This window comes from Bombina bombina, chromosome 4 (assembly GCF_027579735.1).
Source record: "Bombina bombina isolate aBomBom1 chromosome 4, aBomBom1.pri, whole genome shotgun sequence".
In the NCBI taxonomy this organism is placed as follows: domain Eukaryota; kingdom Metazoa; phylum Chordata; class Amphibia; order Anura; family Bombinatoridae; genus Bombina; species Bombina bombina.
In genome coordinates, this window is record NC_069502.1 from 615,614,938 (window position 1) to 615,687,026 (window position 72,089).

The 72,089-nt window shown below is 37.3% G+C and overlaps 1 protein-coding gene and 1 long non-coding RNA gene across 2 annotated transcripts in view; one reads left to right on the plus strand and one right to left on the minus strand.

The window, feature by feature from the left end:
- LOC128656620 (uncharacterized) overlaps positions 1 to 12,528 on the minus strand; it is a 139,541-nt gene extending 127,013 nt beyond the window's left edge. The window contains exon 1 of the long non-coding RNA XR_008402034.1: positions 12,475 to 12,528. This is a non-coding gene — a long non-coding RNA (uncharacterized LOC128656620). The remainder of the gene's footprint in view (positions 1 to 12,474) is intronic.
- Positions 12,529 to 15,303: 2,775 nt separating this feature from the next.
- SMIM28 (small integral membrane protein 28) lies at positions 15,304 to 36,193 on the plus strand. The gene is made up of 2 exons (XM_053709110.1): positions 15,304 to 15,519; positions 35,713 to 36,193. Exons 1-2 carry the CDS (start codon positions 15,409 to 15,411, stop codon positions 36,100 to 36,102), a joined length of 501 nt encoding a protein of 166 aa, XP_053565085.1. The 5' UTR covers positions 15,304 to 15,408; the 3' UTR covers positions 36,103 to 36,193.
- Positions 36,194 to 72,089: the final 35,896 nt, after the last annotated feature.

A 72,089-nucleotide genomic window follows, 5' to 3' on the forward strand; every position in this document is an offset into this window, starting at 1 on the left:
GACAATTTTTGGGTTTACTGTCCCTTTAAGTGCTAATAGCATGCAGGATGGGTATTAGGAGCTTGTCTTTGGGTATTTGTATACCGGTGAGGGAAACTGCCAAGGATTCCTGAAGTCTGAGAACGCACTACACTGGTCCGTGTTAGTGACTAGATTAGCATGAACTGCACCACATCAACGCGTTTCTCCATGCATGAGGGCTTTTTCAAGCTGACTAATAGCAGTTCAATGTATCCTTACATGCAATCAAAATATTTCCAATTGGATATTTTAAGGTGGTATTGGCAATATCCCAACAGACATATATTAAATCTAAAGGTGGTATTGGCAAATTCCTCAGATAGCAATTAAACAATCTTATAGAACTACAATTATTATTGATTTATCCTACATAGCAGACCTAAAAGATCATCTAAAAGACATGATTATACATAGTTTGATTGTCGTAAGGCTCTCGATAAGCTAGACAATGATACTAAAATTAGTATATGTATAAAGTGCTAAATGTGTATATAGAAAATCATATGCTAGATTTCATTGAAAGTAAACAATAACTGATCTAATAAAATATAAATATACATTAATCTAATAAAAAAGGGTATATATCTAGTTCAGAATTAAGGCCGGTGGGGAATAGGGTATTATATTTATAAATAAGTTCTGCTTCTTTCAGAAGCAGGTATTGGTCTATATTTCCTTCCCTCCAATTTAACTTAACAGTGTGTATGCCCCAATATTTAAGATCACTTGTCCTTCCTCCATTAACATCTTTAAGATGTTTATAAAGTTGTGTATCATCTGCTTCTTTCTCTATACTCAGGAGATGCTCCCTAATTCTATCCCTCAACATTCTTTTTGTTTCACCAAAATAGGTTGTTACATGTACATTGAAGTACATAGATCACTCCCTTGCTTGAGCACCTAATCAGATCTTTAATTATTAGTTCTTCTCCTGTAGAGGGTATAGACAATGATCTTTTTTTGTTACTATGCTGGCATGCTTTACAGGAATAGCAAGGGTAAAAACCAGAGACTTTATTTCCAAATAGGTCTTTATTCACTTTTTCTTTCTTTATTTTATTTTTAAATTCACTTGGTGCTAATACAATTCCCTCCTCATATCTTCTGTCTTTAAACTTGACTATTAATATTTCTATTTGATTTTCAAAATCTGCCATCCTCAAAAAAGAATTTCTAATTCTCAGACACTATCCAACTGAAATATTGTTTTTCTATTGTTTTAGGTGGCAGCTGTCTACTTGGATATAACTGTTTGAATCCACTTTTTTTTTAAATGGGGTTTTGTCTCTATATTGTTATTACATACCATAATTTCTAGATCTAGGAATATTATTGTATCCTGACTATAATTATAAGTGAATTTTAGCCCCCTGATATTAGAGTTCATGTTAGTGAACATATTTATAAGGTCACTTTCAGGGCCTTTCCATATAATCAAAATATCATCAATGTATCTCCCAGAACACAATGTTCGCATAATAGCCACTCTCCTGGAAGAACTGTTCTTCCCAATCACCCATAAATAGGTTAGCGTAGCTAGGTGAAAACCTCATGCCAATAGCAGTCCCTTCGATTAGTAGTTAACATTTATTATTAAATACAAAATAATTATGTTCAAGAATACAATTTATACTTCTGAGTAAGAAATCCCTTTGTTCTGGTGTCTAGATCTTTTTTTTTAGAAATTTCTCCACTGCCTTCAGACCCATTTTGTAATCAATGATTGTGTAAAGCGATGTCACATCGCATGTAACTAAAAATAAGTTGTCTTCCCATTTAATAGTGTCTAAAATGTTTAAGACTTGGGTGTAGTCTCTTAGGTACTAATTTAGTAAAAGATAGGGAATTCGGGATATTTAGGAGTTAAAAACTCCAATTCTTTCTCATTAAGTATTCCTAACTTTTTGCCATGTATTAGAATATTATTAAGTGTTGAGATCTAATCTCTTATAGGGGTTTTCAATATTAGTAGCATAAAACTGAAGGAAGATGAGGAGAGAATCCTAAGTTTAGGACTATCCTTCGCCCCCAGTACCAGACTCAATAAATGTAATACTCACATACATGTGAAGAAATTTGTGAGAAATCTCACACTTAAAGTGAAAGTCAATCCTAGCATTTTACAAACACTAGGATTGACTATTGAGTCAATCCTAGCGTTTGTAAAATGCTAGGATTGACTATTGAAACAAATAAAGGGGACTTTCATTCATGGAGTATAAGATACTTCATGTAGAAAGCTCCTTTATTTTTTTTTTTCAATCGATCGTTCTTAGCTGCTACGGCAACCTGCGGCTAAAAAATCTTTTTGCTAAGAGCTGATTGAAACAAATAAAGGAGCGTTCTACATGAAGTATCTTATACTTCACAAATGAAAGTCCCCTTTATTTGTTTCAATAGTCAATCCTAGCATTTTACAAACGCTAGGATTGACTTTCACTTTAAAAAATTTTTTTTATGAAAAATCCCTTAGAAAGATCAGTGACTAGTGAATGATAATTTTACACATACTAAATTTCATAAAAAGTCAACTTTTAACCCCACATTTGCTAAGGGTAATAATCTAGAAACATTCAAATTGATGGTACTGAAAGGAAAAGTCAACCATCAAAATACAATAAAACGAATATGACTAAACAAGATAGACTTATTCTAGAACAGCTCCAAAAGATCAATAATGTGACTATAAAGCCGGACGATAAGGGAGGTGGGATAGTCGTTATGGACACCACCTACTACGAAAAAGAAGCAATAAGATTACTAAGCGACAGCAGGACCTATAAGAGATTAGATGTCAATCCCACTAATTCATTTGTGGCAACACTTAATAAAATTCTATAGATGGCAAAAAGTTAGGAATACTTAATGAGAAAGAGTTGGAGTTTTTAACTCCTAAATATCCCAAAATCCTTATCTTTTACTTTATGCCCAAGATCCACAAGGATATAAAAAATCCACCATGAAGGCCCATAATTTCAGGCATTGGAGCACTTTCCTCCAATCTGTCACAATACGTAGATACCTTCCTACAGAGATATGTAAAACATTTACATTCGTACCTTAAGAGACTCCACCCAAGTCTTAAACATTTTAGACACTATTAAATGGGAAGACGACTTATTTTTAGTTACATGTGATGTGACATCGCTTTACACAATCATTGATCACAAAATGGATCTGAAGGCAGTGGAGAAATTTCTAAAAAAAAAAATATCTAGGAATAAAACCAGAACAAAGGGATTTCTTACTCAGAAGTATAAATTTTATTCTTGAACATAATTATTTTGTATTTAATAATACATTTTATCTACAAATTGAAGGGACTGCTATGGGCACGAGGTTTGCACCTAGCTACGCTAACCTATTTATGGGTGATTGGGTAGAACAGTTCTTCCAGGAGAGTGGCTATGGTGCAAACTTTGTGCTCTATAGGAGATACATTGATGATATTTTGATTATATTGAAAGGCCCTGAAAGTGACCTTATAAATATGTTCACTAACATGAACTCTAATAACAGGGGGCTAAAATTCACTTATAATTATAGTCAGGATACAATAATTTTCCTAGATCTAGAAGTCATGGTATGTAATAACAATATAGAGACAAAAACCCATTTTAAAAAAGTAGATTCAAACAGTTATATCCAAGTAGACAGCTGCCATCTAAAACAGTGGAAGAACAATATTCCAGTTGGACAGTGTCTGAGAATTAGAAAAAATTGAGTACAGAAATGATTATGGAATAATCAAGAAAATTATTAAAAAGCACTGGCACATCTTAAAAGCAGACCCTATAATAGGTGATAATCTAATATCAGCACCAAAATTGATATTTAGAAATACAAAGAACCTCAGTTCCTTATTAGCACCAAGTGAATTTAAAAATAAAATAAAGAAAGAAAAAGTGAATAAAGACCTATTTGGAAATAAAGTCTCTGTTTTTTACTGACTATACCCTCTACAGGAGAAGAACTAATAATTAAAGATCTGATTAGGTGCTCAAGCAAGGGAGTGATCTATGTACTTCAAAGTACATGTAACGTAATCTATTTTGGTGAAACAAAAAGAATGTTGAGGGATAGAATTAGGGAGCATCTCCTGAGTATAGAGAAAGAAGCAGACTATATACAACTTTATAAACATTTTAAAGATGTTCATGGAGGAAGGACAAGTGATCTTATATATTGGGGCATACACACTGTTACGTTAAATTGGAGGGAAGGAAATATAGACCAATACCTGCTTCTGAAAGAAGCAGAACTTATTTATAAATATAATACCCTATTCCCCACAGGCCTTAATTCTGAACTAGATATATCCCCTTTTTTATTAGATGAATGTATATTTAAATTATATTAGATCAGTCATTGTTTACTTTCTATGAAATCTAGCATATGATTCTCTATATACACATTTAGCACTTTATACATATACAAATTTTAGTATAATTGTCTAGCTTATCGAGAGACTTACGACAATTAAACTATGTATAATCATGTATTTTAGGTTGTCTTTTAGGTCTGCTAAGTAGGATAAATCAATAATGATTGTTAGTTCTATAAGATTGTCTAATTGCTGTCTGAGGAATTTGCCAATACCACCTTTAGATTTAATATATGTCTGTTGGGATATTGCCAATACCACCTTAAAATACCATTAAAGGAACAGTCAAGTCCAAAAAAAACATTAATTTTTCAAATAGGGCATGTAATTTTAAACAACTTTCCAATTTACTTTTATTAACAACTTTGCTTTGTTCTTTTGGTATTCTAGTTGAAAACAAACCTAGGAAGGCACATATGATAATTTCTAAGCCCTTGAAGGCCGCCTCTATTTTATTTACTTTTCACAGCAGGGGAGAGCTAACTCATGTAGGCCATATAGATAGCATTGTGATCACTCTCGTGGCTAGTGGCAGACACTGCACTAATTGGCTAAAATGCTAAAAAGTCAATAGATAATAACTAATAGTCATGTGATTAGGGGAGGTCAGAAGATGCTTAGATACAAGTTAGTCACAGAAGTAAAAAGTGTATTAATATAACAGTGTTGGTTTTGCAAAACTGGGGAATGGGTGATTATCTATCTTTTTAAACAACAAAAATTCTGGTGTTGACTGTCCCTTTAACTTCTATAGCCAATTGGAAACATTTGGATCGCATATAAGGAAGGATACATTGAACTGCTATTAGTCATCTTGAAAAAGCCCTCATGCAGGGAGAAACACTTTGATGTGGTGCAGTTCATGCTAATCTAGTCACTAACAGGGACCAGTGTAGTGCGCTTTCAAACTTCAAGAATCCTTGGCAATTTCACTTGCCGGTATACAAATACCTAAAGACAAGCTCCTAATACCCACTTAAAGAGCGGATGCCACAATACCCTAGCTTGTCACCTTTGAGGAAGTAAACCGGCTTGGATTTTGAAAAAATATCCACCTGTAATGATCGGAGTGCCGTGACGTATTGATACATGTGACCTAAAGGCTGAGAAAAGGAACACAGAGGCTGAGAAAGCCAGACAGGTTTGTGAAACACTTCCCCTAGCTCCAGCTCAGAAGTAAGGTACTGTGCCTTGTCCCCTTTGGGATACTGTATGTTCCTAATTAATACTACCTGAGGATCTAACCGCTGTGAAAGTTTTGCGGTTCTCATTGAGACATTGCAACATAGTTGCTCTACAAATCAGTCTTTTGACCTCTGGATACTAACTCTGTTTAATATTCAGCTAGCACCTGTAGGTGCGGACTACTATTTTGGATTTCAGTGGAGGCATTATTCCCAAACTAGTTCTATATAATGTTTTTTATTAGCGCTTTCCTTTATATGAATTTTATTTATTCTGACTTTTTATCGGAGATGTCCAATTCTACTTGCATATGATTTATAACCAATTTTCTATATTAATTGTTTTGTAATAGATTGCTATTTATATCAGCAAGGTCACTATTGCCCGTTGTAGCTTGAGGTAGAGCTTTAGTTGGAAGAGGCTACTTTAGGTAGAATATAAGCTGTAACCATTTAAGAGTTTACATTGAACAAAGTGTCATGAACAATTTTTGTATGTAGTGGGAGCTAGCTGAGCTCGGCTGCAATACAAATGTATAAATTCTGCAATGATATATATACAGATTAAATAGGGCATATTGTCTACCCAGGTTTATTGCACATAGTGGAACCATGTGTACACATATAGATCCCCATTAGGCATTGGTTAGGATACAGTTTATGTGTATATTTAGGTTAATTGTTTATAATGAAGAGTGATTGAATAGAAATTTAGACTTATAGCAAGTTAATGTATGCAGGTTTATACTAGTGGACACATAGTCTGTATTTTCCCCCAGGGTATGGTTAATCCTTTACTAGCCATAAGATTAAATTAGAAAGATATACATGTATAGGTTGAATATATATATGCATGTCAGTTCACACAATTGGATCGCAGGCAGCAATATCTATGGCTAGGCTTATTCACATACATACACTTAATTTCTCTTTGCCCAATCTGTTGTATTATAAAGAGAGAAAAAATAGGAAACACTTTCAATTATATAATATTAATACAGTGGTTTGTAACTACTAATCTTCCCTCATCTCTATTTTAGAAAGGCACAATACGTGTTACTACACTGGTGTGGTATTGGAGGTCACATGGTTTGTTTTTAACCTATTAGCACTTGTTAAAGAGTATTTAAGAGGTGTGTGGACAGGTACCCACTAGCTACGACTACGGCATACAGCCGAAACACATCAGCCGAGGGGTACGTGACTATCCACACCAGATGTCTTTCAGATCCGGTCTCTGTTATACCGGGTCTTTTTCCATGTTTGAAGTTTTACAAAGAAGGAAATAAAAGTTTGTGTTTTATTCAATGGTCCGGTGCTCTTGCATTTTTTCTTTTGCTATTTATATCACTCTGTTGCCTTATATCTTTAGATCTCTGAGCGCTCCTACTTACATTTTATAGTTTTAATCTATTTCATATGCTAATGAGGGGGTTTTAGGAGTCTGATATAGTAGCTTTTTAGACTGCATGAAATGAGGTTTTTATTACGTTTACACTTTGTATCATTTTAGAAAATCTCATTTGAGTGGAGAGATTTATAGGAGGCTTTATAGGAGGCATCGTTCATCTCTCTGGGACTTCCAGTTGGCGCCAGTGTTCTTATAAAATTCAGGGCCTGATGATAAAAGGAGCGTCAGAGCAACAAGAAATTGCCTTTTTTGGTTTTAACAGTCTCGCAATCTGTGGGTCCGATGATAATTTTTTTTAAAAAGTGGTGTGTGCCACAGTCTGTAACGATTTTCTGCTAGAGCCGGTGGCAGGTGTGGGCGGGAGTCGGGTGGCAGGTGGGCGGCGGGAGGAAGTGAGAGGGGCCCTACGCTATGGAAAAGTTAAAATAAAGGGACAGGAAGGGATGGGCAGCTACACTACAGAAAAGGGGATCTGGGGTTGTGGGGGCCCCCTAACTAAAGATCGCAGGTGGGGGGAGGTGGGGCTTACACTACTCTACAGAAAACATATTTTCATTTTATAGGTACTGGCAGACAGTTGGAAAGTTATTTAAAATTATATGTTCTATCTGAATCCTAAAAGAAAAAAAAATGGGTTTCATGTGTCTTTAAATATCAGGCTATCCGGATATCCTACTTCTCACCCACAAGAAATAGTAGACACATTTGCCCAGTTCTACAGTGATTTATATGATGGCTGGAAGGTTCAACACAATAACTACACTCAAAACCTACTCAAATTGACACCCTTGATGAAAGATGATTGGGAAACATTAAATGCCAAAATCACACAGGCTGAAGTAGTGTCAGCTATTAAAGACCTCAAACCAGGGAAAGCCCCGGGCCCAGATGGCTTCTCGGGTGAATACTTTAGCATTTTTGGTCAACCCTAGTCCCTCATTTAGTTAAATTTGCTAACCATAACATGGAAGGGCAGATCCTACAGATCTACTCCAGGCCAAAATAGTAGTAATACCAAAACCGGGGGAAAAACCCTAAATATTGTGCCAGTTATAGGTCCGTTTCCCTCATAAACCAAGATATTAAAATAGTAACTAAGATATTAGCCAATTGCCTCAAACATATTTTGCCCTGCATCATACACCCAGACTAAGTGGGATTTATCAAAAATAGGTAAGCCAGAGATAATGTACGACATATCATTTCTGTGCTTGATTATCTTAACCACCACAACATTCCTTCTCTGGTCCTTTCTTTGGATGCAGAGAAGGCATTTGATAGGGTTGATTGGATATATATGAACACGGATTTAGTGAAGCTGGGCTTTGAAGGTTCTTTCAAGGACTATACTCCACACCTACAGTACATGTTAGAACAATATGCTACCAATCCAAAACCCTTAATATTCTGAATGGCACAAGGCAGGGCTGCCAACTCTCCCCCCTTCTTTTTGCAATATGCATTGAACAACTAGCGGCATGTATAAGAAACTCCCCTGATGTTATTGGGTTGCAAATAAGGAATATTCATCACAAAATCACTCTTTTCGCTGATAATGTACTACTGATGTTATCTAAACCACTTATATCCCTTCCCAATCTATATACTATTATACAGCAATTTTCCCATATATCGGGTTATAAAATACATTTAGATAAATGTGAAGCCCTCCCGATAGCCTTACCTAACCACACTACCAAACTTATAGAAGCAAACTTTGACTTTAAATGGGTTAAAGATTAAATCAAATATTTAGGGATTAAATTAACTACACACTCCAGAAAATTATACAAAGCGAACTATATTCCACTGCACAAGTCAATTAGGTCAGATTTAAATATATGGAATACAAAGCCCTCAACTGCACTGCTCCCCCCTACATCTCAGACCTTGTCTCCAGATACTCTCCCTCCCGACCCCTTCACTCTGCCCACAATCTCCTCCTCTCCTCCTCTCTTGTTACCTCCTCACATTCCAGTTTACAAGACTTCTCCAGACTGGCTCCCATCTTGTGGAACTCTCTGCCTTGCTCCACAATACTCTCCCCTAGTTTTGAAAGCTTCAAGCGCCCCCTAAAGACTGTACTATTCAAGGATGCATACAACCTACACTAAACTTTCCTCACTCCACTGCTATCCCCTTAAACCCCTTAGCATGTAAGCCTATGAGCCCAGCTGTTTGTGGATCACCCGCATAAGAACCGATTACAACAGTGCAACTCTTGGCAGGGACCTCTACCCATTTGTCCCCCTATAAATGTTACCTTGTATACCGCCTATGTTTATAGCGCTGCAGAATCTGTTGGCGCTCTACAAATACCTGATAATAATAATAATATAACTTTTCATGGTATGCCAGATTATCATATATTAAAATGAATATACTCCTGAGAATTCTTTATCTTTTTAGGACCCTACCAATTAAAATTGATAAATCAGACTTACAATCTATCCAGTCAGATGTACATACATTTCTAAGAGATGCTAAACATGCGAGAATACCCTATCAACACAACATAGACAACTTGGAGGAGTTGGAGTCCCAAGTTTATTAGACTATTACCAAGCAGCCAGGTTAGCCCAGAGCGCCTCACTTGGCAGGACCCAAGAAGATGGGGGTACAATTCACCAGAAGATATTATATGGGATATAGAAAGTCATAAATCTGATGACACCTATCAAAACCCGATCACTATAATGATGGTAAAAACTATAAAAGTAGCATATAAGGATGGAAACCTGCTGCCCACTTACTCTTTAATAATGCCCTCAAATACATACTATCAGGAGACTCTAGAATTCTAGTAGACAAATGGGCAAATAAAGGTCTCTATAGATAAGCATATTTTAAAGACAATAAGGCAATTTTGACCTCCAACAAAAATTGGATACCCTCTGTTTACAATGGTTTTTGTATCTGCAAATAGCCTCAGCTATTCATACATATATAAACACCTCACATACACCAAAACCCAGTACAATTTTAGAGAGACTAAGTGGCGCCCACCAAAGGCCAAATAGGCAATCTCTCAATTATACCTTTCTATACAATCGAAGAAAAATATATCTAAACCCCCCAATATCCTCCAATGGGAGGAAGACATAGCAAAAGAAATGGAAATAGATAAATGAGATAAAATATTCTTCAATTCTAGTAAGGGTCTACTTAGCACAGTTGAGAGAACTGTATCAAAACAGCATTCAGGTGGTACCTGACTCCACTAAAAACAGCGTGCATGGCCCGAGGAGGCTCCAAAAACTGTTATAGAGGATGTTCAAATACGGGTACATATTTTCACTTGTGGTGGGAGCGTCCCAGGGTACAAAGAGTATGTCATGATTTATCTAATTTTTTGACCACCATTTTAGGTGAGCAATTGACCCTGACTCCTGCTTAAGCATTATTAAATGACAGGAACCCCAGGTTCAACACACATATAAATACATTCATTAGAATTCTATGCACTGTTACTCGTATAAACATAGCTAAGTACTGAAAGATAGGAGTACCAGATTGGCCTGAGGTGTTAGGTAAGATTAAGACTATGGGGCCGATTTACCATTGCCCGTATATGCTCCAATGCATCTGTTTCCGAAACAGGAGTTAAGAAGCAGCGATCTTAAGACCGCTGCTCCTTAACTCATACGCCTCCTCTGAGGCTGCGGTCTGCAATCCGCCCGATCATGTACGATCGGGTTGATTGACACCCCCTGCTAGCGGAAGAAAAACACACTTCTCCTTGATGTCTGGACTAGATAAACATAATGTATAATATTCATGGTCAGATCTAGAAGAGGACCGTATGGTAATGGGACATTAAGACTCAACATGTGTATGTAAGTGATCGACTCCCATTAGCAAGGCTGCTATCCATTCAAATGTCTTGGAACGTTACCTCATCTTGTCCTGTTCTTTTGTGGGGTTTTTTTGTTAACTACTAAAACTTATGTACTTATGAGAAAACAAATGGATGTTATGGAATCTGACCCTGGTATAGATACTGTAATTGCTTCATTTTCATTATGTAATATGGCAAGTGTTAAATAAAACTAAACTAAATATCAGGATTTCTTATTTGTAACATCTGAAAACAAAATTAGTGCTTCTAACCAAAATAACATATGGACCAAAGTCAGGTACAGAGTATGTAACATTAGCAGGTACAACAGCAGCCATTAGCTGTGTAAAACAGAGATATTATGACTGCAAAGATGTAGACAAGACAAAAATAAACATACAACAATACAGAAGAATGAAAAGAACATTATACACACAATACTTAACATCAATCTATAAATAAATAATTATTTTTATAAATGCATTGCATGTCATCACTATTATGCAAATGGACATTAAACTCTCTTTAACATCTAAACACAGGTCAAGCCAAACAGCTACACTATACTTTTACAAGCTTAGAATAAAAATGACATGTGAGCCCAATAGATTTTACAATAGGCATACACAGCACATCTTATACTTAAACATAAAGAAAGACCATGCACACAGGACAACAACATACATTCTCCATGTTACTATGGGGCCTATACACAGAATGTTAGAACAAAAATGTTGTACAAATAAACAAACAACAATAGGGAATTAGCAATAAGTTAAGAAAAGAAACAAAAGGTGAAATCCTTTTAAATTGATGAATAATACATATTGTAATGATTTCTATTAAGTATCACCAACTGCTTAGTGCCTTTTTATTACAACAGTGAAACAGACTGTTTTATATCCCTTTAAACAACATGTTATTAAGTATCACCACAGCTTAGTGCCCTTTATTACAACAATAAAACAGACTGATTTTTATCCCTTTAATTAACATTAAAAAAATATCAGACTTATACATTCTAAAGGGCAAAGTCAACTCAAAATTTTTTATTGTTTAAAAAGATAGATAATCCCTTTACTACCCATCCCCCAGCTTTGCACAGAAAACATGGTTATATTAATACAATTTTTACCTTGTATCTAATCCTCTTTTGACAGCCCCCTAATCGCATTACTTTTTATTTATTATCTATTGACTTGCATTTAAGTCAATTAGTGCTGTGCCATGGGCGTGAGCACAATATTATCTATATGGCTCACTTGAACTAGCACTCCCCTGTTGTGAAAAGCTAATAAAAAGCATGTGATAAGAGGCTGTCTGTAGTGGCTTAGAAACAGGCAGAGATTTAAAGGTTTAAATGTCATAAAGTATATTAATATAACAATGTTGATTGTGCAAAGCTGGGGAATGGGTAGTAAAGGAGTTATCTATCTTTTTTAACAATAACAATTTTTGTGTTGACTGTCCCTTTAACTCTGTTCCGTGTCTGTCAGATTCCAAAATCTCAGAGGCGGACAGGTCATCCAGACTACAGTCACCCAGATATTGTAAGTCTCTACAGAGAGAAAAACCAAACCAATGCCTCAAGGTATGAAAACTATTAGATATACACATGTCAACATATTATACTTACCTGTTCTTTATCCACGTGTGTTTTAGATCAGCATTCTACAGGAAGGGACACCTCTCCCAAACCAAAGCCCCAAAAGATGTAAGTAGCTATAATAAAAACAACAGATTTAAGGACTACTGATGGTATATGAGAAGATTATGAGGAGTACATACCTGTATGTCAACGCTTGATACATTAAAATGTAAAAATAGCAACTTATTGCTTCATATTGGTTTATATATTGGCTGGGTCATTAAAATCAGCAGGGTGTTACGCACATTAAGGCCCAGATAACAAGTGGAGCGCTATTAATAGCTCAGGATGCGCTATCCATATTGCCACCCTGTGCTAAGAATAGTGCACAATAATATTACAAGTCATTGGTAAAAAAAAATAAGAATTAGCAGAGAATGTTAGTTCTATACTTTTAATAGATAGAGCAGTCACACTAAACATCGCTAAAATTACAAGTGACAAGTTATGGGTTGCGCTCAAACATCACAGATAACTGTTAAAAAAGTTAGCATGCTTGGACACCTGAATTAAACTGTTACGCCTTCAATAAAAGTATATAAAAACACATATTAAAATAAAGTATTTCACTCATATTTATACACATTAAAAGTAAAATATGTTTTTTTATTAAAATAAATGTTTAACCCCTTCACTACAGGAAATTGTAGAGAAAAACTTTCCCAAAATAATGGCAATTTTTAAAACATTTTTGTGACTCAAATTAAACAGAAATAGAGCCTTGTTTTTTTTTATTTTATCTTTCAAAACTATATATATATTTATTAATTTATTAGTAGAAAACCCAAGGTATTGATATATGTTCATTGCGGTATATTTCATGCCACCAAAAGACAAAACTGCAATCAAATGTGATCCTATAAAAAAATCATTAGCTTTTTCACAAACTTTGGTTTCCTCACTGAAATTATTGACATACTACTTGTGCAGTCATAACACAAATGGTTGTATAAGCTTCTTTTGGTTCCCTCTTGTTTAGAAATAGCAGGCATGCATGGCTTAGCCATTGTTTTCTGGTAATTAGAAGGCCACTAATTGCAGCTGTGCAGCACACTTCTGAAATCCCCAGAGGTGAATAGGTTAATTAGTTAGCTGGCAAGGGTAATATTGTAGTGTATTACCCTCCCACCTCCCTGATCCCTCCCAAAAAGATTTCTACCCTCCTCGCCTCCACCCCCCACACTGCTTACCAACATCTTAGGTACTGACAGAGACAGTCTGCCAGTATATCATTTGATGGCTTTTTTAAATTAATTACTTTTGTTTCTTTTTTTATTTTCTGCGGTGTATGGATCCCTCCCAACTCCCTGGTCCCTCCCAAACCGCTTTCTAACCCTCCCTTTGTTCACCGTCATCTTAGGTACTGGCAGCTGTGTTGTTTTATGTGTGTATATAGGTGTGTGTGTTTGTTTATTTGTGTATGTAGGGTGTGTGAGTTGTTTCGTGTGTGTATGTAGGGTGTGTGCTGTTTCATGTGTGCATTAAATTTGTTTCGTTCCTATGATATTCTGTGTTGAAGAGATACCTAGGTGGGCATCTGGATCACTACATGGCAGGAAATAGTGCCACATTATAATGTAAGATAAATTGTTATAAGATCAAATAAAAGAAAGAAAAGAAAGAAATATAATGGTAAAAAAAATCACTTTTAATCGAAAAACAGTTCCAATAGCTGTAAGTGTGTATTAAGCATTTTTCAAATACTTGGGTATCATCCTAATTACCATTGTTCTGACAGACAAAAACTGTTACACTTTTAAATTAACCTTTAAAATCCATTGATGTTAAGTACAAACTGATTTTAATTAAAATAAACTATATTTCCAAAATAGGGAGCTGTACTTAGAGACACTTGACTGCTGGGAATATGCACTGCATACTTAAATAGCAAAAAAAAAATAATCACAATTCAGCCAATGTGTTTGTAAATAATTCATGCTTTAGAAATGAAAAACGTGAAACATTCATTGTGCTATTTTTTTTTTATTATTATTATTTATATAGAAAATTGTTACAAAAAAAGAAATACAGAAAAAAAATAATTCATTAAGTAGGAGAATATTTCCATTTGAAAACATATCATCTATTTTCTGCCCCAGCACCAATGCATCCATCCGTTTCATATCAAAACTGTATAAGGTATAAACAATGTGTGCTAGAAATGTGTCCTCAAAAGGAGATTGCTCCAAATACAGAAAAAAGATATGCAGCTTTTGTGAGTCTGAGAGGGTTAAACTCCATTCTTTAAGGATACTGAGTTCTGAACTGTTACTGAGTGACTGAATTTTTGCAATATGTGCGTAATTGTATCTTTCAAATAACGAGAAGCTCTTATAGGCTAAAAGCTTTCCACAGATTTATCATTAACATCTAAATGCTAATGGTTCTAAATAATTCAGCATGGCACTTAGCCTGTGTCCTTGCAGTCTCTGACCTTTATTACTGTTCATCCCTGCAGAACACTACACTGTTTACATGGTATCATTGCAGACAATAACTTTGTGTATCAATTTCTATTTTTTTTATATATATATTGCAATTATTTGTATTTTTTTTTTTTTACTACTGCACTGTGTACATTAAAGCAGGCTGTTTGCCAGAATGAGACCATGTGTTGTTAAGTTCCCCTTTAATAATCCTAAGGCAGAGAAGTCTCCAATCAGAGCCCTGACTGTCTCTGATACCTGATGCCAGCTTTTCTGGTAATGTAGGCCACCGTAGCAAATCCAGAGAGATTGAGTTGGGCTGATAGTGTAGCCCAGCCACGCTTTTTTTTCCACTGTTGTTAATAACACAAGAGAACTTATACCAATGATCATTAGCTCACAGGCCTCCAGCTGTGTCAGGGCAGGCAAAGGAGGGATTGTGGGAAACTCAGCACCTTGTTGTATGAGATAGGCAACTACAGCATTCCATAGAAACATGAGGTGGCTCCTTGGAAGCAGCTGGAGCAAATTTGGGCATGCTGGCAGAGGTACCTATGAGTGGATGACAAGTGAGCCAGGACTACCACTTGTAGAGACAAAATTGCAGGTAAGTACTGCTACTATTTTGCATTTTTGCTGAACAGGATAATAGTACAAGTTACTACAGTTATATAGTAAGTTATAGCCCTATGAGTCTGTATGATGTTTGAATTTAAAAAAGTATTGAATATGACTCTCTGTTTCCAGAACAGCATTCTGCTTAGCAGTTGTCAGTTTGTTTTATCCAGAACAGGCTCTCTTTTTTTTCATAATAAACTAAATAAATAGTATGAAGTAAACATATTGATTATTTTAAGGGAGGCCAAATGTTTAATCTTAATTTGCTTCATTTTAAAGTCAAAGTAAATTAGGAATTATACCATAACATCCCACCATCATCCTAAATATATATAGTATGGGAAAAAACAGTTTACATTCCCACATAACAGCAGCTAGATCTAAAGGTTGATAGTCTGTTGCTATGTTTTCTAATGACAAGATCAGATGTGGGTGAATTCAAATCATAACTCCTCAGCAGAATAAAGCAAATGCAGATGGAATTCTTAGGTAGTCAGCATTAAAATATACTGTAGGTGAAAGGTCTCTTCATAATGTTATTTTGTTTTTATTTGCCACAATTGCAATCTAGAGTGAGATTTTACTACAAGCAATTACTCTTATTTGTTAGTTTTCTTCCTATTATTTATTAGTGCATTTGTTATCACTACACTTGCCATAATTATTTACTAGTTAATCGCTCACGCAATACTTCATAAAACATTAACTCTTTTCAAGTTTTTGATTGAGTTCTCATATGTAACTATAGCATAATGTTAGTGCAAAGTTATAATAGTTTATAGTTGACAATTATTTAAACAGAGATTTTGTCCAGCAATTAAAACATTTTTTTTTTTAAATGTAACTATTTCACTATATTTAACATTTAAACTAGTCAGGTTAGTGATCTATGCATGTAAATCGTATTTATTGGACATTAGAAAAGTGATTGTACTTCCTGTATCAGTATATGTCAATTTATTTATTTTTTACACGTAATAAATTACATTTATTATATGAGATATAGGCAGCTTACTGATGAATGTGAATGTAATCCATAACCTTAAATTAATAGTTAGTTGTATTAGTTTATTTAATTAAATGATACCTACATTAAAAAAACTACCGGTAAATGTTGTGCTGCACATAGGTAAATGATTATAATTTCCTTCTATTAGTTACACTGTGAAAAAAATATTATACTTTAATTATAGTACAATTGCATAAAGAAAAGAAAAATGTTAAAATAAACTACAAACGATTATACATTTTTTTTATTCTAGCAATATAATTTAAAGGACATTGTCATTGATTATGTATATACAGCATATGTGTGTATCTGTATAAATATATATATATATTTAAAATAATTTCCATGATTAAGAATGCCATAAGTGTGTGTGTTTTTAATATGGTATCTGAACTGTAAAACTCATTTCTGTAAACTACCATGTAGACATAATAAAACAAGATACTGTAGATGAAAAGAAAAAAACTAATATATATATATATATATATATATATATATATATATATATATATATTTAAATCACATTAAATATATATAATAGTGAAAAATACATATTTCTGTATTACTAGTGTAATTATTTTTTTTTTATTTATGACCCAGTTGCTAAGGAATTATGCACTGGATGGTTAATGAAATGTGAGCGAGACATTTATTTTTAAACTATTATGCCCCTTTAAATATGGGAAGTACAAAAACAGCCAATTCTAAACCTTCTGTCCCATATAATGTTATTGTACACTGAAAAGCAGTGTGGGTGCTATTATGGTTCTCTGTTCTTTGAATATAAATTACTCACAAACAGAAGAAAAATATCAGTACCACTAGATACTCTTTTTTTCAGTTTTGTTTATGAGTACAAAATACGACTGCCAGGAACAAGAATCAATACAGTATATACTAGATTAAATAAAAAATGAAAACAAAAGCAATAGAATTTATTACAGGGTCTAATAAGGCCTACATGCAAACAGACGGGAACCAAAGTAAAACAGTGTAGTACATCTAACCTCAGCTATGCTTTCTGATTGGATCCCTGTCAGCTATATAAGTAAAACATATTTTTATTTAAAAACATATTCTGGTATTGAGGTTTAATCAAAACTGAAATACAAAATGTTAATGCATAAAACTTGAAGTAGCATAATTATAAAAATAAAAAAATATATTTGTTTGATAATTATGGCAAACTATCCTTTCTTAAGCTTTTTTTTGTCCTATTTAAGAAAACTAATTTCTATAATGCATTCCCTGACCCTGTAAGTTAAAAAAAAAAAACTTTAGTGAGGCCTATCATTTACAAAGTTTGGACACCCTTACTTTAAGGCATTGCGGGTCCATATTGAAGTAAGAATTGTGTGCTGTTACCAGTAAATAATATACAATGGTTTATTTAAAAGTAAATATTTCCCCTTAGACCATATGCTATTAAGCTGCTTTGTACAGCTTGAGACTTTATTCTCTTACATTCTCCCAGAGCTTATCTCTTCAAGAGCTCATTTTTGTAGCTTCTTTCACAGAATATTGCAATGCAGGACTTAGTGGGTCAAAGTAACAAACCTACTATGGTATTTGTGAGTAATCAGCAAGAAGATCCACCAGTCCTGACAACTTCGAAAAATATTTAATAATTATTATTCTTATTATATCATAATATTATACAAATTGGGTATGGTGCATGTTAGCCTAGGGCAACTAGGCCTCTGTCTAGGGCAGCAGGATTTAGCGGGATAGCAAATTTTGAGAGATAGTTCAGTTTCATGATGATTTCACACTTCCTATGCACTTCAAAAGTTTTCTATATTAATTTTATTGCAAAGTTATAATCTCTGGTTGTCTATTGGGGGTGCATGGCCCCTCAGTGTGACCATGGCCTCAGATTGTGAGGAATATATGAGAGGAATATAAACTACAATTGCTGGGGGTTGGTCTGGGGTGCAGAGGTGCAGATTTCTTAGTGTCTAGGTCAGCACAGAACCTAAATACCTTCCTTTCATTTATGGATGCCATATTAATAGAGATTATATGTACTTGAAGAGAGTATATTTAAAAATGGTGCTATTTTATTGCAGATAACGCCTTCTGCATGTTCCGTCATTAGTACAAATGCGTATTGATGAATGTATTTCAAGCTTGTTGGCAGTGCAAATTGACCAATCAGCATTCGTTGGAGCTCTCAAAACAATGCCATGTTGGAATAAAAGATTAAAATACAGTGGTAACTTTTAATAAATGTTAGATATGTATTCATAACATTATGGCCTATATTACTACAAATATTAGTGCTATCTTGTGCTAACATCACTTGAGCACAATCAATAACACTTCTATTTTTGAGGCACAGTGAATGTATAAACAGTAGCAGATCAATGCCTTCTGCACTTACCATTACTAATGGGAACTCAGCAAATGCTGATTGATGCACATGTACTTTAAATATGCTAATATTTTTGTGTTCCACTTGTAATCTAAGCCATCATGTTATGAATACTTATCTAGTATATGTCTAAACAGTTACCCTTGTATTTTAGTATTTTATACCAAATTGGCACTGTTTTTAGACCTCTGTAGATTGCTGATTGGTTTACATGCACTGCCAACAAGCTTGAACCATATTTAATGTGCATAGGTATGTAGAAATAGAGTGGTCTTGCCTCTGCCAGTGAGACCTGTGCTACACCAGCCCAGGAAGCAGCCAACATGCAGGGTAAAGCACCTATCCATAAGAGTTTAACAACAGACACTGTACCCTGGGTTTGAATTGCCTACACCAATAGTTTATGCATTACATGTGCCTAGTGACCTCAACACTACCATGTGGAATAACCATGCCCTGCCCAGGCATATAACTCTTAGGATGTGTCTGTATATCCTTAATGGATTAATTTGTTTGGCTGAACTGGGCATCTATGTATCTATGTATTTTATATATATATATATATATTTTTATTTTCAAAAAGTTTTGTTAAGTTTTATCCATATACATACAGTGAAGTTACATTGTAAACTTAAAATACATATTAATTTACAATACTACAACATACATAGTGTCCTTTAGGCCTAGTGCCTCATTCCAGGGGCGGAAAGGGCTGAGCTAGCCGTGTTCGTGTAAACCATGTTTTTGTTAAGTCCCAATATAGTTTGATGTCAAAGAATACCTCTTTTCGTTGGACTTTAAAATAACCATACTCCTCCAATTGTATAGTGTCCTCTACATGTTTCAGCCACTCCTCCACCACAGGCGGTACTGGGTTTTTCCATCTGCTGGCTATTAAGGACCTAGCTGAATTTAAGGAGAACTGTAGCACCCTTTGTCTGAGTTGACACATATTTTTTTTTTTTCACATATCATTTTTATTGAAATTGGGTTGAGCAAAACACACATCTTCAGACACTAGCTGTGCAGTTACAGAAAAAAGGAAAACATACAATACATATCCTTGGTATTAATGATGCACAGATCATCTGCAGTCATTACAGCAAATTGGAGAGAAAACAGGTTATAATACAGTGAGTGATGATCCACTCCTAGCTGTGAATCTCTGCAGTATGTTTTTCTTAAGCATAATTTCTGACCTTTCCATGTGTTTACCCAGCCCTCCTTTCCTTATTTTCCAAAAAATTAACCTTTCTATCTAAAACCTAACTGAGGTAAACTAAACATCAAAACCTAACATAAAACTTAAGGACACGCTATGTGTTCATCTAAAGTGCGCCATCTTGAGGCCCGGCGGTGGCGGTGGAGAAAGGAAAAAAAAAAAAAAAGGGGGGGGGAGGAGAAGGTGAGAGTGGAGGGTAGTGCTGAGGGGGAGAGGAGGGAAGCAATCTCAACCCGGGGGTAATGTTTCTATGAATAAGTGTTCCCATTCAGTTCCCCCTCAACAAAAGCAGTTGAGTCTTTAAATGGTATCAGGATAAGTCTCTGGATTTCTAATTCAAAGGTTAGTATAAGCCTGCGCCACTTGCGTAAGAAGAGGCCTAGTCTATTTTGCACGTCCAACCTAACATCCATCTGTTCAATAAATATCTGTGATCTGAGTAGATTTCTGAAGCCTTGGAAAGAAGGACCCCTTCTCACCGTCCAGCTTTTTAGAATACATTTTCTAGCTATAAGTAGCACCAAGCTCAGTACTGCATCCTGTTGCTTATTCTGTCGTGCCCAATGTAGGAAAATGACCGTTTCAGGCTGAAGTGTGAGTCTTATCTGTAAAATTTGATTAATCCAATATTGGATTTTACCCCAATACTGTCTAACTGATGGACATTCCCACAGGTAATGTAAGAGGGTAGGGGCTTCCATGGAGCACTTTGAACACTCATTGGGGTGTGAGGGTATCCATTTGGCCAGATGCTTTGGAGTAAGGTAAGCTTTATGGAGAAAGCGCACCTGGGTTATTGACACATATTTTTGGGAAGAGCATTTAATAAGGCTATCTCAGGGGTTAGCGCAAATGCATCTCCCACTAGGTGTTGTAGAAAGAATTCTATTTCCTGCCATAGGGGTTTTATTATGGGGCAGTTCCACCACATATGGGACATTGAGCCTTTCTGCTTACACCCTCTCCAGCACATGTCAGACGAAAGCAGATATATACTTTTTAGGCGTGATGGGGTCAGATACCACCTAGATAATACCTTGTAATTAAGCTCTAGTATCTTTGTAGATGATGAAGACTTCTTAACTAGGGAGTATCTATGTATTTTAATGAGATTTCTGTTGTTAGTCATAAAATATAAATGTATCTTTGTGATTGTTTTTACTGAAGGACCATACTGTATGTCAAGCTAAATCATAATTATTAGACTTTATCTACCGGTATATTAATCAGACATTAACATAACATATCCACAACAGTAAATTGTAGTCAATCACTTCCCAAACATGTGATTAGAGATTAAAACTCTGCTTTACATTTGTGTACTAATGGCAGGAGGCTGCAGCATTCCTTTTAAAATGTATGTGCTATATTTACCATTGTTTGGGTAACAAACATTCTGTTCCACTATTCTTGGGGTAATTTCTCTGTAAGCATTTTACAGTTCACTTTGTTTTTGTTCATTGAAATCAGAGCCAGTTTAAGATCATTGATAAACTTTTAAAATTGACACATCCAGATTCCTCAATTTATGGTGCATATTTCCAGTTACTTATTTAGGGCTAAATGGTTTATCGCGGCTCTTTGCACATGCTGCATCCAAATTGAAAGTATAACGTGTTCGCTTGATCGCAATTGAACTTAAAGGAACAATCTACAATAGAATTTGAATTGTTTTAAAAGATAGATAATCCCTTTATTACTCATTCCCCAGTTTTGCATAACCAACACAGTTATATTAATATACTTTTTACCTCTGTGATTACCTTGTATCTAAGCATCTTCTGACAGCCCCCTGATCACATGACTTTGTATTTATTATCTACTGACTTGCATTTAGTATTGTGTTGTGCTAACTATTAAATAACTCCCCAGGCATGAACACATTGTTATCTATATGGCCCACATGAACTAGCAGTCTCCTGTTGTGAAAAGCAAATACAAGAGCATGTGATTAAGAGGCTGTCAATAGAGCCTTTGAAACAGGCAGAAATGTAAAGGTTTAAATGTTATATAAATCTAACAATGTTGGTTGTGCAAAGCTGGGGACTGGGTAGTAAAGGCATAAGCTATATTTTTAAACAATAACAATTTTTGTGTAGACTGTCCCTTTAATATGCATCAGGATAGCGTGACTTCAGAGCTCTGGTTAACTGTTACACTTGACAAAAAAGTTGCACAAAACACATAAAAAATACATCTAAAAGTACAGTTACACTCATAATAATAATAATAATTATAATTATAATAAATAATAATATTTTAAACAAATATTGTATAAAAAGTTATATATATATATATATATATATATATATATATATATATATATATACACTCACCAGCCACTTTATTAGGTACACCTTGCTAGTACCGGGTTGGACCCCCCTTTTGCCTTCAGAACTGCTTTAATTCTTCAAAACAAGGTGTTGGAAACTTTCCTCAGAAATTTTGGTCCATATTGACATGATAGCATTGCGCATTTGCTGTAGATTTGTTGGCTGCACATCCATGATAAGAATCTCCCATTTGACCACATCCCAAAGGTGCTCTATTGGATTGAGATCTGGTGACTGTGGAGGCCATTGGAGTACAGTGAACTCATTGTCATGTTCAACAAAACAGTTTGAGATGATTTGAGCTTTGTGACATGGTGCATTATCCTGCTGGAAGTAGCCATCAGAAGATGGGTACACTGCAGTCATAAAGGGATAGACATTGTCAGCAACAATACTCAGGTAGGTCATGGCGTTTAAACTATGCTCAATTGGTACTAAGGGGCCCGAAGTGTGCTAAGAAACTATCCCCCACACCATTACACCAGCCTGAACCAAGGCAGAATGGATCCATGCTTTCATATTGCTTATGCCAAATTGTGACCTACCACCTGAATGTCGTAGCTGAAATCGAGACTCATCACACCAGGCACCCTTTTTCTAGTCTTCTGTTGTCCAATTTTGGTGAGTCTGTGTTAATTGTAGCCTCAGTTTCCTGTTCTTAGCTGACAGGTACCCGGTGTGGTCTTCTGCTGCTGTAGCCCATCTGCTTCAAGGTTCGACGTGTTTGTGCATTCAGAGATGGTATTCAGCATACCTTGGTTGTAACAAGTGGTTATTTGAGTTACTGTTGCCTTTCTAACATCTCGACCCAGGCTGCCCATTCTCCTCTGACCTCTGACATCAACAAGACATTGTCGTCCACACAACTACCGCTCACTGGATATTTTCTCTTTTTCAGACCATTCTCTGTAAACCCTAGAGATGGTTGTGCATGAAAATCCCAGTTTTTTAAATACTCAGACCAGCCCATCTGGCACCAACAACCATGCCCCGTACAAAGTAACTAAAATCCCCTTTCTTCCACATTCTGATGCTCGGTTTGAACTTCAGCAAGTTGTCTTCACCATGTCTAGATTCCTAAATGCATTGACTTGCTGCCATGTGATTGGCGGATTAAAAATGTGTTTTACCAAGCAATTGAACAGGTGTACCTAATAAAGTGGCCAGTGAGTGTAGATATATATATATATATATATATATATATATATATATATATATATATATATATATTTATATGTGTGTACATATGTATTTATATGTGTATATATGTATTTATAGACAGATATACACATATAAACACATAACATATATAGACATATATATAAGTGTATCAGAGCCCTTTGCAGTCAAGTAGCTGAAAACATGAACAATCATATTTATGCAATATTCATTTTTAATAAAGTGTTTAACTGTGAATTTACTATAATTATTTAACATTCCAATGTTCTTCACATCACGAATATGTTCTAAGTATTTTAAAATAGATACTCCTATATATATCTGTATATATCTATACCTATATATAATTATATAGATATATATATGTGTGTGTGTATATACAGTGGGGCAAAAAAGTATTTAGTCAGCCACCAATTGTGCAAGTTCTCCCACTTAAGAAGATGAGAGAGACCTGTAATTTTCATCATAGGTATACCTCAACTATGAGAGACAAAATGTGGAAACAAATCCAGACAATCACATTGTCTGATTTGGAAAGAATTTATTTGCATATTATGGTGGAAAATAAGTATTTGGTCACCTACAAACAAGCAGGATTTCTGGCTCTCACAGACCAGTATCTTCTTCTTTAAGAGGCTCCTCTGTCCTCCACTCATTACCTGTATTAATGGCACCTGTTTGAACTTGTTATCAGTATAAAAGACACCTGTCCACAACCTCAAACAGTCACACTCCAAACTCCACTATGGTGAAGACCAAAGAGCTGTCGAAGGACACCAGAAACAAAATTGTAGACCTGCACCAGGCTGGGAAGACTGAATCTGCAATAGGTAAGCAGCTTGGTGTGAAGAAATCAATTGTGGGATCAATAATTAGAAAATGGAAGACATACAAGACCACTGATAATCTCCCTTGATCTGGGGCTCCACGCAAGATCTCACCCCGTGGGGTCAAAATGATCACAAGAACGGTGAACAAACATCCCAGAACCACACGGGGGACCTAGTGAATGACCTGCAGAGAGCTGGGACCAACGTAACAAAGGCTACCATCAGTAACACACTACGTTGCCAGGGACTCAGATCCTGCAGTGCCAGACGTGTCCCCCTGCTTAAGCAAGTACATGTCCGGGCCATCTGAAGTATGCTAGAGAGCATTTGGATGATCCAGAAGCAGATTGGGAGAATGTCATATGGTCAGATGAAACCAAAGTAGAACTGTTTGGTAGAAACACAACTCGTCGTGTTTGGAGGAGAGAGAATGCTGAGTTGCAACCAAACAGCATACCTACTGTGAAGCATGGGGGTGGCAACATCATGCTTTGGGGCTGTTTCTCTGCAAAGGGAACAGGACAACTGATCTGTGTACATGAAAGAATGAATGGGGCCATGTATCGTGAGATTTTGAGTGCAAACCTCCTTCCATCAGCAAGGGCATTGAAGATGAAACGTGGCTGGGTCTTTCAGCATGACAATGATCCCAAACACACCACCCGGGCAACGAAGGAGTGGCTTCGTAAGAAGCATTTCAAGATCCTGGAGTGGCCCAGCCAGTCTCCAGATCTCAACCCCATAGAAAACCTTTGGAGGGAGTTAAAAGTCCGTGTTGCCCAGCGACAGCCCCAAAACATCACTGCTCTAGAGGAGCCAACATACCAGCAACAGTGTGTGACAACCTTGTGAAGACTTACAGAAAAAGTTTGACCTCTGTCATTGCCAACAAAGGATATATAACAAAGTATTGAGATGAACTTTTGATATTGACCAAATACTTATTTTCCACCATAATTTGCAAAGAAATTCTTTCCAAATCAGACAATGTGATTGTCTGGATTTGTTTCCACATTTTGTCTCTCATGGTTGAGGTTTACCTATGATGAAAATTACAGGCCTCTCTCATCTTCTTAAGTGGGAGAACTTATTGGTGGCTGACTAAATACTTTTTTACCCCACTGTATATATATATATATATATTTTTTTTTACCAAAATAAATATCATATATATATATATATATATATATTTATATATATATATATATATATATATATATATATATTGTACAAATGAAGAGTAACCAGTAGATTATAGCCAGCACAAACTTATTTCCAGCTAATGACTCCACATGCTGTGTCATAATAAGGAGAGGTACACCCAAATAGCGATCAAAATCAATTTACTTTTTTATAACTTGAAACAGATACATTTGACAGACGACTTATTATAAAGTAGGAAGAACAAAGACTATGTGAAAACTTAGGGAAATATATTGACTGGTGCCTCAGACCCTTCCTATTAAATCTTCCTTCATATGTTCAGGACACTAGAGATGTCCTCAAAAAACTTGATAATTTAGTTGTCTTTCCTAATACTCTATTAGTTTCAATTGATGTGGAATCCTTATATTCTTCCATTCCCCACCAACTTGGTCTTCAGGCTATAAGGTACTTTTTAACACAACGTGGTAGCAGATATGAAAAATGTTGTCATTATTTTACTTAAAAATTTTGTTGGATCACAACTATTTAGTATTCGATGGTACATACTATAGACAAATTTTGGGAACTGCAATGGGGGCATGTTGTGCCCCCACGTATGCCTGCCTATACCTCGGGAAATGGGAAATGGAGAATATTTTGGATTCCTCTCCCGAAATTGAGAATAAAATTGATCTTTGGATCAGATATATTGACGATGCCCTATTGTTATGGAAAGGGACAGAAAATGAATTACATGACTTTATGACCAAACTAAACCAGAATGAATGGAACCTGAAATTTACATACTCATACGGTTATAATGAATTAACCTTTCTGGATTTGAGGATTACTAAAGTTAATGATCAACTAATCACTGAGTCCTATAGGAAGCCCACGGCAGTGAATACGTTATTACAGGCAAGTAGCCACCACCCACCATCTCAGAATAACTCAATTCCAATAGGGCAATTTTTAAGGCATCTGCAAAATTGTTCAACGAAGGCCAAATTTAAAGAACATGCCTGTGACCAAAAAGTGAGATTTCAAAAATGTGGCTATTCTAGAAACAGTATTAATAGGGGCTATCAACGTGCCTATCAGACACCAAGAGAAGAGTTACTTTATAGCAACACTAAAAGAAAGTATTGTAAGATTCACTTCGACTTACAATAATAAATGGCTAGATATCAGATCTATTCTGAGTAGACATTGGAAAGTATTGACTATTGATGGTGAGGTGAGAAAAATTGTAGGTGACAATCCATCACTAACTGCTTGTAGGGCACCTTCTCTGAAGGATAAACTAGTCCATAGCCACTTTGTCAATCCCTCTACATGTGAGAAACAAAATTGGTTGAGCAAAAGAAAAAACAGAAGTGGCTCTTTCACTTGTGGTAATTGTATTATATGTAAATTTATGATGAGAGGAAATAAGTCTCAAATGCTGAGGGGAAAACCTTCAACATTAAGGGACACATTACATGCAAAAGTGAGGGGGTTGTTTATCTTGTTTCCTGTTCTTGTCCGAAATTCTATATCGGAAAAACTTACAGAGAACTGCATGAGAGAATCAAGGAACACCGTAGGGGCATTTTAAAAGAAAGGGTTAAAACCAGTGGAGTAGCTAGACACTTCGCTGAGTGTCATAATAGCAGTGATGCAGATCTCAGATGGATGGGCTTAGAGCTGATTGATCTTAAATCTAGAGGAGGTGACATTGATAATTATTTACTAAAAGCTGAATGTAAGTGGATCTTTAACATTAATTCCTTGCAGCCGATGGGACTCAATGAAGAGATTAACTATGCACCATTCCTCTCTGATTGAGGATAAACTGGGCCAAAGTCAATTCTGTTAAATTTCTCCCATCATGAATCACATTAACTATAGCTATTTAATCTCTTTAAAATATGAGAGTTATGGTAAGATAGGAGATTTAACATTATAAATAGAGCAACATGTTTGCCTTTATTCAGTAACCATAGTTCCCACTCCTTATGCCATTTGCCTATAAATGGGAAAAACCGCGGAATATAGATGCATCTGACAGTCTGTGTTTACCTATTTCACCATTGGCTAAATATTCAATCCAGTGTGAATAAAAGGCAGGACAGCAGCTTCAGGTAATTATGACGCTTGAGAAAGCCTGAGATCACTAACAGGTGAAACGTACGTTGCGTGATGCAATTGCTACGCCCACTGCAAGCTCAATGTGGGTAGTAGCACCTTGATGTTCGGAACTCTGTAACTCTGTTGCAAAGTGCATGGGATACAATAACCACTGAATAAGAGTCCCAAACTGGTCACAGAAATTTGACACGCCAGCAGTATTCAAGATATTTGGTGGACGGCGTGGAGAGCCGACTGCGCGATAGAAGGGATCAGTGTGCAGTATCCAACTACGAGGACCCGGAGGCATGAACAAATAAAGTGTGGTAAAGTAGCCGGAGGCTAAGAACCAGAGGAGAAATATTAACCACTGGTGAGATAAACTGTTATACTGATAACCCCCTAACTGTCTAGCTTTCCGTTACGGGACTATGGATCTCTGAAAATGAGCTCTTGAATTGTATATCTAAAGGACTGTACTCTGAATGGTTGTTTGAGTGCAACTTCAAAGTGGGACATTTAACAATTATGTCTTTACAGTCTGCCCATATGGATTAAAACTACGGTTATTGTTTTACCTTATATATGCCATATAGATTTGCATTATTATTTAAAGTTTAATGCAGAATTAATAGATGAAGTAAGGCTTTGGGGTACCCCATTATTTGCACTGAGTCTTTGTTCTTACTACTTTATAAGTCAACTGTCAAATGTATCTGTTTCAAGTTATAAAAAAGTAAATTGATTTTGATCGCTATTTGGGTGTACCTCTCCTTATTATGACACAGCATGTGGAGTCATTAGCTGGAAATAAGTTTGTGCTGGCTATAATCTACTGGTTACTCTTCATTTGTACAAATTACATTTTTTAGATTACCGTGCACTAATTGGGTCACCACATGATTCATAAAGGGGCCTAATTATTACTTAATAGCAAATATATTATTTCCTTAAGCTGGCAAATAACTTAAATATATATATATATATATATATATATAAAATGCATTTATGTATAAATAGGACACATTCTTCTGTGTTAAGAACATTGGAATGTGAAATATGCATATTTCATGTGGGTTAGTGCACTTGAGAAAATGCAATCAGGTTTGCGCGCAAGTAAGGGTGTTAGGTTTTTCCACTTTTCCCGCTCCTTTGAAGTCTATGAGGGAACATGTTAACATGGTCTCGATATTCTAACTTCAGCTTTTTGTGCTTGTCTGGTTAGCGCGTGAGCGAAAACTTTTTACTTTCAACTTGTAATATGTACAATACCTGACACTGCAAAAAAAATATACTTCTAGCTGAGTTAGCGTGCGAGTGGGAGCAATAAATAATGCTTCACTCGTAATCTATTACTATGTGGGTTATTAGAATTATTGCTTAGATGTGGTTGTCTCCTTAGCAGACCAATAAGTGAATCACCTCCTCATAAGAGTTTTTTTAGGCACTCTATGTATTTGTGCTTTACATGTTGTCCTGGGTGCATAAAGGTTCCTACAGAGTCATAAATATTTCCCCCTCATTGAAAAAAATAAATATTTTTCAGATGGTTGCTATTTATGGCAATCTCCAGCCAATGAGAGGGACATGTGATTTCTCATTGCAAAAAGGAAATTTCCTACATCCAAAATTAGATTCTCATTTCCCTCCTTCTAATTTATGGGGTGGAAGGGACTCTGGAAGAGCCCTATACCTTCAGCAACATCCTTACTAATACCATTTTTTGCCGGTAATCACAATTACAACAGGTATAATCTTATTTATAAAGAGGCATATAAACTGTCTCTCAAAGAGATAATGCGCGTTACATAAAACATCTTGCTGGTTACTAGTAAGTAGGTTACATAAAAACAGAAACATAGATTTTGACAGCAGATAAGAACCAAAGGTAAATCTTCCCAATATTTCCTAAAAGTATAAACATATCTAGTTCGTATGATAGCCTTATGCTTAGCCCAGGCATTCTTGAAGTCTCCCACAGTGTTTGTCATTACCACCTCTTGTGGAAGGTTATCATTATTCTCTCTGTGATCTCATACATCTAAAGGGAACACTCATGAAAGATGTTCTTTAAAGGGGCAGTCTACTCCAAAAATGTTATTGTTTAAAAAGATAGATAATCCCTTTATTACCCATTCCCCAGTTTTGCATAACCAACACTGTTATATTGATACACTTTTTACCTCTGTGGTTACCTTGTATCTAAGCCTCTGCAGACTGCCCTCTTATCTCAGGTCTTTTGACAGAAATACATTTTAATAAATAAGTGCTGATGCATAAATAACTCCACGGGAGTGACCACAATGTTATCTATATGTCACACATGAACTAGCACTGTCTAACTGTGAAAAACTGTCAAAATGCACTGAGATAAGAGGTGGCCTTCAACAGCTTAGAAAACAAAGCAAATTTGATGATAAAAGTACATTGGAAAGTTGTCTAAAATGTTTGCATTATGTGAATCATGAAAGTTTAATGTTGACTATCCCTTTAAGTAAGGGTTCTCATGTTCCTGTAGGTGAAGTGGGGGAATAGGGAGTCTTTAGGCGCTCCAATACTCACCCACAACAGCTCCCTGGTGATACAGGTCATTTTTCTGGAACTATAGATATTCTTTCTAACTTACATACCCCCTATGCTGTAAGAGGTCCTGGAAAAAGTCCATGGGGCCTATTTATGAAAGGCCTGTCGGACATGATCCGACAGTGCAAATCAGTCCGACAGACCTCGCTGAATGCAGAGAGCAATACACTCTCTGCATTCAGCATTGCACCAGCAGCTCTTGTGAACTGCTGGTGCAACCCCGCCCCCTGCAGATTCGCGGCCAATCAGCCGCTAGCAGGGGTGTGTCAATCAACCCGATCGTATTTGATTGGGTTGAATTGCAGCAATGTCTGTCCGCCTCCTCAAAGCAGGCGGACAGGTTATGGAGCAGCAGTCTTTAGAACACGGGGCTTCAAGCTCCATATGGAGCTTGATAGATAGGCTATGTTAGTGAAATGTGAGAATAAGCGCTTTGGGCAATACTTAAGTCGCTCTACACATAGGTGCTCTAGCTCACCTGAGGAGGATATGATAGTAAAAGATGAGTGAAGAGCGCCAAAGGTATGTAAGATATCTATGTATTAAAATGTAAAAGGATTACAGTTAGTACATATTGGATATATATTCCAATATGTAGAAATAAAGAACAATAAAATCACAATGAATATAACAATGATAAAAACTAACTCTAAGGTGCACCTTAAAAAATGAGGAAAAAATGAATGTCTCTAGTGCCTGTTGTATAGTGAGAAAAAGTCACATCAAAGTGGTATCCAAATATTTGCGTGTTCCAGTATTGTTGTACTCCAGTGTGTGAAGGTAAAAAATTCCAAAAATACCAAAAATAGAAAAATGGAGAAAAATGTGATCCTAAAAGTTGACAAATGTGTCAGATGAATCAATAAATTGGAAAATCAAAAAGTGAAAAAGTGTGATAAAATGTGATAAAAAATATAAAAATATAAAAAATATCAAAAAATTGGATAAAAATGTGTACAGTATCAAAGTGTACTAATCGGGTTTATTTTTTAGATTAAGGGTTTGGGCTTGCAAAAGAGCTAACTGCCCATCCAAATGCCCTTTTTAGGGCAATGGGGAGCTTATGTTTTTTTAGCTAGTATTTTATTTGGGGGGTTGGTTGTGTGGGTGGTGGGTTTTACTGTTGGGGGGGTTGTTTGTATTTTTTTTACAGGTAAAAGAGCTGATTACTTTGGGGGGGCTTTTTTATTTTAATAGGGCTATTAGATTAGGTGTAATTAGTTTAAATTTCTGTAATTTGTTTATTATTTTCTGTAATTTAGTGTTTGTTTGTTTTTTGTACTTTAGCTAATTTAATTTAATTGATTTAATTGTTGTTAATTTAGTTAATTTATTTAATTATAGTGTAGTGTTAGGTGTTAATAAATATAATGTAGGTGTCGGCGATGTTGGGGGCAGCAGATTAGGGGTTCATAAGTAAAATGTAGGTGGAGGCGGTGTCCGGAGTGGCAGATTAGGGGTTAATAATTATAATTTAGGTGGCGGCGATGTCGAGGGCAGCAGATTAGGGGTTAATAAGTGTAAGATTAGGGGTGTTTAGACTAGGGGTTCATGTTAGGGTGTTAAGTGTAAACATAAATTTTATTTCCCCATAGCAATCAATGGGGCTGCGTTAGGGAGTTTTACGCTGCTTTTTTGCAGATGTTAGACTTTTTTTCAGCCGGCTCTCCCCGTTGATTCCTATGGGGAAATCATGCACGAGCACGTTACACCAGCTCACCGCTGACTTAAGCAGCGCTGGTATTGGAGTGCAGTAATGAGCAAAATTTTGCTCAACGCTCACTTCTTGTCTTTTAATGACGGGTTTCTGAAAACTCGTAATACCAGCACTGTAGGTAAGTGAGCGGTGAGTGAAAACTGCTCGTTAGCACCGCACAGCCTCTAACGCAAAACTCGTAATCTGGGCCAGAATGTTTTTTAAATGCCAACAATGGCATGTCATGGTGGAATAAGGCAAACGGCTGGATGTAGGTGGAAGAAAGGCACTGAGTTCGAAATCGCTCAGAGACTGCGTTGTGTTTGTTATCTTGATCGGTAACTTGCATTTAATGCAGGAGCAACAAAGTGCAAATTGAAATGTGAGTGAAGAACTCTTTTAGTTGAGCAGAATCAGCTCTTGAAATCTGTGTGTGAACACTGGATCAGATGTCAATTCCCCAAATTATAACTAAAAATAAATATTAAAATTTTCTCTAAAAATAATCATATAAAGTAACATCTAAGGGGGGGGGCTGTCTTGTAAATTTTGTAAGAGGGGAGGCCCACTGCCTAAGACTTTGAATACCTCTGCTCTAGCATGTTGTATTCAAACAAGGAAGGGAGACTTTGCTCAAATTGTGTCATTTAAAGGGCCATAATACCCAAATGTTTAAACACTTGAAAGTGATGCAGCATAGATGTAAAATGCTGACTAGAAAATATCACCTAAGCATCTCTATGTAAAAAAGAAAGATATTTTACCTCAAAGGTTCCTCAGTAGCCACCTCCCATTATAAAGGATTTCTAAGCAGCATTTTAGTGTGTCTGTCCTGGGACATCTGAAGGGATGAGCATCGTGAACTCTCATATTATTTCACCAATCAGGTAAAGGAAGCTTACTATGAAATCTCATGAGAGTTAAGTGAAATCTCATGAGATCACAGTAAGAGTTCATGACCTCAGCACTGCTGATGCTGATTGGCTGCAGTTCATTTCTTCATTTATTTTTATTTTTACCTGCAGCTGGGAGCAGGTGAAGTATAACTTTTTACACAGAACTTACTCTGCTGAGCTGAGGAGATTGTGAGGTAAAATATCTTCCTTTTTTACATAGAGATGCTCAGGTGATATTTTCCTGTCAGCTTTTTACAGTTATACTGCATCAGTTTCAAGTGATTTAGTATATGAGTATTATGTCCCTTTAAATAAAAGAGCATCATTTAAAGGTCCATAATACCCAAATGTTTAAACACTTGAAAGTGATGCAGCATAGCTGTAAAAAGCTGACTAGAAAATATCACCTGAACATCTCTATGTAAAAAAGAAAGATATTTTACCTCAAAAGTTTCTCAGTAGCCACATCCCATTGTAAAGGACTTCTAAGCAGCATATTAGTATGTCTGTCCTGGGACAGCCGAAAGGATGAGCCTCGTGCACTCTCATCTTATTTCACCAATCAGGTGAAGGAAGTTTACTTATTACTTTTTACACAGAACTTACTCTGCTGAGCTGAGGAGATTGTGAGGTAAAATATCTTCCTTTTTTACATAGAGATGCTCAGGTGATATTTTCCTGTCAGCTTTTTACAGTTATACTGCATCAGTTTCAAGTGATTTAGCATATGAGTATTATGTCCCTTTAAACACATTAACTTTTTTTGCTTGCAAAAATATGAATTTAAAAAGATTTTAAGACTATGGAAGAAACCTACCAAACCACCACAAGCTTAGCAATTCCTACTAATGTTCATTGAGTTATAGGTATTTCCTACTGATGCCTAGTGAAAATTAATCAATAAATATCTTAATTGTTGACCAAAATAAATCTCTCTGGATATATGAGCAACATCTCCACATAACATAACAAACACAACATGACAATGCTTAGAAGTCTATTGCATTGCAACAGAATAAACCTGTTTTGATCTTTCACAGGTGTGATCTTATTGTATAGAGCAGTGATGGCGAACCTTAGCACTTCAGATGTTTCAGAACTACATTTCCCATGATACTTAAACATTCTGAAGTCTAGTTGAGGATCATAGGGAAATGTAGTTCTGAAACATCTGGAGTGCCAAGGTTCGCAAATCACTGGTATAGACTCTAATCTTCTGTAATATCCATATTGCCTGTTTTAATTATGTGAAAGATTATTGTAGAGTCATTTCATGTGGATATATTATTATCCAAAATTACAGCAACATTAACTGAATCAATTAAAGAAAATTAATTTTTCATCTTTATCAGCTGCAATATATAAGTACAGGACCAGGAAATGTAATAATTGCTATGTGTACATATAAAATAATAATGATTGTGGCACAGAAAGAAATTTAGACAGGATTTATTGATCATAAAAAAGGAACACTTGAGTCATAAGTATATTTTTATGCAAGCTGACCAGAAGTTAAAAATAGGTAAATGTATCCGCACTGGGTTACAAATGCACAATGCCTTTTTATAAAAGATTTATTGTCCTGGAGATCAATGGATGTTCTGACTGAACTCTTTATGTACTAAAATATGCAAAATGTGTCATTCCAGAGACAGCTTAAACATGGAGTTCAACTTTTATTTCATTATTTTACAACTTGGAGATAAAACACTTTCATATGTGATTAAAAGGTATTATAAGGTTTAGGTAGACATAAAAAAGCCTATCAGCCATTTAATCCCTTGGTTCACAAAAAGGGCTGAAGCCCATACCACATAATGCAATGCTGCTCCCTTAACAGAGAGACTATGGCCCACAGGTCTTGTCTGGCCCACCAATGCTTTTTTTGTCTGGTCCTCCTCAGCATCACTGATCAGAAAATATAAATCAGCAATGATCACAAAAAGCAATTCCATACATTTTGTTTGGTAATTAAGCATGTGTATTTGAATTAAGCAATGTGTATTTAATTATGAGGTGTTCTCTTTAGTATGTTTGATCTTAATAATTTAGTCACCCGCCAATCAGGGCCTTTTTATTATTTGCACCACCTGGCTGATTTTAATGACCACCCACTAAAATGTTAGCCAAAAATAAGCTAAAATTAGGTCAAATTAAAACTTTTCATGTTTATTGCTCAAACTATCATTAAAAAACTGTTAAATTATGCTGTGGATAGCAGAGAATGTTATAATATTAGAAAGTATTACACTGCCCCCACCCAGCTACCTTATTATGCCCCCCGACTGGCAACATTTTCTGTGGAGAACAATGAAAGGTATATCAAAGTACAAAAAGAAAGTCCTCTAATATGTTAGAACATATTTTTTTTTTTTGCACTATTGCTTGCATATAAGCATGTTTTTAACACCTGCAAAGTAATTAAACACAAACTTAGTCAACACCACCACTACAACAGTGCTCTTCTGGGAGCTAGCTGAACACATTAAGTGAGTCAATTACAACAGATAAATATGTGTAGCCAACAATCACCAGCTGCTGAGGATACGTACATATGCTTTTCTTTAAAGGATACTAATAGAACAAAGTCAGTTTGATATTAGAAGTACATTTATACATGTTTTCAAAGGATATGCTCTGTCTGAATCATGAAAGTTTAATTCTGACTTTCTTAACCCCTTGGCTGTCCACATAAAAACGTTTTGCTGCCTTGATCTAAATTATCACTTGTATATGTCAAAGCATGTTTTCTCCAGACTTAAATGAAACTGGAAAATGTGATGTTTTATTGTGTTCTGTTTGCAGAGTAAGCATCCAAATGAAGTTAACTCAACCAAAGAAGACTTACAGCCATTTCTGTGTATCATACTACCCACAACGGCATTACTCCTTATAGGCTTCTGTCTGCTTTTCATTTATCGGAGGTGTAGACGTAAGGTACCACAGAGACAAATCTTTGCCATTGGCCTCCAGGAGAATATTCAAGATAGAGAAACAGACTTCTTTCCAACATTGCCATGGAGCAGTGAACCTTTCCAATATTGTACACTAATACCAGATGCCTCATTTCTCACCATATGTTTGCCTCCCCCTTATGAAGAGACCATACTAAAGGCATCTAGCGACTCTTGTATTAGCATTTGCCAGGACCCTTTGCCTCCATATGAAGAAAGACCACGTAGGTCAAGCAAATAATATTCTGACCCTGGAATGTACCATAATCTTCACTCTTGGCTTCAGCTGGACCTGGAAGTCTAAGGATTACTATTTACTAAGCAACACTTACCTTAAGGGCTTTTTATACATTATTTTCATTTCAACTTATATGGTTCTGGGCTAGGCTGTATAAAATGCAATACTTCCTGCATTTAAGAGACTACAGTGTATATACTAAAGACAGCAAAACAATGGCACACCCAAGTGCCACTAAGCATGAAGTCATTTGTAGTCTACAAACAAATGTATCCCTAAATGCATCTGCCTTCTACAGATGATATGCACTGCTTCCAAAGAGTTACATGATGTATGGAATATTACAAGACTAAGCCCATTTTTTACTAACTGCAAAATACTTGTGTCATATTGTTTTATTTTTTTTTTGTCTCTCTGTACATCAGTGTTTAGTAAATAATAGACTGCTCAGCTAAAGAAGAATATTTAATGGGCACTGATAGACTAATTAGAATAGCAATGCAATGAAAGGCTTTGCTCAGACATGACTCATGTATTTGCTTTGAAAAACATGCAGCTTCACAAATATAGGCATTTAGGATGTTCAAATATTTCAGCCAGCCAAAGATTCTATGCTGGTGGGGTCTAGCCGTTACATTTACAGCACCATGAAGGCAATAAATCTACATATAAAGACAAATCACACAGTACAAGCACAATGGCACACTTGCTGTGACCCCTCTAGCCCTCATACACATTATCATCCCTAACTTTTATGTTTATGTGCTACAGTGCCCCAGATTTAACAAGATGGCCCTGCAATATTCAAAGATGATTATGATTGACCTCGCAAAGGAATTCAGACATACAAGCAATATAAATATTTCTGTTAAATGGATAATCTATTCCTCCACTAAATATATATAAAAAAAATTAATATTTCCATAATTAATTTATGTTACCATTCATTAAACTTTTAAATGTATTGCTCCACCAAATGTGCAACAGACAGAGCTTCAGATAGAAGCTGTTGTCACTAGACGTTCAGCTTCTAATACTCTTTCTCAATACTTCATATGGTCAAGCTACAAACCAAAATCCATCACTAAGAAAATGTGCTCAGTGCTGAATACATGCAATGCACTGCTATTATAATTACCTTAGTACACATTGGGATTCATTTAAATGCTATTTCAGTTTTTCTTCTTCATAGCAAAATAAATGTTGAATGAATCTTAATTATTTACAAAAATATGGCAGTTATGATTTGTTTATATAAGGTAAATGTGTACAGATCATGCTTTCCTTACACACATTGTTGTTGCAGAACTAAAGGTTTCTTTCATTATTCAGATACAACATACAATTTTAAACAACTTTTCAATTTACTTCTATTATCTATTTTGCTTCATTCTCTTGATATCCTTTGTTGAAAAGCATATCTAAATAGGCTCATTACCTGAGAGCTAGCTGCTGATCGATGGTTGCACGTAAATGCATCTTGTCATTGGCTTACTGGTGTGTAGTGCATTGCTGCCTCTTCAATAAAGGATATCAAGAGAATGAAGCAAAATTGATCATAAATGTAAATTGGAAAGGTTGTTTAGAAATGTATGCTTTATACTAATCCTAAAAGAAAAAAATGCGGCTTTCATGTCCTTTTAAGCAGGTGGGTCAGGCACGGAGAGAAAAACAAAACTTGCTGTGCTTAAGACTGACATGAGGAAAAAGTGATGTTTTATAACAAAATAATTTATTTGTTACACATTGTTTTGACCTGAATGCAACATTTTTTGCCACTGTTTTATAGCCGGCCTAGAATTATATCCATGAAGCAGATACAGCATACTGCAGAACAGACACAACCTCATAGTCCCTTAAAGCACACCATGCACTACATCTATGCTCAATACCACCATATATTCCAGCCTTTGTTCCCTTACAGCAGACCTCAGCAGGGTTATTACTTATCTTATTGAGCAATTTACAGCAAACCATTGAACAGATTTATGCTTCCTGTTTCCATAATAATTAAAGCTCCGTACTGAGCTTTTTAAACAAATTACAGACCAAACACATGTGAGTGCCCCTTTTTGAAATATTTAGCATAAGCCATTGCCAGCTCTTTGTACCTTCCCATACCTGGGTCCTTTTCAGAAACCCCCAGATATGATCTGTCTAACTTTATCTTGTTTTAACCCCATACAGAAAATACTACATGACATACACCCTGCTACTGCTTGCTATCTGACCCTAAAGGGACAGTTAACACCAAAATTGTTATGGTTTAAAAAAAGATAGATAACACCTTTACTACCCATTCCCCAGCTTTGCACAACCAACATTGTTATATTAATATACTTTATAACATTTAAACCTCTAAATTTCTGCCTGTTTCTAAGCCACTACAGACAGCCTCTTATCACATGCTTTTTTATTTGCTTTTCCCAACAGGAGACTGCTAGTTCATGTGGGTCATGTAGCCACTAATTGGCTAAAATGCAAGTCAATAGATATTCAATAAAAAGACGTGATCAGGGTGCTGTAAATACAAGATAATTACAGAGGTAAAAAGTATATTAATATAGCCATGTTGGCTGTGCAAAACTGGGGAATGGGTAATAAAAGGACTATCTATATTTTTAAACAATACAGATTTTGTAGTTGACTGTCCCTTTAATACTTACAGAAGTCATGTGCTCTCCTGCAGGGATCACCTACTTTTGGTTGAGGTCATGTGACACACTGATAGCTCTGCAAATAAGAAAGAAATTGCTGAACACTGTTATGAGCGTTTCGCCTCTATCTTGTCATACAACCATGATCCTTCAAAGTGTCAGCCGTATGAAATTTCCTTTTTTAATTATCATAAAATTGCTGTGTTTGTCATGTGCTCACCAGCAGCTATTTTATTGTCATTTTAGAATGATGAAAATTAAAGAAGCAATCAATAACCTAGCTTTATCCCTATTTTTTTTTTCTCTCACTTTTCTTGGCTCACCTTAAAAACAATGCACAGATACATACTGGAATATTACAGTTCACTCTGTAACGAAATACCTTTTTTAAAATGCAAAACTCTGTGTTCCTTTAATATACTATTTAGAATAAATGGAGTTGTACCTACCAATATATGACCTCAGCTATAACCAAAATAAAGATTGCACAGCCCATACTTTCTGTTTTTGGTTTTATCTTAAATGTTGCTGATTTAAAGGTTGACAATTGTCATAATAATTGTTTAGTAGTTGTTGTTTAACAGGACACTTGTTCTGAGACAAAAATCAGGACATTACATTTATAAATCACTAGCCACAATGTATTTTATTTAATATTCCAAGCTATGGTTTATTTTTTACAGGAGCAGAATACGTTTATGTGAATCCATTACACAAATACTAAAGCCGTTTCTACAATGGTTAGTTTCTGGTTGATGGAATAAGTCCATTATTAGATGGATACTGGGATTATAGAATAACAGCTATTGAATGCAGCCTGTTTGCCCACATTCATGCCTAATGGACAAACATAAAGGGACATAAAAGGGCAAAAGTAAAATGTTTTAATGGGTTAGGGCACTTTATTATTGCACTCTTGCTTGCATATAACTGCGTGCCTCCCCTACAAAGGGGCTTAACACATAGTTAAAGTCAGCTACAGGGCAGCAATGCTACTGGGAGCTAATCCTTCCTCCCACATCTGTGGAATAATATCTGGGATGTTGGTGGTTAAAAGCTTGTGGACGATGGCCCATTAGTAATTTGTGGGCGTGTAGCTGAACACATCTGGCGAGCCAATGATAAAAGACATATGTGTATAGCCACCAATCAGCAGCTGACTCCCAGTAGTGCATTGGTGCTCTGAGCATACCTAGGTATGCTTTTTAACAAAGGATACCAAAAGAAAACACATTTTATAATAGACTTTAAATAAAAATATCTTAAAATCACATGCTCTTTCTGTATCATAAACTCTTCATTTTTAATTTCATGCCCCTTTAATTAATCCATGGAGGGGGCATAAACTTTATTAATCACCATTTTTAAAATAATTTAGTTTTGTCCAAAAATGTGGTCATTTGGGTTTCTTGGTCATATGTGTGTGTGTGTGTGTGTGTGTGGTGGGGGGTAGCAATCAAAAAGACCAAGGATGATCCGTGGTCTCTGTTGGGAAATGTTCTTTTACACCATCAGTTCATCTATTCTTAAAGTATTTCCAGCTTTCCTCAATTTTATTTTTATTCCCGAAAAGTCTTTAGGATTTATTCCTGCTCACTACACCACTGTGCTTGATTCTGCTTCCCCCTTTCTACAGTTAATCACCCCCCACTTCTTCTTTGTTGTATACTAATTTACAGATATTTTTTCATTTAAAATTAGTATCTCAACAAGCAGACAGAGCCTACGCAAAAGGAAATTCAAACTCAAAATTTATTTCACCATGAAATATTGAATTAAGATTATAAAACAAAATATGTAATACACATTCATTAATTATTATGCCCACTTTTCATGTTATATATAGAAATTGTGTTGTTTTTTCCCCCATCCCTACAGAGAGACTGAAGGACATACTGTTTAACTAACCATGCAACATGCTACACAGAGTATCTGAGTCACCAAAGCAAAGTAGATAATATATAGTAACTCAAGAGGTTTTCAAGTAGAGGTATCCTTAGCTTAGTTTTTAGTTTAATCTTGATCAACTAGAGTATTTTATTCCATATTTTTAAGAAAAATAGCTATAGGTTACATTTATTTAGTGTTTTTCCAAATATTTTATGTATATGAATTTATTACATAGAAAGTAAATCCTGACTGCATTTCTATGCTTAGACATACATAAAAAGCAGATTACAGTTAAATATAAAGTAATCATTCATACACAGTATAGTAGTATAGTCACTGTCCCAGATGATGTAGTACACATAACTAGCACGGTGACAGTTATTAGTAAATTAAAGAATGAAGTAGTTCAGTGTACAGGCTAACCCCTGTATCCGCTGTTTCATTTACCGTGGTTTTACTTAAAGGGACAGTCAACACCAGAATTTTTGTTGTTTAAAAAGTTAGATAATCCCTTAATTACCAATTCCCCAGTTTTGCATAACCAACACAGTTATAATTATACACATTTTGCCTCTGTAATTACCTTGTATCTAAGCCTTAGCAGACTGCCCCCTTATTTCAGTTCTTTTGACAGACTTGCAGTTTGGCCAATCAGAGCTGTCTCGCATGAGCTCAATGTTATCTATATGAAACACATGAACTAATGCCCTCTAGTGGTGAAAAACTATCAAAATGCATTTAGATTAGAGGCGGCCTTCAAGGTCTAAGAAATTAGCATATGAACCACTTAGGTTTAGCTTTCAACTAAGAATACCAAGAGAACAAAGCAAAATTGGTGATACAAATAAATTGGAAAGTTGCTTAAAATTACATGCCCTATCTGAATCATGAAGTTTTTTTTTGGACTTGACTGTCCCTTTAACAATAGATGACCAAATAGGTCTGAATAGGTACAGTAAAGATTCATAATTAACATTTCGCAATGTTCTGAGTAACATGATAAAATCTTGTGCAGTTCTGCCCGGGATGTTAAACATTCCTTTGTCCAGTGTATCCACGTTGTATACGCTACCCAGTCATTAGCCACTTCATATCGCAGTACTTGTGTACAAGTAAGAAGAACAGTGAGTACAGTACAATAAATATTTTAGAGAGAAAGAGACCACATTCACATAACTTTTATTATTATAATTGTTCTAATTTTTTATTAATTATTGTTGCTAATGTCTTATTGTGCCTACTTTATAAATTAAACTTTATCATAGGTATGTACAGCATGTACAGTATATTGTCTTCACCACTATCTGCGGTTTCAGGAATTCACTGAGGGGCTTGGAAACTATCCCCTACGGATATGGGTGGTTCTACTGTATTTTATTCTAATAAATGTTGCCTTATGTATTTAACAAATGACTAGAGGGCTCATCACAATTTTGCACCTGTTTTTAACAGATACATTTTTCTGAACGTCAGCTTACCATTATTTATTTTACCTTAACTGATTGAGCACACAGGTAGTGTTTGTATCTATTTGGAGAGTGTTGGGGACTTTCACAAGGAGTGGACTGAGGATGGAGTCAGTGCATCAAGAGCCACCACACACAGACGGATCCTGGACATGGGCTTCAAATGTCGTATTCCTCTTGTCAAGCCACTCCTGAACAACAAACAACGTCAGAAGCGTCTTACCTGGGCTAAAGAAAAACAGACCTGGTCTGTTGCTCAGTGGTCCAAAGTCCTTTTTTCTGATGAGAGCAAATTTTGCATCTCATTTGGAAACCAAGGACCCAGAGTATGGAGGAAGAATGGAGAGGCACACACTGCAAGATGCTTGAAGTCCAGTGTGAAGTTTCCACAGTCTGTGTTGATTTGGGGAGCCATGTCATCTGCTGGTGTTGGTCCACTGTGCTTCATTAAGTCCAGGGTCAACACAGTCGTCTACCAGGAAATTTTGGAGCACTTCATGCTTCCTCCACAGACGAGCTCTATGAGGATGCTGACTTCATTTTCCAGCAGGACTTGGCACCTGCCCACACTGCCAAAAGCACCAAAACCTGGTTCAATGACCGTGGGATTACTGTGCTTGATTGGCCAGCATACTCACCTGACCTGAACCCCATAGAGAATCTATGGGGCATTGCCAAGAGAAAGATGAGAGACATGAGACCGAACAATGCAGAACAGCTGAAGGCCGCTATTGAAGCATCCTGATCTTCCATAACACCTCAGCAGTGCCACAGGCTGATAGCTTACATGCCACGCCGCATTGAGGCAGTAGTTGCTGCAAAAGGGGCCCAAACCAAGTACTGAGTACATACAGTATGCATTCTTATACTTTTCAGAGGTCCGATATTGTTCTATGTACAATCCTTGTTTTATTCATTGCATGTAATATTCTAATTTTCTGAGATTGTGGATTTGGGGTTTTCATGACCTGCAAGCCATATTCATCACAATTATGACAAATCACGGCTTGAACTATCTTGCTTTGCATGTAATGAGTCTGTCTCATATATTAGTTTCACCTTTTAAGTTGCATTAGTGAAATAAATGAACTTTTGCACAATATTCTAATTTTTCGAGTTTCACCTGTAGAACCATTTTTTACCAAACCAATAATGAAAAAGTGCTGCAGATGAACAATAAAAAAAATGTCTGAATGGGATTGTGTTGATGTAAAAGAAAGGCTTATCTGCAGCAATTAATATGCCAATAATTATAAAAGCAGCCTCTAGGTTACATTCTGATCTACATTTGCTCCTGAAGGTAATAATGGTATTTGGATGTTTCAACTGAATCCAAGTTCGACACATTACAAATATTTCAACCAAATAAACTTTATTTCTGATGAACAGCTAGCTCAGTTGAACAACTGCTCCCTAAACTTAGTCCACATGGATGCATTTCATTTTGGAATAAAAGGATTTCTGTAATATACATGTACTGTATTAGCAAAAATGCTTCTAATAAAAGCTATAGCTGTTTCAAAAGTGTATGTAAGTATCCACCGTGCACCAGCATTCTAAATACAGCACTTGCTCAGAGAGCCTAAGTGCTTTTACCATCTGGTAATGATGCAATTTGTTAATTGCTGACATGACCATTGGCGCTCTGAGCAGCTGCAGTATCTAAATTGCTGGTGCACTGAAAATATCAAACTATGCTTTACAAGCATGTGAAAAAAAAAATGCTAAACACTAAAAACAGTGATAGCTTTTACTAGAAGCCTTTTTTGACAACACATGTATATTGCAAATATGTTTCTATTCAAATCTGTAATTCATCTATGTGCATTTACATTTTGACCAGAATGTCTCTTTAAATATGGATATCATAAAGAAACCAGCAATTAACCACAAGGGCCCCAGACACCAAATCAAATTAACAGGGGTGCCTCAATGCTCATTACAAACATATACATGAATGTTGTATGTACCTGTCAGCTCAGGTAGGCCACATCCTTAGATGAAAATTAAAAATATTTTCTGTGGGGGACATTTCTTCCACTGGTAAACACAGCCCATAGACAGAGAAGTGAAGCCAGAAGGAGGTATACCCCCTAATCTAAGATTAAACTACCAATAGCCCTTTAAAGGGCTTTTTGTAGGGCATTGCCCTAAAGAAATCAGCTCTTTCACATTAAAAATAAACCAAGTCCCCCCTAACAGTAAAACCCTCCACCCAACAACCCCCCCAAAATAAAAAACCTAACACTAAAAACTACCCATTGCCCCTAAAGGGGCGTTTGTATGGGAATTGCCCTTAAAAGGGCATTCAGCTCTTTTACTCCTCTTAAAATGGCATTCAGCTCTTTTACAGCGCCCAAATCCCTAATCTTAAAAATAAAAAAAAATAAAAAAAACCCTAACACTAAGCCCCAAATAGGTACTCACGGTTCCTGAAGTTCGGCAGAGAAGGTCTTCTTCCAGGTGGGTCGATCATTTTCTATCTTCATCAACAGCGAAGGCGGCGCAGTCTTCCCAGATGTGGTGATCCTCAGCTGCGCACCTAGACAGCGTGGAGTCTCCTCTTCATGCGATCGTCCGCCGCATACTGAAGATTGAATGCAAGGTACCACATATTTATTGGGATATCTTGCATTCCTATTGGCTGATATTTTAAAATCAGCCAATAGGATGAGAGCTAATGAAATCTTATTTGCTGATTTGAACAGCCAATAGGATTTTAGTAGCTCTAATCTCTAATCCTATTGGCAAGATACCCCAAATTGATTGCGGTACCTTGCATTCAATCTTCAGTCTAAGACGGACATCGGATGAGGTGGAGCCTCCATGCTGCCGAGGAACGCCACCGCCGATGACTGCCGCCGAGGACCGCGCCATTGAGGACCACCGGTGAGGATCCAGGCATCAGGAAATCAGGAACACAGCTCCGCCCCTTCACTCCATGCCGCCTTCACTCCGGATGAAGATAGAAGATGATGGATCCGTCTGGAAGAAGACTTACTCCGCAGGAACAGTAAGTACCTATTTGGGGCTTAGGTTTAGGCTTTTTTATTTCAATTTTTTTTTTTTTTTTTTTTTTTAGATTATGGTTTTTTTGGGGCTTGAAAAAGAGCTGATTGCCCTTTTAAGAGCAGTAAAAGAGCTGAATGCCCTTTTAAGGGTAATGCCCATACAAATGCCCCTTTAGGGACAATGGGTAGTTTAGTTTTTTTAGTGTTCATTTTTTTATTTTGGGGGGTTTGGTGGGTGGGGGGTTTTTACTCCTAGGGGGGATTAAGTATTTTTTAGAGGTAAAAGAGCTGTTTAACTTAGGGCAATGCCCTACAAAAGGCCTGTTTAAGGGCTATTGGTAGTTTAGATTAGGGGGTGTTTTTATTTTGGGGGGATTTATTATTTTTTCTAGGGGCATTAGTTTAGGTTTACATTTTTTATTTTGGATACCTTTGTTTATTTGTTTACTGTAATTTTCTGTTTTTTTATTTTTTTGTAATTTTAGCTTGGGGGGGTTGTAGTTTTTCAACATAGACTTCCCTCTGGGTAGGGTTATCGCCTAGTTTTCAATAAAGCTAATTGAAAAAAAATGCCCTTTAATGATAAACTACATACAAAGTGTAATGTAACAATGTATACCTAAAGGAGCCAAGGAATTGATATTTGTCATACAAAGTAAATATAATCTTAAAGTTTCTAAGTACTTTAATCAAAACCATACTGGTTGTATTTAAAAACTAATAATACATTAATTGCAATTAAATAATTCATGTGATTCAGAGCTATCATTTAGCTTTTAAGAATTATAAGTTTCTCTCTGTGATCAGGACCAGACAGGTTCCTTTCACCAGATTTCATACTCATCACATGGTGCAATATATTATCAAGTAATTTTGCAAGGTTCAGCAATGCTCATTTGATCTGTAACTTTAGTCTGCTCCTGGAGTATTGCACTATAGTCCCTCTGAGTGCAATGGTTCCAAATAGGTAAATAAATACAAATTAAAAAAATAATCAGGATAAATCACAGATTATCTGAAAGATTATAATTTATTTATGTAGCATCCCTGATTCCAGCAGTCTATATTCTAAGATTCTTCCTTTTTCATTTGGGACAGTTCAAGTCTTATTAGTATCAACTCACACAGTATAAGGGTGTGTCTCAGTCTGGTGTCTAGCAAAACACCTCCAAGGACTTCAATGACATGGCCCATATTCATGTCAGTACATTACAGATATTCTCTCTCCTCAGGTGAAAATCTTTGTGCGAAAGAATCTTAAATTACTTTACTATGTGTGTTAGACAGAAAAGGGTTAAGTTCTTGTTTTGGATGTCCTACTGGAAAGTGGAAAATAATTGCTCAGTTTGTCTGAATGGTAGAAAGTTGTTAAATTACTGCTCTATGTGTTACTGAAGGAAATGGGGTTAAACCGTTTATTATTGAAAGTGGTTAAATCACTGCCTTACTGACAAAAATGAGTTAATCAATAACTACCCAGTTTTAAGAAATATAGATTTATATCCGGCAAATGCAATTTAAACTTGTAAGCCTGCAAAGCTGGGCTTAATGGGAGGGGTGAGGTGTAGTTGTGTGCTGGGCATCTATTGATCAGTTATTTAAAAATTAACTTAAAGGGACTTAAAGGGACAGTAAAGTCATAATTAGACATTCATGATTCGGATAGAACATTTTTAAACAGCTTTCCAATTTACTTCTATTATTTAATTTGCTTCCCTCTCTTATAATCCTTTGCTGAAAGGTTTATCTAGGAGAGTTCAGGAGCAGCAAAGGTTCTAGCTGCTGATTGGTGACTGCATATATATACTGATTGTCATTGGCTCAACCATGTGTTCAGTTAGAAACCAGTAGTGCATTGCTGCTCCTTTAACAAATGATACCAAAAGAATGAAGCAAATTGGATAATAGAAGTAAATTGGAAGGTTGTTTAAAATTGTATGTTCTACTCAAATCGTGAAAGAAACATTTTGGGTTTCATGTCCGTTTAACTGATCATAACTGTCTTCCACAGCACAACTATGAGATATTTATAAAATCATGGGATAAAATCTCAGTTAATCAGCCAATTAATTGTGTTCTCAAATGTAACTACACTCTTTCTACACAATATGGCAGTTACTTTAAAAAAAAGTTGGGCAATGTAGTGACATGTATATTCTTTAAACTAACTGTGTGAAGTTGCCTTCATATTGACCATGATTTACAAACTATTTATATATGTTTAACATTCATTTTGAAGATAATGGGCCAGATTACAGGTGGCACACAATTTTTTTTTCCGCTTAAGCACTAACTATTGCAAGTTGAAAGTAAAAAAGGTAACGCACAAGCGAAAGACGTAGGACTTCTGATATTGTGACCGTGCTAACCCTTTCTCCCCATAGACTTCTATGGGGTGTGCTAAAGAAATGCCTTTTAGTTACCGCTCATGCGCTAATCCAACACTCTGCTAGACCAATTGTGGTAAAGCTGAAGGTGCTTTAGAAGTAACATTTTCTTCTAAGTGAAGAGCATAGGAATTTCAAGTATTTCTATTCAAAACATTAAAACATGTTAAAAATTAATAATAATAATAATGCATGTTTAAAAGTATTTCACTGGGCTCAAACGTGTAGGTGTATATATATATATATATATATATATATATATATATATATATATATATATATATACTGTATATATACATATTTATATGTATATGTGTCTAAATGTTTATATATGTCTGCACATGCATATACACACATAAAAACACCTAAGTACACATGTATACACATACAGTTTATACACACACACATACACACATATTTAGACATATGTAGGGTGACCATATTGCTGCTTTAAAAAGGGACACATATGAAAAATGCATATGTCAGGGCTGTTTTCAGGGCTGTTTAAAGAAAAGTTTTGTATAAGAACCCTGACATATGTATTTTTCATATGTGTCCCTTTTTTAAAGTGGCTATATGGTCACCCTATGTGTATATGAGACCTTTCTAGTCAAACACTTTGCCATATACCATATCCCTTTATAACAATTTTAACAATATTAAAATTATATATATTTTTTTAAAGTGTATATATGAGTGTAATATTTTATTTTAATATGTTTTTGATGTGCTAAAGTCTGTTAACCCTTACACTTCAGATCTCAAGTCACACTAAATATTCTAGAGCACGCACAACCTATACATTTCAACTTATAATATGAGCTCAAGTTAGCTAGTTTGCAATCTCCACTGAAAGAATAGGTTGTGTTAGGGTGATGTTGGTCGCACTAACCATTCTCTGGTAAATGCGATTTACCATGGACTTGTAATATCACATCCCATGCTATCATTAGTGTGCCACTTGTAATCTAGCCCAATGTTTGCCTCTTTGCATCCGAATGTGTAAAAAAGTCAACCCAAAAACTGTTCTTACTCATGTAGATAAAGTTTCTAAGGATTAATAGTGCAAACTGTAGCCCAATTTTGGAAAATAGTGTGCAAGTAAAAAGTAAGTTTTCCCTCAAAATGGCTGCCTGCCCCCTCCTCTCGATTTCGTCATCCCCATCTTGCAGTCATCTTCGAGTGAATGTACATTTGTGATATTACGTGCTCCCGTGCTTCGTGCATGCACAATGCACTAATTTTATTGAAGTGGGCCTTTTCAAGAAAGAACTAAAAACAACCGCTCAGTATTATAGCAGTAGGAACTGCTCTAGGACCGGTAGGCTGTCGGAGCGATGAAGAGAACGCACACTGGTCAGCCGCATATAGGAACCGCTATGATACTGAGCAGTTGTCTTTAGTTCCTTCTTGAAAAGGCCCCCTTCAATAAAATTGGTGCATGCGTGAAGCACGGGAATGCGTAGGATCACAAAGGTACATTCACTGGAAGATGACTGCAAGATAGGGATGACGAAATCAAGAGGAGGGGGCAGGCGGCCATTTCAATACGGCCGAGGGACAACTAGAAAGCCTTTTTACTTGAACGCTATTTATTTTCCAAAACTGGGCTACAGTTTGCATTATTATTCCTTAGAAACTTTATCTAAATGCGTAAGAAATTTTTTTGGGTTGACTTGCCCTTTAAAGGGACAGTAACCGATACACACTTTTGATTAAAAAAAACTAAAGTTTTGCTTGAAAATACTAACTCTATATAATGATGCACAGCAGGTGTGCTGTGGAAGCATTTTCATTTTTAATCTAAACTTACCCATGCAAAGCCATTGCTTTTTACTCTGAGTGCTGAGGGCCGTTGCTGTCAATCAAAATCATACACAGTGACAACGCTCATTTATACAAAGCAGGAGTATGCACTTTTCACCAGTGCATGCATTATACAGGCGTCTTCCCAATATAAGCAGTGAATCGTGATATGATATAGTGAATTTAGATTGAAAAAATATTGATAGCATATGTAAATGTGTACTGTGCTGCTATATATGTATGTATGTATATATATATATATATATATATATAAACAGTCATGGCCAAAAATATTGGCACCCCTGCATTTCTGTCAGATAATGCACCACTTAGCCCAGAAAATTGTTACAATTACAAATTTTTAGGCATTCTCATCTTTATTTCTTTTGCTTGTATTGGTATGGCACAAAAAAGTGGAGAAAAAAAAGCCAAATTCCACGCAAAACTCCAAAAATGGACTGGACAAATTATTGGCACCTTCTTAAAATTTGAAGAAATAATTGCTTTCCAAGTTTGCGATGCTCCTGTAATTTGTAATTAAACTCACCTCTATCAATTAACAGGTGCTGACAATATAGAAATCACACTGGCAACCAGTTAAAATGGTGAAAAATGAACTCAACCTTTCTGTTGTGTGTCTCTGTATGCTCCACTGAGCATGGAGAAGACATAGGGGCCCATTTATCAAGCTCCGTAAGGAGCTTGGGGGTCCGTGTTTCTGGTGAGTCTTCAGACTCGCCAGAAACACAAGTTATGGAGCAGCGGTCTAAAGACAGCTGCTCCATAACCCTGTCCACCTGCTCTGATGAGGCGGACAGGAATCGCTGGAAATCAACCCGATCGAGTACGATCGGGTTGATTGAGACCCCCCTGCTGGTAGCCGATTGGCCCGCGAGTCTGCAAGGGGCGGCGTTGCACCAGCAGCTCACAAGAACTGCTGGTGCAATGCTGAATACGGAGAGCATATTGCTCTCCGCATTCAGCAATGTCTGTCGGACCTGATCCGCACTGTCGGATCAGGTCTGACAGACATATGATAAATAGGCCCCAAAAAGGAGCAAAGAATTGTCTGAGGATTTGAGAACAAAAATTGTGGAAAAGCATGGACAATCTCAAGGTTACAAGTCCATCTCCAGAGATCTTAATGTTCCTGTGTCCACTATGTCCAACATTGTCAAGAAGTTTACAGCCCATGGCACTGTAGCTAATCTCCCTAGACATGGACAGAAGAGAAAAATTGATCAAAGATTGCAACAAAGTATTGTTTGAATGGTGGATAAAGAACCTCGATCAACTTTCAGACAAATTCAAGCTGACCTTTAGACAAAGGGTACAAATGTGTCAGCTCACACTATATGTCGCCATCTGAATGAAAAGGGATGCTATGGTAGGAGACCCAGGAGGACCCCACTGCTGACAAAGAAACATAAAAAAGCCAGATTGGAGTTTGCCAAAACATACCTGAGGAAGCCAAATCCTTTTGGGAGAATGTGCTGTGGACAGACAAAACAAAATTACAGCTTTTTGGTAAAGCCCATCATTCTACTGTTTTCAGAAAAAGAAATGAGACTTTTAAAGAAAATAATACAGCCCCTACAGTCAAACATGGTGGAGGTTCACTGATGTTTTTGTTGCTTCAGACAAAGGATGTCTTGACTGTGTGCATGGCATTATGAAATCTGAAGACTATGAAAGAATTCTGTGGTGCAATGTAGGGCCCAGTGTCAGAAAGTTGAGTCTCCGTCAGAGTTCATGGGTCTTACAGCAGGACAATGACCCAAAGCACACATCAAAAAGCACCCAGAAATGGTTTAAGACACAGTGCTGGAGAGTACTGAACTGGCAAGCAATGAGTCCAGATCTCAATCCCATAGAGCACCTGTGGAAAGATCTCAAAACAGCAGTTGGGAAAAGAAACCCTTCCAATATGAGAGACCTGGAGCAGTTGGTGAAAGAAGAGAGGTAAAAAATCCCAGTAGGGACTTCCGGTGGACGGCTTACCAAGATGGCAGCAAGGTATTCAAGCTCAGATACACGCTGTGGAAAAACCTCCTTGTAGCCTAGATTTAATGCCATCCACACCTCTCTTGACAACTTTCTGTGTCCGAGAACTATTGTGGATAGAGAGACGGACATATTCTCTTCCCCGGAAGGCACTTTAAAAAGATAATCAAGAGACACAGTTACGGTGTCTTCTACCCCTCAAGATGGACTCTATCACTAAGGAACTGATAGCTACATTCCTACCCCACATAGACAATCTCATGAAGTCTTGCTGGGCACTTCATGAAGAGATCCAATCCTTTCAGGAACAACACCTACCAATAATTACCATCACGGTACATGATAAAGAGGATCCTCAATTCCTGTACCCACCCCGGCACCACTCTTCCTGGGAGGCAGCATGGCTAGATGGCTCTGGGTCTGACGCGGGAGATGGAGCAAAGAAGCTTTCTAACCCCGGTGTACCCTCCTTACTAGAGGATAGTTCTTACTGCAGAATAAGATTGGCGCTGAAAAAGATCACCAGTTTAGCTCACAAAGTTATCACCCTTCAGTGTCCCCCTATACAAGCGGCAGACTGGACCTCTGTTCAACCGGCGTTTTGGATCGACTCGCATTGTACGTATTGGGGACTGTGCCCTGATCGGCAATTACCCTTGGTACCTATAGGGCATAGTATGACAGCACACGTGTGGAAAACAGAAGTAATGGCGGCATTGAACCCTGCTGAGCATGAAAAATTTGCTTTTCCAGTCTAGGCGACATCAAGTAGGAGTGGGGTGAGCTTTTCTACCTCTCTTATAACCTGCAGCATTACGCTAAAGAGATGGTTTATAGCTCCTTGATGGCTGCATCAATTTATTTTCTTTTAAGTTTCTAAATTAAATTTGTCAATTAACTTCCTTGGCATCCCATATAGAGGACACTTTTGGAAAACTCAGATTATCGGTTTACTATGTTTATTTCTACAATATTCTTACACTGTTCAGCCTGCTTGACTTTTTTGCTGCTATTGTTGTACCAAAAAAAAAAGGATAATAATTATACCTGTCGCATTAGATGACAATAAGTTACAACACAGTGAAGACCAGTGTTATGCTTGTACGTACCAAATATCTAAATTAATGTCCACCACCTTTGCATTACCTTGGGTTATTTGAGGATGAACTCCACATATAGTGTTAACTCTTTACTTTTGGGACTCAGCATACTGACATTATATCTCAATCCCTTCCCTTCGCAGTAAATAGATGCCTGTATTGTAGTTATTTGTTTTATTTTTGTATATGATAATTTCGTGTGGATAAATTAATGGGCCAATTATTAATGATTCTAATTTCCTGTGCAAATATTATTCTGCTAGATTGTCTATCTACATTGAGAGTATCAGGATCAACTACATTACATAAGAATACTAGCACAACTCAAGGCCACTTGTCCAATTTGATTTAGATGATCAGTTTGTTATATTGTTTAACCAATGTTTTGTTATTGTGTTTTTAACATTCATCACATATCTTATTAATGCTTAATTTGACTGCACTGCGCACATCAGGCTTAACCCCTTTATTACTATGCCAACACAACTAACTGTTTCATGTCACATGCTAATGTGCAAGCTTAGCAGAGAGGATCTTGGCTGATATAGTAAATTAAGTAATGCCTGTCTACTCATTTGAACATCTTAGCCCACTTTACCAACAGCCTTAGAAACATTTAGGAGTAGCTATTGAAGTAGATTACCATTATGTATATCGGTCCTCTCACTTTAAGATAGCTCTTTAATGTCTATCTTTTATTTGTATGCTATGTTCTGTTTTGTTATATTTTATTACACGAGTGGCACTTTGGGAGAACACATGAGTAGAGATGGTCACACTATATAATGACTCTTTGAACTGCACAGTATTATGTAGGACATTTGCCAACTGAACTTAGGTTTGTCATATCAATTCAAAACCCGTCAGCACATGCAATGTATATAGTATTTTGTTTGGTTGTTTTCTTAATGTTCAACCCATGCCGCTCTTATATAAAATCATTACCAATTATACCTATAACAGACACGTGCCCCTCTTATTATATTTGTTGCATTTGAAGGTTGTCACTTATCCTTGGCATTTAGGGGTTTACCCTCCATGCGGCAATCTTTCCAACATCAATGAGGGGCATTGTAAATTAAACCCATATCGCCCCACCACAAAGTCAGACACATCTATACTGCTTGTTTCACCCTGCAGGATCTCTGTATCTATACAATATTGGTATCTACCAATATTTGACTAATCGGTAATATACATAACATTAATTCACCCTCTCAACCCATGTCTAGAGAAGACCCTCATAACATGATATATCTAAAAGTCATGCTGAATTTCTCATTTTATAGTTTAGAATAAAAATATGGGCACAATACCTATACATGACTCATCATACTTCCTTTAAACACCCCTCTTACTTTAAAGATAAGCATTCCTACCTAGAATCTTATCGCTGCATGTGTAGTATTTTACGGTGATCTTCTGTACTGAAAATGTCAGCTTAACCGAGTCCCCACTTTGTAAGACCTATTAATGTTGATGCTACTTATTACTCCCAGGGTACTGACACATTGTTGCAAACCAGTCAATCTTAATTAATGAGGGCATCCATATTTCTTTTGTAGGGTGGAACGTATTCCATTGGGAAAGTGTACTAGTTTGTAGTTTTATTTTGTTTTTGGTTTATAGAGGTTTAGTTTGGTTGTGTTAGTTTACTTAAAAATAAAACCCCAACATTGTGGTACAAGTGAGTACATATGCGAGAACGTTCTCTAACCCATATAAGTCTTTTACAGACCTCAATACAAATATGAACACTGTATTCTACTATATTTGATAAAAATCTGTTGTTGTATGTTGTTATATCATATTGCCTTATCAACTTCATATTCTCTTACCACACCCTGCGTGGTGGATCATTGATTTGTAACTTCTCACTGTACCATTTGTTGGTTATAAATAAAATAAAAAAAAAAAAAATCCCAGTAGAGAGGTATAAGAGACTCATTGATGGTTACAAGAAGCAATTGATTTCAGTTATTTTTTCCAAGGGGTGTGCTACCAAATATTAAATTGATGGTGGCAATAATTTTGTCCAGTCCATTTTTGGAGTTTTGCGTGGAATGTGTAAGATTTGGCTTTTTATTTCTCCAGTTTTTTGTGTCATACCAATACAAACAAAAGAAATAAACATGAGAATGCCTTGTAATTGCAACAATTTTCTGGGCGAAGTCGTGCATTATCTGACAGAAATGCAGGGGTAATAATATTTTTTGCCATGACTGTATATATACATATATATATTATGTTAATACTTTCCAGAATTATATTTAGTTAGGCGTAGACTTGAAGGACATTTGCAATACATTTTAAAGTTACCTTTTTTCATTCAGTATTAGTCTTGCTCGTTTGGCTCTAGGGGGTAAATCACATTGCACTCTTATTTAGGGAATATTAATGCACAAAGCATTTTTAGATTCACTGCATATATGGCAGCCAGCTATGACAATTGTGCATGTGCAGGACATAGGAGAATGCACTCTGTCAAATACTATGAAGATGTACGTTTGCTGTGCTGTTGGCGGTAGAGGCCATGATTAAAGAATTGTTAAAAATGCTCCGGCTTATTGGGCAGCCAGGGGAAGCCCTGCATGGTTAGATTAAAAATTAAAACGCTTCCACAGTGCATCTCCTCTGCATCATTAGATAGAATAAGTATTTTCAGGGTTAGCTTTAGTTTTTTAAACAAAAGTGTGTAACGTTTACTGTCCCTTTAAGTGAGGTCTTTTATCTAACATTATCACACATCTGCTTGGTGACAATTCTTTGGGTACCATATAGAGCTAGATCAAGATCCCAACTGTTTGTCCAAAGTAACAAATCTCAAAGATTCAAGTTCAGTGCATTAACATTTCACATGGCAGTAGGCAGATACCCAGTTGATGGACTCTATATGAGACTGAGTTCTCATTATAAGACAAATTATGCTTTTTTTGTGTGGCACCTCTGGCAGATGCTTCCTGGGTCATGTTGTTACACTGGGCCCTATTACAGAACTGATCCATGGTACCACGTGCACCTCTTTTTAACCACTAACCATTTAGAGCTCCTATGACACTAGCATCTAGCCTCAGGGATCTAACCCCACCCCTCTGAAAATAGTAACTAACCGTACATCAAATAATTAAATTGGTTACTTTTTTTTTAAATGTATTATAAAATATTATTACATGACAGTCTATGTGACATTCTGCCAACTTTTTTATTTTAATATATTTATAAAGTTTCCATGTTATTCAAGTAGCCTGGTCGCTGAAAAAAGGAGGGGTATGTGAACTTTAGTGAATAGGTTCCAGTTAATAACACAGGAAATAGAGAAACAGGTAGAATAAAGATACTGAAGAGGTTGAAAAAGCTGTAAGGGGAATTTAATACATCTATCCTACAGACTAACCAATATCCATTTGTCTCTTCACCCACTGGATTTACATTCTCGTTGCAAACAATCACAGTTCATATATTTTTAATGTCCAATCTCCTCAAAGAGCATTATGAAAGCTAACTCTAAGCAGGGATAATGTGTGCACTTTTTACAACATCCTTTATTTCCATTAAATATTGCTTAAGTAATAATCTCTAAAATGTTTTCCAATGAAAAGTAAATATGACAATAGTGCAAAATAATTTTAGAGATTAAAAATTATTAGAAAATCAAATCGAATCATTGTAAATCTTGAACTATATTTATTATTTTTAGACGTCATATTGCAAGTTTAAAACATAAGCTAAGATTCAATAACTCTTTAAGAGATTTGATAGATATATTTCCAGAATTGTATTATTGAGATCCATATCTTCTAATTCAAAATATTATTTTGGATACATTTGCTAGTTGTTAAACATTTCATCTTTATTTTATACTAGTGGGGAGCCTGCCCAGAGGGCAGTATATTGTGGTTACGAAACCACCGAACCACCCTGCCTTTTTCGGAAGGGCAGTCTATTGTGGTGATGGAACCACCCTGCCATTTTCGGAATTCCGAAAATGGCAGGGTGGTGAAAGAATCCACCTGGATGCAGTTTACGCTGCATCCAGGTGGATTATTTCACCACCCTGCCATCCAGGTGGATTCCGAACAAAAGCAGGGTGGGGAAAGAATCCATTCAGGTGGATTCTTTCCCCACCCCTTTTGCTCTCTCTCCCCCTCTCTTTTACTCTCTCTCCCCCCTCTCTTTTGCACTCTCTCCCCCTCTCTTTTGCTCTCTCTCCCCCTTCTCTTTTGATCTCTCCCCCCTCTCTTTTGCTCTCTCTCCCCTCTCATTTGCTCTCTCTCCCCCCCTCTTGCTCTCTCCACCTCTCTTTTGCTCTCTCTCTCCCCTCTATTTAGCTCACTCCCCCTCTCTTTTGCTCTCTCTCCCCCTCTCTTTTGCTCTCTCTCCCCTTCTCTTTTGATCTCTCTCCCCTCTATTTTGCTCTCTCCCCCCTCTCCTTTGCTCTCTCTCCCCCTCTCTTTTGCTCTCTCTCCCCCTTCTCTTTTGATCTCTCCTCCCTCTCTTTTGCTCTCTCTCCCCTCTCTTTTGCACTCTGTCCCCTCACATTTGCTCTCTCTCCCCTCTCATCTGCTCTCTCTCTCCCCCCTCTTGCTCTCTCTCCCCCTCTCTTTTGCTCTCTCTCTCCCCTCTCTTTAGCTCACTCCCTCCCTCTCTTTTTCTCTCTCTCTCCCCTCTCTTTAGCTCACTCCCCCTCTCTTTTGCTCTCTCTCCCCCTCTCGCTTGCTCTCTCTCCCCTTCTCTTTTGATCTCTCTCCCCTCTATTTTGCTCTCTCCCCCTCTCTTTTGCTCTCTCTCCCCTCTCTTTTGCTCTCTCTCCCCTCTCTCTTTTGCTCTTCCCCCTCTCTTTTGATCTCTCCCCTCTCTTTTGCTCTCTATCCCTCCTCTATTTTGCTCTCTCTCCTCTCTCATTTGCTCTCTATCCCCTCTCATTTGCTCTATCCCCCCTCTCATTTGCTCTCTCCCCCTCTCTTGCTCTCTCTCCCCCCTCTCTTTTGCTCTCCCTCTCCCCTCTCTTTAGCTCTCTCCCCCTCTCTTTTGCTCTTTCCCCTCTCTCTTTTGTTCTCTCTCCCCTTCTCTTTTGCTCTCTCTCCCCCTTCTCTTTTGCTCTCTCCCCCCTCTCTTTTGCTCTCTCCCCCCTCTCTTTTGCTCTCTCTCCCCTCTCTTTTGCTCTCTCTCCCCTCTCTTTTGCTCTCTCTCCCTCTCATTTGCTCTCTCTCCCCTCTCAGTCTATGTGTTGTTAAATTTAAAAAAAATGCTGCATCCATGAGGATTATTTCAGCACCCTGCCATTTTTGGAATCCACCTGGAGGCAGCTTATGCTGCATCCAGGTGGATTCCGAACAAAAGCAGGGTGGGGAAATAATCTATCTAGGTGGATTCTTTTACCACCCCTTTTGCTCTCTCACCCCCTCTCTTTTGCTCTCTCTCCCCTTCTCTTTTGCTCTCTCTCCCCCTCTCTTTTTATCTCTCCCCCCACTCTTTTAATCTCTCTCCCCTCTCATTTGCTCTATCTCTCCCCCCTCTTGCTCTCTCTCCCCCTCTCTTTTGCTCTCTCTCCCCCCTCTCTTTAGCTCTCTCCCCCCCTCTCTTTTGCTCTCTCTCCCTCTCTCTTTTGCTCTCTCTCCCTCTTCTTTTTTATCTCTCTCCCCCTCTCTTTTGCTCTCTCTCTCCCCTCTCTTTAGCTCTCTCCCCCTCTCTTTTGCTCTTTCCCCCCTCTCTTTTGATCTCTCTCCCCTCTCTTTTGCTCTCTCTCCCCTCGTATTTGTTCTCTCTCCCCTCTCATTTGCTCTCTCTCCCCTCTCATTTGCTCTCTCCCCCCTCTTACTCTCTCCCCCTTTCTTTTGCTCTCTCTCTCCCCTCTCTTTAGCTCTCCCCCCTCTCTTTTGCTCTTTCCCCCCTCTTTTGCTCTCTCTCTCCCCCTCTCTTTTGCTCTCTCTCCCCCTTCTCTTTTGATCTATCCCACTCTCTTTTGCTCTCTCTCTCCTCTCATTTGCTCTCTCTCCTCTCTCCTTTGCTCTCTCTCCCCTCTCAGTCTATGTGTTGTTAAATAAAATAAAAATTTGAACTACAGAAAAAAATAAACAAATTATAAAAAATAAAAAAATAAAACCTAATCCCAATGAAAATAAAAAGCCACTCCCCCAAATAAAAACACCTCCTAATCTAATGTTTAAATCAGCCAATAGGATTTTGCTCTCTCTCCCCCTCTCTTTTTATCTCTCCCCCCACTCTTTTAATCTCTCTCCCCTCTCATTTGCTCTATCTCTCCCCCACTCTTGCTCTCTCTCCCCCTCTCTTTTGCTCTCTCTCTCCCCTCTCTTTAGCTCTCTCTCTCCCCTCTCTTTAGCTCTCTCCCCCTCTCTTTTGCTCTCCCCCCCTCTCTTTTGATCTCTCCCTCCTCTCTTTTGCTCTCTCTCCCCTCTTATTTGTTCTCTCTCCCCTCTCATTTGCTCTCTCTCCCCTCTCATTTGCTCTCTCCCCCCTCTTTCTCTCTCTCCCCCCTTCCTTTTTCTCTCTCTCTCCCCTCTCTTTAGCTCTCTCCCCCTCTCTTTTGCTCTTTCCCCCCTCTCTTTTGCTCTCTCTCCCCCTCTCTTTTGATCTCTCCCCCCTCTCTTTTGCTCTCTCCCCCCTCTCTTTTGCTCTCTCTCCCCTCTCTTTTGCTCTCTCTCCCCTCTCTTTTGCTCTCTCTCCCTCTCATTTGCTCTCTCTCCCCTCTCAGTCTATGTGTTGTTAAATTTAAAAAAAATGCTGCATCCATGAGGATTATTTCAGCACCCTGCCATTTTTGGAATCCACCTGGAGGCAGCTTATGCTGCATCCAGGTGGATTCCGAACAAAAGCAGGGTGGGGAAATAATCTATCTAGGTGGATTCTTTTACCACCCCTTTTGCTCTCTCACCCCCTCTCTTTTGCTCTCTCTCCCCTTCTCTTTTGCTCTCTCTCCCCCTCTCTTTTTATCTCTCCCCCCACTCTTTTAATCTCTCTCCCCTCTCATTTGCTCTATCTCTCCCCCCTCTTGCTCTCTCTCCCCCTCTCTTTTGCTCTCTCTCCCCCCTCTCTTTAGCTCTCTCCCCCCTCTCTTTTGCTCTCTCTCCCTCTCTCTTTTGCTCTCTCTCCCTCTTCTTTTTTTATCTCTCTCCCCCTCTCTTTTGCTCTCTCTCTCCCCTCTCTTTAGCTCTCTCCCCCTCTCTTTTGCTCTTTCCCCCCTCTCTTTTGATCTCTCTCCCCTCTCTTTTGCTCTCTCTCCCCTCTTATTTGTTCTCTCTCCCCTCTCATTTGCTCTCTCTCCCCTCTCATTTGCTCTCTCCCCCCTCTTACTCTCTCCCCCTTTCTTTTGCTCTCTCTCTCCCCTCTCTTTAGCTCTCCCCCCCTCTCTTTTGCTCTTTCCCCCCTCTTTTGCTCTCTCTCTCCCCCTCTCTTTTGCTCTCTCTCCCCCTTCTCTTTTGATCTATCCCACTCTCTTTTGCTCTCTCTCTCCTCTCATTTGCTCTCTCTCCCCTCTCCTTTGCTCTCTCTCCCCTCTCAGTCTATGTGTTGTTAAATAAAATAAAAATTTGAACTACAGAAAAAAATAAACAAATTATAAAAAATAAAAAAATAAAACCTAATCCCAATGAAAATAAAAAGCCACTCCCCCAAATAAAAACACCTCCTAATCTAATGTTTAAATCAGCCAATAGGATTTTGCTCTCTCTCCCCCTCTCTTTTTATCTCTCCCCCCACTCTTTTAATCTCTCTCCCCTCTCATTTGCTCTATCTCTCCCCCACTCTTGCTCTCTCTCCCCCTCTCTTTTGCTCTCTCTCTCCCCTCTCTTTAGCTCTCTCTCTCCCCTCTCTTTAGCTCTCTCCCCCTCTCTTTTGCTCTCCCCCCCCTCTCTTTTGATCTCTCCCTCCTCTCTTTTGCTCTCTCTCCCCTCTTATTTGTTCTCTCTCCCCTCTCATTTGCTCTCTCTCCCCTCTCATTTGCTCTCTCCCCCCTCTTTCTCTCTCTCCCCCCTTCCTTTTTCTCTCTCTCTCCCCTCTCTTTAGCTCTCTCCCCCTCTCTTTTGCTCTTTCCCCCCTCTCTTTTGCTCTCTCTCCCCCTCTCTTTTGATCTCTCCCCCCTCTCTTTTGCTCTCTCCCCCCTCTCTTTTGCTCTCTATCCCCTCTCTTTTGCTCTCTCTCCCCTCTCTTTTGCTCTCTCTCCCTCTCATTTGCTCTCTCTCCCCTCTCAGTCTATGTGTTGTTAAATTTAAAAAAAATGCTGCATCCATGAGGATTATTTCAGCACCCTGCCATTTTTGGAATCCACCTGGAGGCAGCTTATGCTGCATCCAGGTGGATTCCGAACAAAAGCAGGGTGGGGAAATAATCTATCTAGGTGGATTCTTTTACCACCCCTTTTGCTCTCTCACCCCCTCTCTTTTGCTCTCTCTCCCCTTCTCTTTTGCTCTCTCTCCCCCTCTCTTTTTATCTCTCCCCCCACTCTTTTAATCTCTCTCCCCTCTCATTTGCTCTATCTCTCCCCCCTCTTGCTCTCTCTCCCCCTCTCTTTTGCTCTCTCTCCCCCCCTCTCTTTAGCTCTCTCCCCCCTCTCTTTTGCTCTCTCTCCCTCTCTCTTTTGCTCTCTCTCCCTCTTCTTTTTTTATCTCTCTCCCCCTCTCTTTTGCTCTCTCTCTCCCCTCTCTTTAGCTCTCTCCCCCTCTCTTTTGCTCTTTCCCCCCTCTCTTTTGATCTCTCTCCCCTCTCTTTTGCTCTCTCTCCCCTCTTATTTGTTCTCTCTCCCCTCTCATTTGCTCTCTCTCCCCTCTCATTTGCTCTCTCCCCCCTCTTACTCTCTCCCCCTTTCTTTTGCTCTCTCTCTCCCCTCTCTTTAGCTCTCCCCCCCTCTCTTTTGCTCTTTCCCCCCTCTTTTGCTCTCTCTCTCCCCCTCTCTTTTGCTCTCTCTCCCCCTTCTCTTTTGATCTATCCCACTCTCTTTGCTCTCTCTCTCCTCTCATTTGCTCTCTCTCCCCTCTCCTTTGCTCTCTCTCCCCTCTCAGTCTATGTGTTGTTAAATAAAATAAAAATTTGAACTACAGAAAAAAATAAACAAATTATAAAAAATAAAAAAATAAAACCTAATCCCAATGAAAATAAAAAGCCACTCCCCCAAATAAAAACACCTCCTAATCTAATGTTTAAATCAGCCAATAGGATTTTGCTCTCTCTCCCCCTCTCTTTTTATCTCTCCCCCCACTCTTTTAATCTCTCTCCCCTCTCATTTGCTCTATCTCTCCCCCACTCTTGCTCTCTCTCCCCCTCTCTTTTGCTCTCTCTCTCCCCTCTCTTTAGCTCTCTCTCTCCCCTCTCTTTAGCTCTCTCCCCCCTCTCTTTTGCTCTCCCCCCTCTCTTTTGATCTCTCCCTCCTCTCTTTTGCTCTCTCTCCCCTCTTATTTGTTCTCTCTCCCCTCTCATTTGCTCTTTCTCTCTCTCCCCCCTTCCTTTTTCTCTCTCTCTCCCCTCTCTTTAGCTCTCTCCCCCTCTCTTTTGCTCTTTCCCCCCTCTCTTTTGCTCTCTCTCCCCCTCTCTTTTGCTCTCTCTCCCCCTTCTCTTTTGATCTCTCCCACTCTCTTTTGCTCTCTCTCCTCTCTCATTTGCTCTCTCTCCCCTCTCCTTTGCTCTCTCTCTCCCCTCTCAGTCTATGTTTTGTTAAATAAAATAAAAATTTGAACTACAGAAAAAAAATAAACAAATTATAAAAAAAAAAAAAAACCTATGAAAATAAAAAGCCCCTCCCCCCAAATAAAAAAACCTCCTAATCTAATGTTTAAATCAGCCAATAGGATTTTAGTAGCTCTCATCCTATTGGCTGATATGAATTTGAAGAATCAAATCAGCCAATCGGAATTCAAGGGACGCCATCTTTAATCGCATATCTTGAATTCACTATTCAGTGTACGGCGGCGATCGTACAAAGAGGATCCTCCACGCTCCATGGCTCCATGGTCGCCGGTCTTCAGTTCCAGGGTCGCCGGTCTTCAGTTCCAGGATCGCCGGTCTTCAGTTCCAGGGTCGCCGGTCTTGAGCTCCGGTCATCGGTCTTCAGCTCCGCTCCGCACCGGAAGTTTCTGGAAGAAGAAAGAAGAGGTCGCCGCTTGGAAGAAGACTTCACCACCTGGAACAGGACCTTCTCCGCTGGACTTCAGGAATGGTGAGCACCAACCTGGGGGTTAGACTTAGGTTTTTTAAGTTTTTTTTGGGGGGGGGTTTGTTTTATTTAGATTAGGGATGGGCAGTAAAAGAGCAATTGGTAGTTTAGGTTTTTTAGTGTTAGCTCTTTTATTTTGGGGGGGTTTACTGTTAGGGGGACTTAGACTTTTTTCTGTAAAAGAGCTGTTTATCTTGTGGCAATGCCCTGCAAAAAGCCCTTGGGGGGGGGGGCTTTTTATTTTCATAGGGATTAGGTTTAAATTTGTATACTTTGGTAATTTTTTATTTTTTTATTTTCTGTAATGTTAGCCTTTTTTTATTTTTTGCAATCTTAGCTTTTTTTTTGTAACTTTTTTTTTTAGTTTAGTTAATTTGTGTTAATTTAGGGGGTGTTACGTTAGGGGGCTTAGTAATTTAATTAGTTATTTGCGTTGTGGGTTTTGGCAGTTTAAGGGGTTAATAGGTTAAATAGGTTTATTGCGATGTGTGGGTTTTTACGGTTTAGGGGTTAATAGGTTAATTATGTTTATTGCGATGTGGGGGTTTTGTGGTTAGGGGTTAATAGGGTAATTAGGTTTATTGCGATGTGGGTTGTTGACGGTTAAGGGATTAAGGGGTTAATTACTTTATTATTTTGCGATGTGTGGGTTTGCGATGTAGGTGCTAATATTTTGTGTGGGAGGTTCATTTTTTTCTTTATATACTTTGTGCGGGGGGTGTGTTTTTTTTTGTAATGCGCCGTTTGCCTTCACTGCATCCAGGTGACGAGACCTTTCCATTAACCTTGACATGCAGGGGTTAAAAATTAAATATTACAAGTTAAAAATCTAATTCCTGCATAATTTCAGAACTAGAAGATAATAGGGCAAAGGTTACAACCAAAGGTACAACACTATGTGAAATAGCCAGTAGCAGAATATAATAGCCTGAAGAACAGGAACCAGACATTCCCTATGTAATATTATATGTTAAGGGAACTTTAAGCACTAAATACATTTTTAAGCATAGTATTGAGGTTATTTCCCACCTCCCTCTAGTTGTGGGTCCTGCCATGTTGAAATTTTCACTGCAACACTTACCTATTTGCACATGTGCAGCAACTCCCCTACAGATACTTGCAGTGTAACCAAAATGGCAGCATCCATAGAGGACGGTGCATGAAATGTATTTAGTGTTTGATGTCCCTTTAATATCTTAAAGGGACATGCCACCCACATTTTTTCTTTTATGATTTAGAAAGAGAATGCAATTTTAAACATCTTTCTAGTTTACTTATATTATCTAATTTGTTTTATTCTCTTGATATTCTTTGATGAAAAGCATATCTAGATATGCTCACTAGCTCCTTATTGGTTGCTGCACATAGAAGCATCGTGTTATTGGCTCACCATGTGCATTGCTTTTTCTTCAAATAAGGATATTTAAAAAATGAAGCAAAATAAATTATGGAAGTAAATTGTAATGTTGTTTAAATTTCTATTCTCTATCTGAATCATGAAAGAAAGATTTTGGGTTTAGTGGCCCTTTAATGAGGCCAACTTAAAATAAAATCTTTATATCATCATTATGCTAATATATTATCAATACATGATTTGTCAACTGTTGTCTTTATAGCAACTTCAGGTGTCTACATCCGTTTTAAATACATTATTTTCTGAAAAGTAAGATAAGGATACCCAAGGGGGTGTCCAAAAAAGGGGGTACACCGTATAAGAATAGAATTGTATTATTAATAAATTACAAAAAAATAAATAACAATTAAGGAAAAAAAATTTTGTAAAAGTAATGTATGATAATTATCAATATTATATATTAAAAAGTACTTAAGTCAGTAATGATGTGGGATCAAAGATCAAAGGGTAGATTGTCCAATATCCAAACTGTCAGCTGCTGTTTGCATTAGGCTGTCAATGTGCCTCTGGTTGGTGATTCCTCGATGGAAATGACAAAAGGCTGCTCCACTTACGATTCCGGTGTGTGGAATTATCTAAAAGACTGGAGAGAAAAATAGAGGGCGCCTCATAGTGTATTACGGATTGCTGGGTTTCTTAACACACAAATGGAAATATGCTCACCAAAAGACGTTGCTGTAACCGGTGCATGAACGCAGGCTAGCACTTAGTACAGCGGCTAGTACACTGTCAGCTGTTCCTTAGCTGAGGATTGCTGTGGATTCCAGAACTGTCTCTTATTTCACACCCGTCCAAGAGAAAACCCCGGTCTGGACGAGTGTGAAACAAGAGACAGTTCCGAATCCACAGCAATCCTCAGCTAGCCTGCGTTCGCGCACCGGTCACAGTACGGTGCAACGTCTTCTGGTGAGCATATTTCCATTTGTGTGACAAGAAATCCCAGCAATCCATAATACACTATTAGACACCCTCTTCTTTTCTCTCCATTTTCTCAAACGTATCTGTGATAAAAGGACATGAAAACCAAAATGTATGATTTAGATAGAGAAAACAATTTTAAGCAACGTTCCAATTTACTTCTAATATTATCGATTATAAATCTCTTGGCATCCTTTGTCGAAATGTAATCCTAGGTAGGCTGAGGAGCTGGGAGCTAGCTCTTGATTGGTGGCTGCACATATATGCCTCTTGCCATTGGCTTACCAATGTGTTCAGGTAACTCCCAGTAGTGCATTGCTGTGCCTTCGACAAGGGATGCTAAGAGACTAAAGCAAAATTACTAATAGAAGAAAATTGGACTGTTGTTTAAAAATATCTGCTCTATCTGAATCATGAAAGAAAAATTTTGGGTTTCATGTCTCTTTAATCTAGTGCACTGGCTAAACCACCACCTTTGTTATTCTTCTACTTCATGTGAATGTGCGTTATGTTCAGTTGTGCAAAGCACAGCCTAAGTGGCTAAATTAGTGCAAAAGAATATACTTCACTTCTTGGGAAGATAGTTGCTGGATACTATTCAAAGTAATCACGAGAGCCAAAAGGCAACATCTGTTTAATCAGAATGGTCACAGTAACTGACTAACTACAAAATGAAGTATTTTCTCTTGACTATGCACTGAATTGAAAACTACACACCGTTAGAGCAAATACATTGATTTCCAATGTCCCTAAACTTGAATGTTAGAGATGGTTTGGTCAAATAAGTAGTTTTGGAATTAACTCTCTTTTGACCTCATGTCTACATGCAAAATAGATAATCCTGTACACTTACAGAAAATTGTCTGGTATGTTTGAAATATATATATATATCATATTGACATGCACATATGAGAAAAAAAGAGACTGCATATATATATATATATATATATATATATATATATATAGATAGATAGATAGATAGATAGATAGATTAGAATAGATATTGTAGATAGATAGATAGATAGATAGATAGATAGATAGATAGATTAGAATAGATATTGTAGATAGATAGATAGATAGATAGATAGTGTATATGCAATCAAGACTGAAAGCTGTTTGGAGCATTGTCCCCCTTCTCCTTTACAATTTTTGTATTATCCAGTCTAGTCTATGAATTGTAACTCTATATAATTAAAATGTAGTGTATGCCCTCATGATAAAGTATTTAGCACTGTTAAATACAATGGAACTTTACACATATTAATAATAATAATAATAATAATAATAATAATAGAGAAATATCAGTGCTTGCCAGAAATGCTATTAGATAGTACTTACCATACAATAATAAAACTTCCTATGTGGGTTATAGTTCACTATATTTGCTTACAATATGACTTTTTCCGTTTCTTATGGTAACCATCAGATAGTGATGCATAGATTGAAAAACTGAAAAACTGCCAGCAATGCATTTAGCTAACACAGCTCAGACTAAAATAAAAAGTCTTAGTGGGTGTAATTTGAACATGTATTTTGGTTAGCAATCACTTGCATCTATTCTTTCATTAAAGGGACAGTAAAGTCCAAATTAAACTTTCATGATTCAGATAGGGCACGTCATTTTTTTTTTTTTAATATCTTTTAATTGAGAGAATACATGTAAGTACATACAATCATCACAGCATCACTATGTTCATTCCAATGTAATCAGATACTATAACATTTTGTTTAGTGACTAGTACCAAAAGCATGAGACAATACTGTTCAATCAAGATTTCCAATAAAAATAAAACATATTTCCATTGCTCATCACTTATTAACACAGCTTGTCCCAATCTTAAACATGTAACACTCTTTCTTTTAACGGGGGATAGGGTCGTTTCCCCTCATCTTCCAGTCAAACCAATAAACTACTACCACTACTTCTACATATAATCTAGATTAACAGCTATTAAACTACACAAAAGTGTCCCTTAAAGGGACACTGAACCCACATTTTTTCTTTCATGATTCAGATAGAGCATGCAATTTTAAGCAACTTTCTAATTTAAGTCTATTATCAATTTTAATTCATTCTCTTGCTATCTTTATTTGAAAAAGAAGGCATCTCAGCTAAGGAGCCAGCAAATGTTTGCTTCAGGACCATGGACAGCACTTGTTTATTGGTGCTGACCAATCAGCAAGGACAACCCAGGTTGTTCACCAAAAATGGGCCGGCATCTAAACTTACATTCTTGATTTTCAAATAAACATACCAAGAGAATGAAGAAAATTTGATAATAGGAGTAAAGTAGAAAGTTGCTTAAAAATGCATGCTCTATGTGAATCATGAAAGAAAATTTTTGAGTATAGTGTCCCTTTAATCTTCTACACTAACTATATTATTCTTCCCTATTCTATTTAGTATCAAGCCTCGGGGATCCAGAAAAAATAACAAAAAAATAACAAAAATAATTAGGATCAGATGTGCATTCTCCCCTCATTGCTCCCTTCCCTCACTGGCAAACACAATATGCTCCCATTCCCCCCGTAAAGAGTCTTCTAAGTATATGTTGGTTTGTCTAAATGGCAAAAGTACCTGCCGCTGAACCTCCAGTTCAAAAGTTAAAATTAATCTACGCAATTTTCGCAGAAACAAGGTCAATCTATTACAGACATTTACTCTAACATCCATCTGTTCTATAAATAATTGCGCTCTCAGCATATTACAGAAGGAGGCCACCGTAGAGGGCATGTCATTTTAAACAACTTTACAATTTACTTTTATCATCAAATTTTCTTTGTTCTCTTGGTATTCTTTGTTGAAAGCTAAACCTAGATAGGTTCATATGCTAATTTCTAAGCCCTTGAAGGCCGTCTTTTATCTCAGTGCATTTTGACAGTTTTTCCACAGCTAGAGGGTGTTAGTGTGCCATATAGATAACATTGTGCTCACTCCTGTGGAGTTATTTATGAGTCAGCACTGATTGGCTAAAATGCTTATCTCTCAAAATAACTGAGAAAAGGGGGCAGTCTGTAGAGGCATAGATGCAAGGTAATCACAGAGGTAAAAAGTATATTAATATAACAGTGTTGGTTATCAAAAATCTGGGGAATGGGTAATAAATGGATTATCTATGTTTTAAACAATAATATTTTTGGTGTTGACTATCCCTTTAAAATGACAAGGTAAAAAATATTTTCCAAAATTAAATCTGTCTTGACTCTCTATCAAATTGCTGTGGCCACGTCTGCTGTAGCATTGTCAAAATAACTTCATACAGTGATTCATGAACAATAGATAAATAACTATAGGCTAGATCAAGGGTCGCCAACCTTTCGGACCTCAGGAACCACTAAACTCACAATTTTGAATCTCGTGGACAACTATCATGAATTTTATAGATATACTAAGTGATAAGCTTGCCCAGAGGGCAGTCTATGTTTAAAAACTTAAAAAAGTAAAATTACAGAAATAAATAAACAAAGGTATCCAAAATAAAACATTTCAACCTAAACTAATACCCCTATAAAAATAAAAAAACCATCAAAATAAAAACACCCCCTAATCTAATACTAAAGTACCAATAGCCCTTAAAAGGGCCTTTTGTAAGGCATTGTCCTAAGTTAAATAGCTCTTTTACCTCTAAAAAATACTAAATCCCCCCTAACAGTAAAAAAACCCCACCCACCAAACCCCCCAAAATAAAAAAAAAACTAACACTAAAAAAAACTAAACTACCCATTGCCCCTAAAGGGGCATTTGTATGGGCATTGCCCTTAAAAGGGCATTCAGCTCTGTTACTGCCCTTAAAAGGGCAATCAGCTCCTTTTCAAGCCCAAAAAACCCTAATCTAAAAAAAAACCCACCCCAAACATTAAAATAAAAAAGCCTAAACCTAAGCCCCAAATAGGTACTCACTGTTACTGAAGTCCGGCGGAGAAGGTCTTCTTCCAGATGGATCCATCATCTTCTATCTTCATCCGGAGTGAAGGCGGCGCAGAGCGGAGGTGTGTTCCCGATGCCTGGATCCTCAGCAACGGTGCTCAACTGCGGTCATTGGCAGCGGTGGTGTTCCTTGGCAGCATGGAGGCTCCACTTCATCCGATGTCCGTCATATACTGAAGATTGAATGCAAAGTACTGCAATCAATTTGGGGTACCTTTCATTCCTTTTGGCTGAAATTTTGAAATCAACAAATAGGATTAGAGCTACTGAAATCTTATTGGCTGTTCAAATCCTATTGGCTGTTCATAAATTTCAGCCAATAGGAATGCAAGGTACTCCAATAAATATGGGGTACCTTGCATTCAATCTTCAGTGTGCGACGGATGATCGCATGAAGAGAAGCCTCCACGCCGCCGAGGACCTTTGGCATAGTTTATTTATTTTTTATTCCAATTACTTTTCAGGTGCTTCTAGCACTGTTTTTGCCATCCAGCTGGTCCTGTTGTAAGAGGATAGTAATGACCAAAGCAGTGGTTTTTATACTTTTCTTTATTAAATAAGATTTGATTCAGGTGATCACCTAATCAGTACCTAATTAAGTAAAATGAGGTGTGCCTGTGTTGGAATTCAACAGACACTTTAATGGCATGGTTCCCATACATGTAGAGATGCTAATTTGAGACTTTCTGAATGATTGAACCTCAAGACAGAAGGGTAAAAACTTAGTCGTAACTGAGAAAAATTAGGAGGGATAAAATGAATAGCTAGCTATCTGCTGAGACTAAAAAAAACATGAATTAGGATATAGTTCAGGTTGATATCTCCCTTTTAAAAAATATAAAACAAACAACAGTGGCTAGGAAATATAAATATTATACTATATCTATGGAATGTGAAGATATCATCAGATATTTTACAATGATCTTACTTTGCGCATTCTGTTAAATCAAAGATTTGTCTAAGAAGATTTGACAGGCCCATGATTTGTATTTTTTTGTGTTTACAATAAGGCTACTGAAGTAGTGAAATATAATATAGATATAGAATGCAGTCATTCATCTTATCTAATATGATGAATGACTGCAAAAATGACAAATTAAACCAGACCTAAAACCAAATATCTGCAGTCTGATGATATTAGTTAAAAACAGCTGCAAAACCCATGGGTTTTTGCTGAATGATTTATCCACCAGTCTTAAGAAGGATGATCCATCCTACAGACATTTTATTCAGTCTGAGCATACTTTAAGAAGGAGATTTTCACAGTCATTAAGATTTAACTGTTTGTATGATGATTCACATTAAAAAGGCTGGTTCAAGACAATGTTTCCTGGGTCCAAAAACTCCCCCTCCACTACAATCTAAACCTAAGTATAGCACTGTAATACATCATTATAAAAGCAAGATATATTAGATAGATATATAAAAATGATGTGGGCTCATTTATGTATGTAATTTAAAGCAACACTACTCTCCCTATGAGTAGTCACTGTGAAATGCTGCCTGGGACTTATGGTCCCACCAGGACCATGATTTAGGTAGAACATAACATTTTAAATAACTTTACAAATTTGCTTCATTCTTTTGGTATCCTTTGTTGAAGGAGCAGCAATGAACTACTAATAGCTAGCTGAACACATTGGGGCCTATTTATTATTGTACGAGTGGACATGATCTGATATTGCGGATCATGTCCGCTGCATATTGATAAATGCCGACAGCATACGCTCTCTGCATTTATCATTGCAATAGCAGTTCTTGTGAACTGCTGGTGCAATGCGTCCCCTGCAGATTCGCGGCCAATCGGCCGTTAGCAGGGGGTGTCAATCAACCAGATTGTATTCGATCGGGTTGATTTCTGTCTGCCGCCTCAGAGCAGGCGGACAGGTTATGGACCAGCCGTATTTAGACGGCTGCTTCATAACTTCTGTTTCCGGTGAGCCTTCAGGTGCATCAAGCTCCGTACGGAGCTTGATAAATATGCCCCATTGGGTCAGCCAATGAAAAGAGTCATATATGTGCAGCCACCAATCAGCAGCTTGCAACCAGTAGTGCATCCTTGCTCCTGAGCCTACCTAGGTATGCTTTTTAACAAAGGATGCCAAGAGAATTACAATTTTACTTTACTGTCCCTTTTGCTAAAAAAACAGTAGGGTTCACAGATCAAGGACCATCTAGAGAAGAGTTTGGCTAGTTGTTTAGTTTTTTAAAGGGAAAACATGAGACAAACAGATGATAGGAGTACATGATGTCAAGGTTTTTTCCCTGCTTTGTTTGCCATGTGCTGCTGGCAGCCATTTTACTCACCTCTCTTGCTGAATCTGGTGCAGAGTGATGATGCTCATTTCCTGCACGCCCTCTTATGGCCATATTCGTGTACATCATCCGTGTAAGACAGGTTGCAGTCTCAGAATTGTGATGTCATCACTTATTATTTAAAGGGCCTCTGTTCAGTATGCTTTGCCCTTGCGTTGTCTCAGACCTGTTTGTGAGTTCCTGTGTTCCAGTTCCTGTGTATTACCTGGCTGTCTGACGTCCCTCCTGGTTCCTGATCCCTGGCTTGTTCCTGACTTTGCTGTTCTCCTTGTTCCTAATTCCGGCTCGTCTGACTACTCGCTTTGGCTCCTGACTCGGCTCGTCTGACAATTCGTTTTGGCTCCTGACTCGGCTCGTCTGACTACCAGCTCTGGATTTGACTCCTGGCTTGTTGCTTGACTTGTGGACTTTTAATTATTTTTTGTTATTAATAAAGGTGTGATTATTTTTGCACTTCTCCTCTCAGTCTGATTCCTGGCACCCTGACACATGATGAGAAAACCCAACAGCTGTGAAGCAAGGAACCTTCATTTGCAGCTAATCTCCCACAGGAAGATACTGGACCCGGAATCTCTGCCCACTAGGTGAATATGTTCCTCTCATTTAAAAGGGTCAAGGAACTCTGACAACCATATTATCAAACCCAGACTTCCCAATAGGAATCTCTTTAACCCCAACACACATCGACAACTTACTTAGCCTATTACCGTTTTTTGTCCTGATATATGAAGACAAATTAATCCTGAAACAGCACCTAGAAAACCTGAATATTACACAGTGTTCTCATTGGTTTAGATATCTTCAATTGAGACACTACTTTGATACCCATAAATCGAAACATTTAATACTCAGGAATCTCACACCTTTTGAAAAAATATGTAGCATCTATTACCTCCTCTCCATGCTATATCCATAATATATGCAATTCTCA

Bases quoted from the DNA above. Each gene is read 5' to 3' on its own strand.
- SMIM28 (XM_053709110.1), top strand. From the start codon at position 15,409: ATGAGGTGGCTCCTTGGAAGCAGCTGGAGCAAATTTGGGCATGCTGGC. The intron at 15,520-35,712 runs GTAAGTACTGCT...TTCTGTTTGCAG, and splicing joins TTGTAGAGACAAAATTGCAG to AGTAAGCATCCAAATGAAGT.